Source organism: Nycticebus coucang, chromosome 2 (genome assembly GCF_027406575.1).
Source record: "Nycticebus coucang isolate mNycCou1 chromosome 2, mNycCou1.pri, whole genome shotgun sequence".
NCBI lineage: Eukaryota > Metazoa > Chordata > Mammalia > Primates > Lorisidae > Nycticebus > Nycticebus coucang.
Genome location: NC_069781.1, coordinates 94,370,453 through 94,442,304, shown reverse-complemented (window position 1 = coordinate 94,442,304; position 71,852 = coordinate 94,370,453). Strand labels below are relative to the sequence as shown.

At 39.0% G+C, this 71,852-nt stretch overlaps 1 protein-coding gene, 1 long non-coding RNA gene and 1 pseudogene across 5 annotated transcripts; 1 reads left to right on the top strand and 2 right to left on the bottom strand.

The window, feature by feature from the left end:
- Positions 1–39,084: 39,084 nt before the first annotated feature.
- On the bottom strand, positions 39,085–40,996 carry LOC128561790 (T-complex protein 1 subunit gamma-like; annotated as a pseudogene). Its single transcript, XR_008373341.1, has one exon. The product of XR_008373341.1 is annotated as a T-complex protein 1 subunit gamma-like (transcript).
- Positions 40,997–47,320: 6,324 nt separating this feature from the next.
- LOC128566827 (apolipoprotein F-like) lies at positions 47,321–48,751 on the bottom strand. Of its 2 annotated transcripts, none has more exons than XM_053563900.1 (2): positions 48,619–48,751; positions 47,321–48,469 (listed from the first exon to the last, which is right to left on the bottom strand). In XM_053563900.1, exon 2 carries the CDS (start codon positions 48,444–48,446, stop codon positions 47,682–47,684), a length of 765 nt encoding a protein of 254 aa, XP_053419875.1. In that variant the 5' UTR covers positions 48,447–48,469; positions 48,619–48,751; the 3' UTR covers positions 47,321–47,681. The 2 variants fall into 2 exon arrangements, with proteins under 2 accessions (XP_053419875.1, XP_053419868.1); XM_053563893.1 differs by having other exon boundaries at positions 47,321–48,466.
- Positions 48,752–49,994: 1,243 nt separating this feature from the next.
- LOC128577256 (uncharacterized) lies at positions 49,995–59,858 on the top strand. Of its 2 annotated transcripts, none has more exons than XR_008377534.1 (3): positions 49,995–50,114; positions 55,528–55,704; positions 56,546–59,858. It is a non-coding gene; the product is annotated as an uncharacterized LOC128577256 (long non-coding RNA). The 2 variants fall into 2 exon arrangements; XR_008377531.1 differs by lacking the exon at positions 49,995–50,114 and having other exon boundaries at positions 53,989–55,704; positions 56,546–57,153; positions 57,193–59,858.
- The last annotated feature ends 11,994 nt before the right edge of the window (positions 59,859–71,852 follow it).

The window sequence follows — 71,852 nt, the reverse complement described above, 5'->3', positions numbered from 1 at the left end:
TTTCCTACAACTAGGTGGTCCCAGCACTAATATCACTTCATCAGCTCCACCTCAGACCATTAAGCCTTAGATTCTCATAGGAAGCACACATCCTAGATCCCTCACATCTGCAGTTTATAGTACGGTTCACACTCCTATAAGAATTTGATACTGCTGCTGATCTGACAGGAGGCAAAGCCAGGGCAGTGAGGGGAATGATGGGGAGTGGCTGTAAATACAGATGAAGCTTCACTGGCTCACCCACCACTCACATTCTGTTGTGTGGTCCCATTTCTAATAGGCTACTGATCAGTACCAGACCTGGCCCAGAGGTTGGGGATGCAGCTTTTAAAGGCAGAGTTGTTAGGGGATTGTTTTATCTTCAGCTTTGGGCTCCAGCAGATTTAACAATACCATTTGACATGCTTTTATAGTCTTCTATTATAAGACATTTTTTTAGGATCAAGATAGTGGCTAATATTTAAATATCCAAACACAAGTGAAGCTTCCAATTAAAGGTGATAGGAAGAGTTACACCTTTAGTGCATAGCATTGTTCACATCTATGAATATTTGTAAACGGAAACTTTTGAAGAGAGAAATGCCAACATCTCTATTCCATGGACTATTATGTTAGCATCTACCTATGTTGCAGAGGTTGAAGATGGGTGGGAAGGGACAAATTGAGACTATTTTGTCCTTGGGAAGTTTGATATCAAGTCATCTATTCTGTACTATTCTGCAAAGCAAAGGAATAAATGCTGAGGGACTACAGAATAAAGGGGCAATCTGAATCCATGGGCATAGACAGATAGGACCTTAACAGAGAAGTGAGTTGGACTGACATTTGAAAAGGCTACCAGAGAAAGAGAATAAGCCAGTGGTTTTTAAATATGTTTGGTAAAACCTACACAGTCACAGGGAGACTCAGGTATCACTATAAAATAGCAAGGAGGGCAAGCGGGACCATGGGACACAGGGATGAGAACCCTCTCCCCATTCCAGTTTTAACAGAACAGCTCAGCTTTTACTGTTTTACATCATTAATCACTACCTACAATTCCATTTTCTGAAAGGATTTGCAGATTTAAAAAATGTGAAAACTGCTGGGTTATGGACTAGAGACAGGCAGGAGATGCACAATGAAGGACAGGTGTGCAGATGTCTGAGCCGGGGGCTGAGCAGAGCCACCATGGTCAGGAATAAGGAAACCACAGGACAGGCTATGGGGTGGGGGTGGGGGAATTGAGACAACACTTTAGTGACTGACTTGAAGGCATCTACAGTAATGAGAAGATTATAGACCGAGTTATCATGAGTCAGTCATTTGCAAACTATCACACCTGAAGGGTTAAGTACAAAAAAAAAATGAGAAAAATAATGTTTAAGGAAGATCATGCCTGTCTGAGTGTGTGGGGGGGTGGCGTGGGTGTAAGAGAGAGAGAGAGAGAGCATTTGTCCAGGTGATGACTCATGACGACTTGGTCTATAATCTTCCCATTACTGTAGATGCTAACGGTAAAGTTCAGAAAAGTAAACACAGTTCTCACTCCTCCTCTGTTCATCTTTCTCTTGAGTAGAATTTCTTTCCAATGTGAATCCCTAAAGCCACCTTGCCCTTGGATAATGTCTTTTATAACAGGGTGTTTCAGCTTCCAGAATTCCCCAGTGCATCTGACACAAGGGCTCTTTTCTCCTCTGGAGTGGACAACTGTCCTACTCTACCCTCCTTGTTCCTAGGGAAGGGGGCTATGTCATAAAAACAGGAAATTTTTTCAGGCTACAACCAAAATGAGCTGCTTAAAGTAATCTCAATGCTGCCAAATGTTCAGCAAAGCCTCTACAGTGTTTAGGAGAAACCTTGCCGAATCCCTCAAGTAATGATGTTGAAAATCACAGAATGCTGTGAGCTTCGCCATCGGGAGCCTTCTAACACTTTTTGGCAGATGGCAGTGTATATACTTCTCTTATGTACAATGCTTCTCTAAATTAAAGATGATTTTTCAAAAACAATTCTCTTAAATAGAGGGAAAGAAAGAAGAAAAAATTTCACACATATTCAGCTGTAGACGGTCTCTTATTTACATAAGCCATGAGGAAATTAAAAGTCGTGGTACTGCAGTAGGTTTTTATAAGTCTTATGAATGTTAAATACTGAGAAAAATTAAGTTTTCACATTCCACTGGGGTAAGAATTCTCTGAGGCCTAGAAAACTAGCAATGTAGAATTTTAACACCATTTTACATAATAAGCATGATGAGTGTCATCTTATTTGATCTATGAATAAAGTAGTTCAAGTATATACTTATTTTTTGTCATTAAATTACATATACTTTTAGTTCATACTCAGAATTTTTTTATTTGTATGTTGGCTTTTTTAATTTTTGGAGACAGAGTCTTCCTCTTGTTACGTTGGGTAGAGTGCCATGGTGTCCTAGCTCACCGCAACCTTAAACTCTTGGGCTCAAGAGATCCTCTTACCCCAGCCTCCCAAGTAGCTGGGACTATAGGAGCCTACAATGCCTGGCTAGTTTTTCTATTTTTAGTAAAGATGGGATTTATCTCGCTTTTGCTCAGGCTAGTATCAAACTCCTAAGCTCAGCCTCCCAAAATGCTAAGATTATAAGCATGAGCCACCACACTCAGACAGAATTTTAAATAATGAGAAATCTTTGCCTATGAATTTACCTTCAACCAATAATCCAAAGGCTCAAAATACAGCCTCATGTCTGGGTATACAAGAGCTGACTGACAGCTAGTTCTTATAATGGCTAATTCTGTCAGCAACCAGATGTTTCGCACAAAATATTGACATTTTTAAAATGGTTGTTCCACGAAGTCAACCAGATTGACTGGCAGTTGGGTTTTCATAGACTTAGTACAGACTTTTCAACTTAGATTCTGTCATGTTTTTACCTTTATTTTTTGATCAGCAAAGACACACATGTCTTTGCCCTCTGAGATGTCCTTAGTCCCAACACTTATTCACTGTGGTTCTTGGATCTTCTTATTTGCATTTGAAGCATGATACTTAATTCCCAGTGGCCTTGCAGTGGTAATCTGAATAGATCATGCATTTCAAGGGTCAAGCATAGTTGTTAGCTTCAAATTGCCACTGGTCATTTATTTAACAAAGGCAGTTAGTGCAAGGTGCTGTCCTAGGATCTCTAGGAAAGGCAAAGATATAGAAGACCTGATTCCTAGCCTAGACGAACTTAGAGTTTAGTGGGGGGTGGAGTTTTAGGTGGATATAGAGCTATGCACAGAATTTAGGAAGAAAATGGAAAGTACTCTGAAATAACATCAATAATCAGCATTTATTGCAATAAACTAAACACTTGCCTGAGTTCTTCACATGTATTATCTCATTTGATCATGTCAACGTGACCATGACATTATTATTATTTTGGTCCCTTTATAGAAGTCAATACCAAGACATAGAAAGATTAAAGAATTTTCCAGGTGTCATACAGCTGTCATAGTTAGAGGTCAAGCTATTAAGTCTAGATCTTTACATCTTAAAGGCCTCTGCTCATAATCACACTTTACTTTTTCCAATGTACCTACCTAGGCTTATTTATTGTGGATATTCAGCGGTGGCAGTAAATACTTCAGATTTGGGAGAAGGTAGGAGAGTAAGAAATAGAATTCATCTTAGTTTCCACAGGATTAATGCCAGAAAAGAGAGAGGGAAAAAAAAATATATAAGAGGAACGAGTGGCAGCAAAAACACAGAGCCGGGAATTGTGGGGTCTTGCCTGGGAAAACTGGAGAAGGGCATCTTTTAAGGAATGCCTCCACGTCTTCTCATTCATCAAGTATAGCACCTCGGACTGTTAGCCAATAAAAGTTGTTGTGTGTGTATCAGTGTGTGCATTCTCAGTTGTTTGTGCGTGTATCAGTGTGTGCATTTTACTTCTTGGATAACTAACAAATTTGCCTGGAGAAGAAGCATAGTCTGAAGGGATGGCTGCTGCCAGCATGTGGTTTCAGAATATTTCATAATCAATGCATATCCACTGAGGCTGTGATTTCCCAGGAAATGAATTCAGGCCCATTGAAAAACAGAAAAGGAGCAAAAAGCTCAGCAACAAAGTTTGAGTATTAGTCCCTTTGGAATCACCCCCACATCAAGTATATGTTAGATTTTGTTCTATTGCAACTTAACACCTTTCGCATTTGCTTGGGTCAGTGCCTTGTATCCTTGGTGTTACTTGCTATTACAATTGGGGTATGCTATTTTATACCTGAATGTGAATGTAAAACCAGCTAAGAGAATGAATGGTTGGCAGCTTTTCCATCCACTATGTCTTCAAAATGCAGAGTAAACTTGTTTTGGAAAAAAAAAAAAAAAAATCCAGTTAGGCTTTAAGTTGCAGCTTAGCAGCTCTGACCCTTTGGCTTTTCTTGCTTCATATATGTTTGGAATTTTCTTCAACTGCCACAGAGATCAGAATCAAAGATGTGGTAAGGAGCCAAATGATAAGAACAACCCAGGCCCAAAGAATCTGTTCTTCTACCCTGGGGATATTCTAGAACATAGGTAGACTCTTATAAGAGATTACACATAGAATTTTTAATTTATTTTTATAGTTTAGGGGATACAAATGTTTGTTGTTCCATGGATAAATTGTACAGTGGTGAAGTTAGAGCATTTAGTATACCTGTCACCAGAATAGTGTACATTGTACCTGATAGGTAATGATCATGTACGTCTGATCATTGATCCTTTCCCCTGTTCTTTGTTTCCAATGTCCATTACACCTGTGGTTCCCAAATCCCCAGCCACAGACTGGTACCAGTCAGTGATCTGTTAGAAACTGGGCTGCACAGCAAGATGTGAAGGGTGTATGAGTAAAGGAAGCTTCATCTATATTTACAGCTGCTCCGCATCACCAGCATAACTGCCTAAGCTCCACCTCCTGTCAGATCAGCAGGAGCATTAGATTCTTATAGGAGGGTGAACCCTGCTGTCAACTGTGCATGTGAGGGATCGAGGTTGCCCACTCCTTATAAGAATCTAATACCTGATGATATGAGATGGAGATGTAATGTGCTTGAATCATCCCTAAACCACCCCCTAATTGCCATCCGTGGAAAAATTGTCTTCCATGAAACTAGTCCTTGATACCAAAAAGGTTGTGGACTACTGTACTACACCATTTTATATGACCGTATATACCCACTGTTCAGCTCCCCCTTACAAGTGAGAACATGCGGTATTTGTTTTTCTGTTCCTGAGATACTTCACTTAGGATAATACTCTCAAGTTTCATCACACACACACACATATCATGGAATATAAAGTATATATATGTACTTTATAAATAAATAATATATATTATATAGTATATATTATATATAGTATATATAATATAAAGTGTATATATATATATATATATATATATATATATATATATATATACTTTATTCACTCATCAATTGGTGAGCATTTAGGGTGATTCCATACCTTTGCAATTATAAATTGTGCTGTGATAAACAATGGGGTGCAGATGTCTTTTTGGTATAATGACTTGGGTAGATTATTTTATGAGTGGGCGATCAGGTCTTCTTTAAGCTAGTCTCCCTATGAATGCCTCGATCTGTCAGTATCTCTGAGAAACTACAAGTTGGGAGCTTTCTCCTTGTGAAAAAGAACTCCAAAAAAAAAAAATAGTTGCTCTTCACTTTCACTCTCAGCACATTCAAATGAGAAAGCATTTTGAATCTGAGAGTGACACACCAAGCCATCTGCTTACTCTAACCTAATAGAGTAGGTGGAAAAGTTACACCAAAAAGGCACAACAAAACATAGGAGAACAAAAGCATGGTGTGTGGATAAGACATACTGTCTTCGTAAGCAAGGTGAGACTGCTTGAATGGTGGATAGTTCTATTCAGGAAAGGTGAAACCTACGCGCACCTGCTTTGAAAACTGCAACAGGTCCTGTGAGGAACCTATAGGACACCCCAGAGTAGTTGGAATGAGAAGATATTCGGAAAATCAGGGTTATCAAAGAAACTGAATTGGTTGGGTAAATTGATAGGTGTGTTTTTTGTGAGTGAATCCTAACTTACGAAATGCTTATTGTCTTGGGACACATTCAGAGAGACATCATTAGAAGTCAAGAGCACCTCATGAAACTGAAGAATGGTCCAGCTGAGGCAGAGAAGGCAGGGCTTCCTCCCTCATTACAACTTGACCCATGGCACCATGTGAGAAAGCCTCTGTATGTCATGGGATAATTGGTCTTCTCATTCCTCCTTAAAAATTTTTAATACAGAAGATGAATTACAAGAAAGATTGTATAGCACGTGAGGGTTTTGTGAAGCAGTGAATGGCCAGATAGTGGAGTTAGGGGTGAGTTAGCTGGAGGGAGGTGAGCTAGGAGGCATACTGCATGCACAGCTCAAAGTGTGAGTTTGACTGAGAAAGGTTTGGAAATACTGACAGATCATCCCACTAAAATACAAGCTCTACTAGAGTTTATTCATGAGGTGAGAAGTTGGATCCCAGCTTCCACGTCTCCCAGTGGGAGGAATTTGTGGTGATACAGCCTCCACTTCTAAGCCTTCTGCTTGGGGGAAAGTGAGGAAGACATGGGTTTTAGACCATATTTGGGAGATCTCTAGCTGAGCTTTCTCTAAAAAGAAAGAGACGGAAGGAACTACACCTCATGTACAAAGCAAAGACAGGATTTTGAGATGGGACCTTTTAGCAGCTTTGCCCCTTTAAGGCCTGGGTGATATAGGAACCGAGATCCACAGATTCTTGGAGCTTCTGGAAGTCAGAGCAAAGGGTATTTTCTTGCTGTTTTGTTTTTTTTCTTTTGTTTTGATTTTGATTTTGCAGTTGTCCTTCCCTCCCAAACTTAATCCTGAATCTCAAGATTTTTTACTATACATCTTACATAATTTGAGGATTGTGGTTGATTAAATGATTTAGCCCCTTTACATTTCCATCAGAAAGAGTTGGGTTTCCCACAGAAGTACAGAACACTTTATATGTTACAAGTTTCACTCTATCATTTATATTTCATAGATGGAAACTTAAAAACAGTCTCCTTTCCTTTTAGTAATTAAATCTTGTGGAATGGCAAATTAATAAATTCTTCAAAGTCAAAGATGAAGTGGGTGCAAGCATCTTTACGAAATACAAAAGAGCAATGAACATGGGTATGGCAATGGGAAGATGCTGAAATAAACATAAACAAACTTGTCATCTAAAATTAAACCTAGCACACACCTGAAAATGGGCAAAAAGTCAACTGTTTTAGGAAATACCTGACTTTTTTTCCCTCAACAGGCCTGATTTTTAATATGTACAAAAGGAAAAATCTAAGGCTGAACTAATTCTGGCAACGTTTGAGAGCCCTGTGAGAGTTCGGTAGCTCCCCATACAGTCTGAATTTCAGAAAATAGACACTTATAATGAAAACATGCACAGACTCTTAACTATAACACTGCTAGCGGGCATTGCTATAATAGTAAGACAATTAAGTGATAATGGGCAAGAAGAAAATTAAGTAGTTTTCTAAGATACCAAAAAAAAAACAAACTAAGCCAGAACATATTTGGCCTCATATTCAACTTCAAATACAGTCAGTTCATTACTGTAATTTAACCTTTTCATACGACTCTCAATGATAAATTCCATTAATGCATTGGAAATGCCTGCTGTTTAGAATAGACTATGACTGTGAGAAGTACCGAAAACGGTGGTTTGGACTGTGACCTCCTCATTCCTCTTCTAGCTCAGCAAAAATGAGTAGATGGCAGGTTTTTACCTTTCCTGTCTACAGTAAATGTCCTCATTCCACTCCATTCTGCCTGAGCCTTAGGGCAAGCCACGGTTTGCAGCCATTTACTACAATAATAGCAAGACAATTTAGCAGTAATGGATAAGTAGGGAGCAAATTAAGCCATTTGCTGAGATACAGAAATGAAGCCAGAAAAAATTTGGCCTCATGTTAGGCTTCAAATTCATAGTCAATTCATTAGTGTAATTTAGTCTTTGCATAAGCCTTTGAGTGATAAATTCTACTAATACATTTGAAACGCCAGCTGTAAGAGTAACTCATTGAGCTTTGAGTAAAATTAAAAGATGAGCAAGAATAAATCCTTCATTTTCATCTCAGATGGGAAGATTTATGAAGGCCTTTGAGAAGCATCTGTCTGCTAGTTGTAAATTGAGAATATTAAGGGAAAACATTGGAATATTTTGGTTACGTAGTGAGAAGAGTGTATTAACTCAAATGCTTTTGAGATCTTTCCCTTTGGGGTTGAAGAATAATCGTGATAAAGAACATGTGACCTTTCAGAATACATGTCTTGGTTGAGAACAAAGGCCACAGTACAAACAATGTTAAATGGCTGGTGTTTCAGGCAGTGGTTTCTAAAAAATGCAGTCATGTGAGGTACTGGTGACTTTTTCCCATATGGGTATGGTTTTCTCTATGCTGTGAGTGTTTTCTTTCAAGCCCAGGAAGGCTGCAAAGACTTGGGAAATGTAACCAACCCATATTGGAGTTCCTTAGCAAAAAGTATTCAGTTCGTTTCACTAGTTATTTCTCTTGCTGGTGTTTTCAAATTGATACCTTCATAACAAAATAAATTGTTCATTCCCTAAAGTCAATGGGAAAGAAGTACATTTTCTTGGCTCGGCACCTGTAGCTCAGTGTTTAGGGCACTGGCCGCATACACCGGGGCTAGTGGGTTCGAACCCAACTCACAATGACAATTACAACCTGTTGTGGCAGGCATCTATGGTCCCAGCTACATGGGAGGCTGAGGCAAGAGAATCACTTAAGCCCAGGAGTTTGAGGTTGCTGTGAGCTGCCATGTCGCGGCACTCTACTGAGGGTAACATAGTGAGACTATGTCTCAAAAAAAAAAAAAAAAAAGACAAAAAAAAAATGTACATTTTCTTAAGCAACTATTACTTACAAGATGCTTTCTATAATGTTGCTCAACTTATCTCCCCCCCCCAGAATTGTGAAACATGTTGTGCACCCAATTTATAAATGAAAAAATTGCAGTTTCAAAAAAAAAAATTCTCCCTGGGACAACAGTGAATCAATCAGTAGTAAAACTGCAACGTAAATTTAAGTGTGTCTGAGTCCAGGGAATGAGACTCTAGCAGAGATTTGTTGACAAGAGAGTTGAGATACCTCAACTGACTCACAACCACAGGCTTCTGGCCACATACTGGGTCTGGAGCAATCAACACAGCTCTGCATGCTGGATCTGGAGCAATCAACACAGCTCTGGTCTTCTGGCCCTTTTTTTTTTGGATACAAACTTGGCCTCTGGAGGGAGTCAAGACTAAAACTCAGTTTTGTGCATAGTCAGCTAGGAATGTGACCTAGTCCTCAATAAAACTCTGAACACTAAAATCTGGGAAAAGATTCCTGGTTGGAAGTTCTCTGCGTATATTGTCACTGTTGCTGAGAGGAGTTAATAATACTGTTCATGACTCCCAGGAAGAGGACAACTGGAAATTCCCCACTTGGAACCCTCCTGGACCCTGCCCAATGAGTCTCTTCCCTTGGCTACTTTTAATTGGAATCCCCTCTGGGGGTAGAGCATAACCATGAGTGTAACAGCTTTCACTGAATTCTGTGAGCTTTCTAGTGAATTTTTAAAACAGGGGGAGTCTTGGGAACCCTTGAACTTATACTTGGTGTCAGAAACAAAAGCATTTGATGTCATAAGTAAATGCAGTTAGTTGGGCACAGTGGCTCATGCCTATAATCTCAGCACTGTGGGAAACTGAGGTTGGGTGATCACTTGAGGCTAGGAGCTCAAGCCAAGCCTGAGCTACATAACCAGACCCTGTCTCTATAAAAAAAATTAGCCAGATGTCAGGGAGTGTGCCTATACTTGGGAGGGTGAGGCAGGAAGGATGTTCACTTGAACACAGGATGTTATGGCTACAGTGATCTATGATCCCACTAGCTCACTCTAGCCTGGGTAACAAAGTGAAACTCTGTCTTAAAAAAAAAAAAAAAAGAAGAAGAAGAAGAAGTAAAAGCGATGTTCTGGACTGTGCTTTCTCTAACTTCTCAGGGTCAGGCAGTAACCTTTCCTAGGTCTACAATCTAGACTATGTTCCAAGCACTGACACTGAAATTCCATGCCCAAGAATATGATGCTTGTTTCCAGAGCCTGTGAGAGCCTCTTTCCCAGATCTACTCTAGGTGAATCATGCCACTTATGTGCCACTCCTACCCCAGAGCAGTGGCTAAATCATGACTATCTGGGCCAGTGGTAATTTGTACATGCAGGCCTGTGTGCCCACATGCATGCATGTTAAGATCTTTCTTTTCCAGGACTGATCTAGAGCGAGAAGAGAAAAACAGAAGGGCTGTAAGGACTCTCACGTGTACATTTTGCCCTATACCCAGTAAAAGAGGGTGAGATGAAGCTCCTTCTTCCTTCCTTGTCCTATCATTCAATTTAGGGCTTGTTTTCACTCTCAGTTTTTCTTTTTCAGGAACTAAATTAATTGTAGACAGGAACCAAATTGCAGCTAGGAGCTGTTCTGGTAAAAACATATACAGAAAGGAGCTCTTAGAGACCTTTAACTGATCTAAGCTCATTACCATCCAATTAGCCTCGCATGGGTAGAGCTTTGTGAAGGATTCTGGGAAAGATGTGTTCTTAGAAGAGGAAACTGTTCGATAACCACCCTGCTAGGTAACCTGTTCTATAACCCCAACCTGTCAATCACTCCAAAGGTGGGAAACAACAACCAATCCTCCCAGGAGAAAGGTGGGACAAACTAGGGAGCTTATAAAAGGCAGCGTGAGCCCAACCTCTGCGTCTGTCTGCTCACAGAAATTGATCTGTTCCTATCTCCGGAAGGTATTTTCAATTTGTGTAGCTTTCTTCTTTACCTTCATCCTTTATTGTGATAAACTGTATAAATTGCTTTGTGTCTGTGATCGCTATGTCACCAGCTGCAGTTGGTACCGAAACTCCCTCTTGACACTGGGAACCAGGGGACTAGTGAACATTCAGATGGACCAGGACCCCTATTCCACAATTCAGGTAGGGTCATCCATCTCAGAATATTCTCTTACCAAGCAAAAAACAACTTTAGTCTTGTCTCCAGCCCTCTAAATGTCAAACTAACCAACATGGAATGTTCTGGGTTCTAAGAAGGTATCTATCATAAAATCCATCTCTGCATTAGCAGCAGCTTTGAGTGGTGGGAGAAAAATCTTAGCAACATTAATGCACTTGTTAATTTTAAGATGCATTTTCTTTTCAGAAACTCTAAGATCTAAAAACATTTTAACATTTATGAAATATGATGCCTATACTGTTACACTCTTATATGTCACATGAAGGTATAAAAATTTTTACACATCTTTTATCTCATTTGATCCAGTATCCGGTGAGGGCAGCTGGACCACCACAGCACACCCATGGCCTTTTCCCCGTTGGCACCAGAGATCTCCCCTATAGCCAGGTTACTGATTGCTGCCTGTGACCCGAAAACCCCACCATCAGCACAGCCTGGTCCTGCACTTCTCCCTGTCTGAGCCCTGTAATTTGGCTGGGAAGGAGGTAAGGGGAGGGTCTACCATGTGACTAGGCTGGCTTGGGTTTGGGGCAGGGAGAGGGGAAGGAAGAATTGGCAGTTACACAGGGAACAGCTGTAATGTCACCTTTTACACTTCCTGAGGGGGAGAGTAGCAAGCTGGAAAGAGAGAGTGGGGAGCGTCCACCAGGTATGAGAGTGAGAGAAGTTTGGACACAGACAGAAGGGACGCCACGTGACCTTGCATGAGCCCCTGTGCTTTCTGAACTTCGGATGACTCCTACGTAGAGGAGGACTAACGATTCCTACACAGCGGGATTGCTGGATTATTAAATGAGACAATATGCATAATATAAAGGTCTTTGCCTGGAACCTGGAGCAGGAGCTCATTAATTTTCCCTGTTATATTCAGTTTGCGCCTAGTGTAGTTCCTGCACAGTAGACACCTCGTTAGGCGGGGGAAGCTCTAATTATGATTATTGCCAACTCTCCCTCTGAGGCAGCTCAGAGGCAGAGTCCTTCTCAGTGTCACTTAGAGGATGGATAAAATGTAAAGAGGAATGAGTTGGAGGCAATGCAGACACAGGGCATTTTCACAAAAAAGGAGCCCAGATTTCTTTCTAAGGAAAGGAGAGAAAGTCTTGGCCATTCCTGGCTGTGCCCGGCACAGATTGCACTGGAGCCGAGGGACTGTTGAGGGCCTGGCTCCATCTAGAAACCCGTGGTTAGAGAGGACAGAAAGCCCCTGTGTTTCCCGTTTCCCTGCTCTCTTCTCCCCTCCTCCTTCCTACCTTCTCTTGTGGTAGAAAACCACGGAAAGGCCTTGTGGCATTTTCAGAAAGCTGAGGAGAGAGAGAAGCAGGCAGTGTAAAAAGTTAAGGGGTGCTCACTCCTTGGTCTCCAATTCCATGTGGGCCTCCTGGGACTGACCCCTGACGTCTTCTGTGATGGTTGTCATCAGGGAATAACATTGTTGAAGGTGGTGGGGGACAGGAAGATTAGCGGGTCAGGAATGTTCCACCGCCGTCATCACTCCCCTCACAGAGAAGTGACAGGGACATCCCAAATAGGGTCTGTGAATTATTTCTCCCAAGTCACCGGGGATAAGCACACGGGCTGGATTCTATGTGTTTTCCATGAAGGAAGTTTGGGGAGGTAACCACCTGTTGTAATACTGTTTCTGTGAAACCAATGTCTTCTGACTCCCCCATTTGCTCATTTGTCTGCTAAGAAAGGAGTTTCTAAAATGCAAACCATACCCAGAAAGATGATGGTTAATGCTGCTGACCCAAGTAGAGACATATGACAGGTGCCTGTTCTGTTTTGTTTCAGCAAAAAACCAACTGAGGCACTGGAACCAGATCGAAGAGGGCTCTACGTGGATGCTGCGCAGACCAGGCAGCGCCCAGAACTTCGGTGTCCCTGGCTTCATTCCCACTTCAGGGTGAAAAACCAGAGCACATCTGCTACGTCATTTGCTCCCTTATTGGTGTCACCCCCGCCATTTGCTCTATAAGCCCCCCTGTTTCCTGCCCTAACCACCCTTCTTTTTAGGGAATCTCCATTTCTGTTTCCAAGGGGAAGTTACATTCTCTATAAAGCTATACTGATTATTCTCAACTCTGAAATTCCTGCAGCAAATTGGAGTCCACACTGTAGGGTCCAACTTTTAAATTTTATTTTTCTGCTAAACATCTATTAATGGTTTATAAATTTGAATACTGTATTTTTATTTGTCTTAAGTTGTGAATTTATTATTATTATTATTATTAAATCATAGCTGTGTACATTAGTGCAGTAAAGAAGTACAATGTGCTGGTTTCATATACAATCTGAAATATTTTCATCAAACTGTTTAACATAGCCTTCATGGCATTTTCTTAGTTATTGTATGAAGACCTTTGTATTCTCTATTTAGTAGGTTTCGCCTGTACCCATTCTAAGATGCACCATAGGTGTGGCCCCACCGATTACCCTTCCTCCATCTCAACCTCCTCCCTCCCCTCCCTTGGCCCTTTCCCCATATTCTTGTGCTATAGTTGGGTTATAGCCTTCATATGAAAGCTATAAATTAGCTTCATAGTAGGGCTGAGTACAATGGATATGTTTTCTTCTATTCTTGAGATATTTTGCTAGGAAGATATGTTCCAGCTCCATCCATGTAAACATGAAAGAGGTAAAGTCTCCATCTTTCTTTAAGGCTCCATAATATTCCATAGTATAAATGTACCACAATTTATTAATCCATTCGTGGGTTGATGGGCACTTGGGCTTCTTCCATGACTTAGCAATTATGAATTGGGCTGCAATAAACATTCTGTTACAGATGTCTTTGTTATATTGTGATTTTTGGTCTTCTGGGTATATACATAGTAAAAGAATTATAGGATCAAATGGCAGGTCTATTTTTAGATCTCTGAGTATTCTCCAAACATCCTTCCAAAAGGAACATATTAGTGTGCATTTGGTATATGTTTTTCAATTAAAGTTGCACTTTCCAAGAGCTTTGTTAATGAAATTGAGTTCTTTCTGTACAGGGCCAGAGCAGACCAGTGTGGCATGGTCCTATGCAAAGGCAGGAATAGGGGGTGGTTTAATTCATCAAGGAGGCATCTTTGGAGGTTAGCAATCCACAGTTACTTTAATTATATATTTTTTATCAAAAGTCATAGACATGTAGGCATTTTCCATGACTTTGCTCAAAACATTCCTCGAAAGAATGAATAATGTCAAAAAACATACCTCTTTCCTTGTGCAACTATTTAGATCAGAAAGTCCATAGTTTATACTTGGAGTTATCACTTTTTTTGTCAATGAGTTAGGTAGGCTTAAAATAGTAAGGAAAAAACTATATTTCAAGTGGTCCTGAAGATCACAGAAATAACAGAATAGAGAAACTCAGAACAAAAGACAGCATTAGCGTCTGTGTGACTAAATTTTCTTTGATTCCTTTAAGCATTTTTATTAATTAATAAAAGTAATACAGAATAGATAAAACAGTTCAGTTTCTTTCCTTGAAAGTTTATAGTTGACTTTTAAAGTGTACTGTGGTATCTACTGAAGCCTGTTATTTTTCACCATTAATGTGGCTTTTTGAACAGGTGATTTGGAATCCTGGCAAAAATAATGACCTCCAGTTTGCTACAAAAGTATTCATTGAGCAACTCCAGATGTCAAACACAGTGCTAGGTCTTGGATGTATCAGAGAACAAGTCAGACATGGTATTAACCTTCTTAGAGCTTATTGTCTAGAGAAGAGATTTTAAAAAGTAATTAGAATATAATGTCACAAACATTATGACTGAGCAAGAGCAGAGAAATCTCAAAGTATAAAGGGGTGACTGTGGCCCTGGCTCAGCTGGTGTCAGAAAATGTATCCTGGGGAGAATATTTTTTTAAAGAAGTCATTACTTTTAAAATATTGTGATAATATATACGTAACATAAAATTTATCATTGTAACCATTTTTAAGTGTAAAATTCAGTGGCACTAAGTACATTCACAGTGTTGTAAAACCATCACCACTATCCACTTCCACATCCTTTTCATCATCCCATGCAGAAACTCTGTTCCCATTAAAAAACAACTTCCTGGGCAGCGCCTGTAGATCAAAGGGGTAGGGCGCCGGTCCCATATGCCAGAGTTGGCAGGTTCAAGCCCAACCCCTGCCAAAAACTACAAGGAGTTTTTGGCAACTGCAAAGAATAATAATAACTTCAATAATAATAATAACTTATTATTAAAAATGCTAGAATAATAATAATAACTTCCTCCTCCCAGCCCCTGGGAGTCTATATTCTACTTTTTGTCTCTATAAATTTGCCTGTTCTGGGTGCCTTTATAAGTAGAATCATACATTGTTTGTTATTTTATGTCTGGCTTATTTACTTAGCACAATGTTTTCAAGGTGCATCTATGTTGTAGCATGTGTTAGAATTTCATTCCTTGTTTTGAATGAATGATACTCCATTGTGTGTGTATGCATGCACATTTGTGCATTATGGTCTGTATTCCCCCAATTTGTGCTGGAAACACAATCTCCAATGCAAAAATGTTGAGAGGTGTGGCCTTTTTGGAGGGGTCTAGGTCATAGGGTCTCCACCCTCATGAATGGATTAATGCTATTATAAAAGAGTTTGCAAGAGTGAGTTCACTCTCTTCTTCCCTTCTGCTATTGGAGGGCACCAATGTTTCTTCTGTCCTGAGGATACATCAGTGAGGCACCATCTTGGACTCCACAGCATCCAGAACTATAAGAGAATAAATTTCTGTTCTTTATAAGTTACCTGGTCTCATATATTTTGTCACAGCAAGACAGAATAAACTAAGATGGTGTGTGCGTGCGTGTGTGTGTGTGTGATTTTGTTTATTCATTCATCTGTTAACGGGCATGAGCTTTTTGAGTTTTTTCAACATTTTTGCAGTGGTGGATAATGCTGCTGTACTCAGCAGGGTACAACCTTGTTTGGTCTCTAGTTACAATTCTTTTGGTATATACCTAGGAAAGGAATTGTTGGATCTTATGGCAATTATATGCTTAAATTTTAAGAAATCATGATACTCTTTTTCACAGAGGATACAACAGTTTACATTCCCACCACCAATAAAGGTGGAGTATAATTTCGTCAATCCTAGCCAACACTTGTTATTTTTTATTTTTTGATAAAAGCTATGAGAGTAGATATGAAGTGATAGCTCCTTGAAGTTTCGACTTTTTTCCTTATGTCTAGTGATGTTGATTATGTTTTTGTGTGTTTATAAACTGTGTATTGTCTTTACAGAAATGTCTATTTGAGTCTTTTGCACATTTTGAATTGGGTTTTAGGTTGCTGATTTTGTAGTTCTTTATATACCTGGATATTCTTTATCAGATATATGATTTGCAAATATTTTCTCCTGGTGTGTGGGTTGCCTTTTTACTCTGTTGATAGTATCTTTTGATCCACATATTTAAAAAAAATTTTCACAAAGTGCAATTTATTTTTCCTTCTGCTGCTTGTACCACCTTTGGTGCCCTATCCAAGAAATCACTGCCAGGTCCAGTATTGTGAATCCATGACATGTGTTCTTTTAGGAGTTTTATAGTTTTAGGTTTTACATTCAAATCCTTGATTTTTTGAATTAATTTTTAAATGTGGCATTAGGTAAGGGTACAATTTCATTCATTTGCATGTGGATATCTAGTTGCTCCAGAAACATGTATTGAAAAGACTGTTCTTTCCCAATTAAATGGCACCCTTGTCAAAAATTATTTGATCATACATGTGAGTGTTTATTTTGGGGATCCTCATTCTATTCCATTGTTACATATTTGTATCTTTATGTCAGTACCACATTGTTTTGATTACTATAGCTGTGTAAGTTATGAAAGTAGCAACTGTAAATCCTCTAGATTTGTTTTTTTCTTTCTCAAGATTCTGTTTGTAGTCCCTTGAGATTCCATATGAATTTTAGGACTGGCTTTTCCATTGCTGTGAGAAAGATCACTGGGATTTTTTACAGGGTGTGAATTTGTGTATTACTTTCTATAGTATTTGCACCTTGTCTTCCAATCCATACATATAGGTTGTATTTACATTTGTTTATGTCCTCTTTACTTTTCATTGTACAAGTCTTCACTTTTTTGTTATGTTAATTTTCAAAGTATTTGAATGATAATGCTGTAAATATTTCATAATTTTCTTTTCCAATTGTTTTTGTTAATGAACAGAGTGCTACTGACTTTTGTGTGTTTGCTTTGACCCTGCTACTTTGCTGAATTACTTTATTAGTTCTAACAGTTCTTGTGGAATATTTAGGGTTCTCTACATACAGGATCACATCATCTGTGAATAGAAATAATTTTTCCTCTTCCTTTCTAACCTGTATGCCTTAATTTCCTTTTCTTGCCTATTTCCTGTGTCTAGAATTTTCAGTACTCTGTTGAATAGAAGTGGTAAAGGTGGGCATCCTTTCTTTATTCCTGATCTTGGAGAAAAAGCTCTCATTCTTTCACCATTGTGTATGACATTAGCTGTGGGTTTTGCATATTTAGTCATTTTCATAATTATAAAGCTTCCCTCTATTACTAGATTATTAAGTGCTTTTGTTTAAAAGTATGCTGAATTTCATCAAATGCTTTTTCTGCATTAATTGAGATGATCATGTAGTTTGTAGTTTTTTCCTTCATTCTATAAATGTGGTATATTATATTGATTGATTTTTATATATTGAACCATTCTTGCATTCCAGAAATGAAAACCCACTTGCTCTTGTTGTATAATCTTTTTATCTTATGGTTGAATTTAGTTTTCTAGTATTTTCTTGAGGAGTTTGCATCATTATACATAAGGAATATTGTTCTATAGTTTTCTTATAGTGACTTTGTTAGGCTTTGGTATCGGGGTAATGCTGACGTCATAGAATGAGTTAGAAAAGAGTTCCCTCAAGGACTGAGTGTTAATTCTAATTTTCTAGTGAAACCACCCAATCCTGGCTGGAAAGTTTTTGAGTACTGATTTTATCTTCTTCCTAGTAGATCTAGCCAAAGGTTTGTCAATTCTATTGATCTTTGAATGGCCCAATTTCTGCCTTCACCAATTTTCTCTATTGGTTATCTACTTTCTATTTTAGTTATCTGTGTCTGATTTTTATTATCTTCCTTCTGCTAGCTTCTGTTTTATTTTGCTCTTCTTTTTTAAGCTCCTTAAAATGTATGGAGCTTGAAAAAGTGTATGTTAATAATTTGAGATCTTTCTTTCTTAATGTTTGCATTTACTAATTTCCATGGACACTGATTTCTTTGCACTCCTTAAATTTTAATATGCTGAATTTCCATTTTTCTGTCTTGAGGTAATTTTTAGTTTTCCTTGTGACCTTTCATTTGAGTGACTTTTTATTTTTTTAGAGTATATTGTTTTTCTTAAATTTCTGGATGTTTTGGTTTTCCTTCTGTTCTGAGTTTCTAGTTTCATTTCAGTGTGATTAGAAAGGTATCTTGTATAATTTTAAACTTTTTAAATTTATAAGACTTGTTTTGTGGTTTAACATGTGGCATATCTTAGAGAATGCTCTATTGTACTTGAGAAGAAAGTATATTTTTCTGTTGTTAGGTGCAGAGTTTTAGGTGTCTGTTAGGTGTAATTGATATATTATTTTTTTCAATTCCCCTGTATTCTGTTTGGTTGTTCTACTTGTTATTAAATGTGAAGTATTTAAGTCTTCAATTATTATTGTGGTATTGTCTATTTCTGCCTTAAGTTTATCAATGTTTTTTTTTTTTAATGTAGTTTGAGGACTCTATTTTTTGATGTGTAAATATGTTTATAGATGCTAGATCTTTTTAACAAATTAAACCCGTTATCAATATATAGCATTTTTTCATTGTAACTTGTAAAATTTTTGGCTAATACTCTATTTTGCCTAATAGTTTGGCCACTTAGCTCTTTTGGTTACTGTTTTCAGAGACTGTCTTTTTCCATCCTTATACTTTAAGCTGTTTCTGTTTTTTGATCTAAATGAGTCTCTCATAGACACCATTATTTCTCCCCCCATTCTGGACATTTCTGTCTTTTCACTGAAGAGTTTAATCCATTTGCATTTAAAGTAATTTCTGACAGGGAACTACTTACATTGCCATTTTAAAATTTGTTTTCTGTATATCTTATAGCTGTTTTATTTCTTATTTCTTCCATTATTGACTTCCTCTGTATTTAAGTCATTATTTTGTAGAGACATATGTTGATTTCCTTCTCATTTCCATTTGTGTATAATTCTATAGGTATTTAATTTGTAGTTACCATGGATTAACTAAAGTTGTAACAATCCAGTTTGAATTGATACCAGCTTAACTTCAACTTGATACAAAACTCTACTTCTATGTAACTTTAGTTACCCTTTATGTTATTCTTGTCACAGATTACATCTTTATGCATTGTGTCCAACTATATAAGTCCATAATTATTTTTATACATTTTACTTTTAAGTAGTATAGAAAATAAAAACTGGAATTATAAGCCAAAAACCACAAAAAATAAATGCATTTATATTTGGCCATGTATTTACCTTTACTAGAGATCCTTATTAATTTATATGTCCTTAAGTTACTGTCTTGCATCCTTTTATGTCAATGAAAAGGACTCTTTGTAGCATTTCTTATATGGCAGTTATAGTGATAATGAATTTCCTCAGCATTTTGTTTCTCTGTATAATTTTAATTTCCCCCTCATTTTGGAGAACAATTTTGCTAGATATAGAATTCTTGGTTGACAAGGTTTTTTTTTTTTATGCTTTAAACACAGAGGGTGCAAAAAATGCATACACATTTTAAGAAAGGAAAAATCTATATTCAAACTGTAATACTCAAGTTACATTTGACTTCTGCAATTATAAGAGATATAAAATACAATATACAAGATAACAAGTGTTATCAGTTTATATTGAATATTACAATTTTAATACATTTTCTCCTTTCTCAAAATGTATATACATTTTTTTTTTTTGCACCTTCCATATATCAATCCATCGTCTTTTGGACTCAAAAATTTCTGACAAGTAATTGGCTGTTAATCTTACCTGAGTTTCTTTTATGTGACTAGTCACCCTTCTCTGTTGCTTTCAAAATTCTTTGTTTTGGTTTGGTGCTGTTTTTGTTCTCTTTCAACAAGTTGATTATAATGTATCTTCTTATGAGTCTTATTGAGTTTTTAATACTTGGAGTTAATTGAGCTTCTAGTATTTGTAGATTCATATCTTTCATTCAACTTGGAAATTTTATGGCCATTATTTTTTCAAATATTCATTTCATAATGTTCTTTTTCTTTTCTCCCTCTAAAACTCCATAATACATATTTTGGTTCACTTGATATGATGCTTATGTCCCTTAGGCTCTGTTGTCCTCTCACCAATATTTTTCATTCTGCTTTTCAGGTTTGATAATTTAAAAATTTTCTGTCTTCAAGTTAGATTATTATTTCAGCCTACTCCAATGTTAGGTTGAAACTCTCCAGTGAATTTTTAATTTTAGTTATTATATGTTTTATTTCCAGAATTTATTTTATTCTTTTTTCTCATATAATTTATAGCTTTCTGTTGATATTTTTATTTTGTTTTTCAATTGCTTTCCTGCTCTCTTTAGGTTTTTGTTCATGTTTATCTGTAGCTTTTTGACACAGTTGTTTATAGTGTTTGTTTAATAAAATTAGTGTCTGAGTTTCCGTATTGATCAATGATTTCTGTCAATTTATTTTATTCCATTGAATGGGCAATGTGTTCCTATTTCTTTGTTTGCTTTGTGTTTTTTTAATTAAGCATTTAACTATTATAATATGGAAAACTCTGGAAATCTGATTCTCCCTTTCCTTTGTGCTTCTTTTTTAATTATTGAAGACTGGTTCATTCATTTTGAGACTTTTCAAAACTATTCTTGCAAAGACTCTTTCTTATTATGTATGATCACTGAAATCTCAGCTCATATTTGGACAGAGATTGTCTTGAATTACAGGAGCTCTCCAAGTCCTTATAGATTTTGGCTTGTGGGGGGAAACCTATTTAGGTAGGTTTGCTCTGAGTCTAAGGATCACCCTGACATGAAAGCTTAAGGTCTTTTCTGCTTTTTTTGCATGCATTCTTGCCTCTGTGTGTGTGTGTGTGTGTGTGCAGGACTTTCTAAACTTTATACATTACTGCTTTTGATATCTTAGTTTCCCAAAGAGTCTTACTCCAACTTTTCTTCTGAGAAAACCATATAGATGGTCTACTATTTGTCTCTACCTGCAATCTCTTGCTTCAAATACTTGTAGGTCTGTAGTCACCTCAAGGCTCTTATAAGTAATAGCCACCACTTTTCACACATAAGGTTCAAATAGTATTAAACAGAGATGGGTGCTTTGCATAAGTCTTTTAGATATTTCTCTACACAAGTTAGAAGTAATAATCTATAAATAAGTTTTGTTCCACATCCTCCAGTCTAAGATAGGGAACTGAGAACCAGTATGCTGCTTGAAGACCAAAACCACTGCCTTGCTGAGGAGGGAGTGGGAAAAAGCAAGTAAAAATGCCACAAAACTTTCACACCATTTTGTAGACGGCTGTTTCTTTATAGGGCAATTAGCAGCTACAAATGTTTGTTTTCCAGACATCTAACAACATTATTTCAGACAGTATTTTAGTGGGTGAATTAGAGTTTTGAACATTTTAATCTACCATTTTGCAGAGAGCAATTGAACAGACCACTGCTCCAATTTATGACACCCCCTTTGCAGCTGATCTTGCGCATCATATTTAAACCAGGAGAATTCTTATTTTAAAACATAAATTCTAATTTTTTGAGTAAAATCTGGCTCAAAAATGGCTTATACACTTATGAAAATTTAATGTGTTGTAAAGGTTGTTCTTTGTTTGGATTTTCTGACACTTCTTTTTTTAAAACGAGTATGAGTCACTATAGCTGACTGGCATTACCAATATTGTCAACACTGTTGGCATTTAACTTGTGATTAATTACATTATTACTTCATTATCATAGCTCCCTGTAATAAATGTGATATTTATTCCACATTTATTATGGAAATATCACATTTATTATGGAGAACTATATTAGTGAACATTATATTTTACCTCCCGTTATTATTTGACTTTTTGGTTATATTTCTCTAAATGAATGAAGATGACTTCATTCCATCCCTACTAAACTCTGTCTGGATAGAGTCTAATTCTATCCAACTTTTCTGAAATGAGCTATAAAAATAAATGTTTCTGTAATTAACCCTCCTCCAAAGTGTCTTCAAAAGATCTTTAGCAGAATTTTTATATATGTAGACTTTTAAAAAGTAAAAAAAAAAAACCCAGGATATTTGATCAAGAAATTTTTCCTCACTTTGCATTTAATAAAGTATCTTTCAAGCCATTGTTCAAAGACAAAAAGAAATGGTAAGAAGAGTCATAGGTCTTGGAAACATCTCCCTTTATCTTCTTAGGAAGCCAAGTTTCATTGAAGAAGAGAAGGCAAAGATCTAAAGCTAGCTATGTTCACAGGGGTACCCAACTAGGCCAGGTGAGATAAAAAAGAGAAAGTGAGGGACAGATTGCTGGAGACTCACTATGAGGTCAGAGAAGAATAGATCTTTTGGTTTAAATATTGTTCCTACTTTTTGCACTGTGCAAGGTTCTGTAGAAACTGATTATAATACAGAATTCTCTGATGCTTCTTCCTAATTACAACAGTGCTGCAAGGTCTGATTCTTGGCAAAGCAGAGTAGGAATAATACGTAGCTTCCCTAAATATGTCTCCTCTCACTGGGGCCCCAGGGTGCTTTTTAATAAATGACTCCTCTCTTGTGTACCAGATGAATTTGCTCAGGGCACTTCCAAAGAGTTCATCCACCTCACATTAGTCAGCAGCTTCCTGTGAGAGAAACCACCACTTTGCCTCACTGAAGGATTATTCTGTCTTACAAAGCATACCGCATTCCCATTCTCAGGGGGATATTTAATTAGTCCATATTGACTCACTAAGCAAAGAAGCCTATAAGAATTTTTTGGCTTTTCATTGTGGCCCTAGGATATCCACCCACTTCTTGGTATTTTGAAAATTCATTCCAGTTCCATTCTAAAGTTTCAGAGCAGAAGAGTACAGAAATAAAACATTTCCTTAGGTATCCTAGCAGCACTGTTCAACTATCTATGTGGCATAAACTGACTTACCTAATGGAGAGACTGGGAGAAGTGCAAGGGCATCCTGTGCAGGGCAGTGTGTACACACAAGTGCCCTGTGCACAGTCATTCAGGACTGCTTCAGAAAGGCTGTTAGGAAAACTCCTTATTAACCTGAGTTTACAGGACCTCTCAGCAGGCTCTTTAAAGAGTGGCTTCCATTATAAAGAGGCTCTGTCTGGATATGTTTTATATCCTGGACTGGATTTCAAAGCAAAATTAGGAAAATTATTTGTCCACTAGTGGATGCTGATCTTAAACTTCATTTTACCTGGCCTTTCAGCAATTAGATTGATATCTTCTTCTTATTGTTGAGGGGAAAAATACACCTCCAAAGTCTTTAGTAATAATGCACAAGCTTTAAGGACCTAACTGAACCAAACTCTAAAAAGGCTTTTCTTTCCCTTACCTTCTAGCATGGTTTGTTTTTCAGATCCATATGCAGAAGACATTTATTAACTGTTCCTCTGTACTAGGAGCTTTCTAAATTATCTCACTTAACGTTTAGGATTACTCTGTGAAGTAGCTATTTCTGATCCTTTTATAACACTGGGTACAGTTACTAGCAAGGTCTCAATAAATACCTGGTGAGTGAAGAACCACTGAACAGATAAATAGATATGAGTTTACAAATGGGCTCAGTAGAGCCAAGTGATTTGCTGAGAATCATAAAACTAGGAAGCTGAAGAGCTTATATTTGGGGTTAAAAAAAATGATAGTGGTGAGGGACATATTGCAGACCTTATCTAAGTCAGTTTGTCCTTTCAGATTTTTTAAATTATTTTGGCATATACCAGTGGCTCCCAATAGCTACAAGGAGGTGTGACGAATGTCTTTTCATAGATCATATTTATCCCTGAAATCAAGTCCTGAGAAGAAACTCTGACATTCCTACAAAATTCATTCATAATTAAGCAGGTATGGCAGCAGTCAGTAGATCTATGAGTGTTTTTGTGAAGCTTTGGTTGTATTTACCCATCCTCCCATTGCCACAACTCCTTCTTATTTTGGTTAGATTTTCTGACAATCACTTGACTTGTAATACGTACCTCCATGGCAAGTGCAGCATATTTTCTGACAGCAGGATAATTAATCTCCCAGTTGGATCTAGGAACAGAAATCTCTATTGCAGCAGTCCCCAACTTTTTTGGCACCAGGGACCAGATTCATGAAAGACAATTTTTCCACAGATGCGGGGTGGGGGTAAGTAATGGGGGACAGGCTGTGAGATGATTCCCTCCCTCACCCACCTGCCACTCCCTTCCTCCAGTGCGGCCAGGTTCCTAACAGGCGAAAGATTGGACCTGTACAGTCTGAGGCCCTAGGGTTGGGGACAGGAGCTCTATTAAGTGGAGAACAAAGGACTATGGAAGTTCCAGATGTTGGGGTTACTTCTAAGGTATGAAGCTACTATGTGCAACTTTCTATTCCACATTACAAGAGGGTAAAGATGCTTGTGTAGACCTTCAAGCAAGGCAAATGTGTGATGCACTTGTTTCTATAACAGCTGCCTTCCTTTTCCCAGGTGTGTGTATCTTTCCTCCAGGAATGCTGAAGCCCTTTAAGGGAAGCCACCCACATACAGCTACCCCTGGAAAAAGACCACAGCAAAGATGCTGGACTTCTGGCTGGGAGCCTCCAGAGGGTGCTCTCCCCTTTGTCACTTCCGCTGGAAGGTGATCCTTGGACTACAGATGTCTGTCAGCCATCATCTACTTCACCTCACCCTGAAAGTAGGTATGAGCTGGGGCAAAAGGAACCACCAGGGTCTCTGAGCCCCTCTTTTTCCTCCCTTGGCATTCATTTCTGGAGAACTACTCCTACCAGGAAAATCCTGAGGGAAAAGCACCTCCTTCCTACTTTAGTTATGATGATTTGAACTTCCTGAGCAAGAAACGCTGTCTTCAAACCAGACCTGGTTCAAAAGTCTGTGTCATCTTTCTTTTCAACTCTAATTCTCTAACCTTCAACCTGTGGTGATGAGAAGTGCCAAAACTCCCTAATAAAACATTTGGTGCTCTGTGAACATTTTTTTTCCTAACAACTTTTAAGTGCCTACCGCGTGTGCTTGCTGGGCCCTGGAGCACTGTGCTGAAGAAGAGCTTCACAGCCCCTGACCTCAGTAAATTGCAATCTGCAAGGATGCTTGACAAAAGTCACAGAAATTTAAGTGCACTAAGCATTGCAAAAGTAGAGGGGCAGGTTGTCAAGCTCTGTAACTATACTCCAGTCCATAAGATCTTTAATTTTCTGAGAGTCAGAATTTTGGCCCTACGTCATTCTTAATCCAAAATCCTTACTTCTTCTTCCAGTTGCCTAAGGAAGATATGCAAGTGGCTCCAGGATATATGGTTGTATTTTTTAACGTTGGAAGATCAACACAATACCATACTCTTTACACTAAAACTAAAATGGGTCTCGAAACTTTCTGAAACTAGTCCACATGCAAGTTAGACTTCTGAATGAAAACGTAAAACAAAGTGTGCCATCTTTGTACCGGGTAGAAAATATATGACGCTTTTATAGATTAATGATGGAATATAATGTAAAGCCATGAATATCAGGCTACCTGTGTTTTCTTTATTTGTGTCTCTCAATTTATGTTACAAAATTGATAACTGACATATAAACTGCAGAACACCTATTTAAACAAAATGTCAGTTGCACCCTGCTTTGTCCTCCAAAGTGCATGGCTATAAAAACCACCTATGGAAAAATAAAGTGTAACAAAAAGCAAAATAGTGAGGCTTTGGAGTTGGGCAGATTCTAGCTTCACCGTTTAATAGCTGTGTACCTTTGAGCATGGGGAAATAAAATTAATCCAGAATGGTGGCAACCCTAAAAGGTTTTGTATGGAAATACCCTGCCAAATGTTTGGACCTACGCTAGGAGTCTTCTAGCCACGCATTTCCTGTCCATTCTGTAAGAGCATCATATATCATGTTCCTATAAGCCACTGTTTCCTGGTAGGGTAAATTTTCACTTTTCAAAGAGGAAACTCACTTTTCACTTTTCAAAGTGGAAGATTTCTGAGCACATGAGAGCTGATATCTACCAAGCTGCCCATCTTCGGCAGAGAGCAGCAAGCACAATTCAACAGAGGCTGAGCCTGCCAAGCCACTCCTGAATTACCCAACTTCTTATGCAGATAAATGTCATGACAGATCAGTTATTAAATATAAAGTACACTGTGCCATAAAAATCTCTGTTTCCCATTGCTCTCTCCTGGGCTGAGATGACTCAGGAGATGGGTTTGGAAAATTAAAGGCTGGGAAGGGTAAGTGTAGGAGGCTTGTACATGCCATAATAAAGGAATGATTTGTGAACCAGGAACTGGGTTAAAGCAGAGGAAACGGCATGTGGTGATCCGAGGACACCTCCCTGGAAAAAGAAGTATGTCAGGAAGGCCAGAGGAGCCTGGAAATCTGAGCAAAACTCTACTTGCCCACACTTTTTCCAGTCAGAAGAAATCATCTCCCTCAGTTAACTGCTGTAAGGATCATGGTAGTAATCTTCTAAAAGTGATTTTTAAATTGATGTTTCTATTCATCGTTATAGTTTCTGTTCCAAGTAACAGAAAGCAAACTACGACAGGCTTTAAAAAAGGGATGGTGGTGGTTAACTTATAGGTTTTGGTAACTTAAATGTTCAAGACTAGATCTAAATGTCCAAACTAGGACATTAAGTATGTGTCTCCATCCCTCACTTCTGAGCTGGCAGGAAGGTGTCAAAGATGGACACTAACCGTTCCACGATCCCTTTCCTGCAACTTGGAAACACCAGAAGGGAGTGTCTTTTTCTTGACATCTCTCCGGTGAAGCCCAAGTCTGTCATCCATCCCTGGAGCCAAGAGTAGGCTCAATTCCAGTTGAAGCACAGGCCTGAAGGAAAATGGGTATGTGTGTGTGTGTGTGTGTGTGTGTGAGAGAGAGGCTTCTAATACAAGGGGTGCTGAGCAGGCTGACACAAGAGATGTCCACCTCAGAGGTATGAGTGCCTTTAGCCACTTGGAAAAAGGGGCCAAATTAGGACCATTAAGTCCTGCATAATAAGTAAATCTTTTCCACTTGAGAGGCTACATGGCATTTTAAAGGCGTTTGTCCTTCCTTCTTCCTCTCTCCCTTCTCCCTCCTCAGACACTGGCTAAATGTGTACTGTGTTCAAGGCACAGTGTTGAATGATAGGGATACAAATGAATGTGGATGCCATCTTTGACCTTCTGGAGCTCCAGAAACTTCTTCAGGTCTGTATCAACTGAGGAAAAAATGCAGTATTTTCTTGGAGTTCTTTGGCCTAAACATGAAATTCTTACAGTACCTACAGAAAATGGCAAATGGCTACTGAGAGATTCCTATGTGTGGATATGTTCTGGCTTTAGAGGGTAGTTTCAGCTTTCTTCATATGCAAAGCACTTAAGCATTGCCTCCTCACCCCTGACATCTTAGGGTGTAGCACAAGTTCTGAACTGCAAGGTAATTTAAAATACTTTCATCCATATACAAACAAAAGGTAGCCATTATTGCTTATTAGTTGCTATGGCCCAAACATTACTAAGTGTGCCTAGTATAAACAGTACCAGGGAAGCCTTTTTGGAGTTACTTAGGCGATTAAAACCCCACATGACAATCATTATACAAAACCAAAGAAACATGATAAAATGAAGTTATTAGGCAAATAAATAATGCAGTCCCGCAGTGATGAGGCAGCCTTGTGACCTAAAGGGTTAAGCACAGTGCTGTTTGGAAAAACTCTCCTCTTTTCAGAAGAATCTGGAGGAATTTGTGGAGAAGATAAGGTTTCCTGACTCTATTTTAATTTTATCTTGTAACCATTCATACTTGAACTTTTAGTAGCTGTTTGTGTCACCAACTTGCTTTCCCTCATTTGTATTTGTGCTGGCTGTTATTAGAATAGCATTTGATACTATCATCAGAGATAGGAGATGGACCAGTAGTATGCATGGACAGAGTAAGACAAGCTGAGTCCTTTCTAACTGCAACCAAACTTCTATCTGTAAGACAAGAGAGGCTAGACACTTGACTTTGACCTCTGTAAGCCTCAGTTTTCTCTTCTCTAAGGTGAGAGGGTAGTGTAGCTGGTTAGACAGTGCTGTTCAATAGAGATTTCTGCAATGGTAGAAGCGTTCTATATTTGTGCTGTCCAATGTAGTAGTCACTAGCCATGAGTGACTTACGACTAGTTGGTATGATGAAGAAATGGAATTTTTAATTTTACTGATATAAATTATCTTATGTAAATAGCCACATGGGCTGTAGTGCTTTGCAAAGGAAGCAGTCTCTCCAGTCCCAGCCAACTCCCCAATTCTAGGGTTTTAGAACTAGCCTGCATGGGAAGATTGTTAACTCTGGGTTTTGCCGTATTAAAGTCCTTTTAAGCAGCAAAATCCATTTTGTGTTCTGAAACACTGACATTTCCATTCAGCTTTCTGATTGTGCTGAAAGATGAGTAAAGGCGCATGTAAACGAAAAAGTTCCTGGGGGAATGAGCAACATTTCGACAGGGCTCTTGTCAGTTGAGCGTTCCAGCAGACTCCCTGAATACATTACCCTGGTGAACTGTTATCCTGCTACGGCAGCTGAAGACACTAGAAAATATTGCTAGGAGGCTGCAGCCCTCCTCCTAGTCTCTCCTGTTATGGGCCATTATTTCTGGATCAGGAGGCACAGTGCGACTGGGCCTGCACCAAACAAGATGACGTGAAGTTTTAAAAGTTACTGATTAATTGAACTAATAAAGATAGCCCAGCCATGTATGGCAAGATCCTCAAAGCCAGAGAAGATTAAAGAGACAGATGCATATTGCCACATTTCCTGGGACTGAGTCTGTGCAGTGAGCACTTGGTCCAGTTGCCAGCTGGGCAAGTACCAATTTAAATTGGTCACTGCTCTGTTCTGAGGGGTTGAGGCCTTTCCTAACATTATAATGCTGAGGGCTGCTGGGTACAGATCAAGCAGAAGAGCCGAAAGAGTGTATGTTGGGCCTTGTTTGGGTACCCAACCCTTACTAATCTCAAGGTACAGAAAGTTGCCTTGGAAGAGCCACCTGGCACAAAGTCTTAGTTATTCCTACAAATTCTCAATTTTCCTTCGTTACATCTTTCCCTCTAAAGGATTCAGACAGATGAAGCAGCACAGCCAAGTGGAAAGAAAGGAGGTTTTAGATCTGCTCTGCTCAAAGTCCTACACTGATGGCAACCTGTCCTCCTTGGCACTCTGCCCATGCAAAGGATCCCAGAAAACTGTATGGTTAACTGCAGAGTTCTCACTTCACACGATGCCATGAATGTTGGGGACAAAGAAGCTGACAAGTGTTATCAGACTGAATGTGCTGATACCACATTCAGCACTTCTGTGCTGGGTAGCTCAGAGGGGTGCTGAAGTTCCTTCCGGGCCGGTGTTCTTCAAGGGATTCTATTAGGACTGGCTCTCAGCAGAGGGATCACTATGCTTAGACAGCCAATTCACCCAATTGTCCTAAAATTTATTTTATGGTCTGTCTTCTCATATTTGGTGGCACCCAAATGGTCATCATTTATTCATGCATTTCACAAATATTACAGAGTACCTTCAACTTGTCAGCAAGACTTGTCAGCCAGTCTTGGTGGATCTTGTATTTTGATAAGGAGATTGGGTGGTACGAGAAAGACATAGACAGAAAACTAATGAATGTTTAGTATGTTGGCAGTGGAAAGTGCTAGAAAGAAATGCAGTGAGAATGATAAGGAATAAGAATGACATTATATCATCATAAATCATATTAATATACTTTTCACATACCCCCCTGAGATTTATGGCAGATAATATAGTTAGTAGATACTCGTGTCATTTGTCCTACTGTATTATTATTTTTTTAATTTCAGGATATTATAGGGGTACAAATGTCTCGGCTACATGAACTTCTTTAGTACAGTTTGAGTCAGAGTTATAGTGTGCCTCTCACCTGAACCGTGTGCAGTGTACCTGTTAGTTGTGAGTTTACTCCTCCCTTTCTCCCCTTTGCTTTCTGTTGAGTTTTACTACCCAATGTGATTAGTTCTAATTTGATACTGAGTCCCTGTGGTGTTTGGTTTTTCATTCTTGTGAAACTTCACTTAGAATAATGGTCTCCAGTTCCATCCAGGTTATTGCAAAGGTATTAGTTCATCTTTTTTTTTTTTTCCAGGCAGAAGACTGAAAACCAATACAACTGCTATGGAAATGCATGTGGGGATACCTCAAAGAACTAAAAGTAAGCCTACAATTTGATCCAGCAGTCCCACTACTAAGTATTTACCCAAAGGAAAAAAGTCATTTTATCAAAAAGACACGTGCACGTGCACTTGATTTTTTATTGCATCACAATTCATAATCTGAAGGGTGTATAACCAACCCAAGTGCCCATCCACACGTGATTAATGAAATGTGGTGCATGTGTACCGTGGAGTACTACTCAGGCATATCAAAGGGGATTATTTTTTATAAGTTAGTCAGGGTGGGATTCTCTCTGATGAGAAAACATTTGGAAGGACACCTGGTGGGAGTGAGGGAATGAGCCATTTTATTAAAGGAAGGAGAAGCATGCCAGGCAGAGGGAACAGTCAGTGCAAACAGGCAGGAAGTGAGTTTGGTGCTTGGTGAGCTTGAAGAATTGGAATGAGACAGTATGACTGGACAGGTGTGAGCAAGGAGGAAAGTGAGAGATAAAAAGATAAGAGATGAGATGAAAACAAAGAAATGTGTGTCTGTATGTGCCTACACGTGTGGGCGTCTGTGTTTTGCATGTGTGTTGTTGAGCATTATGTGCATGTGTTGATTGTGTGTTATGTGCCTGTGTGTATTGTATACATATGTACACGTGTGCTCTGTGTGTGTATAGGTATGTGTGTATGATTTTGTGTGTTGAGTGCTTGTGTGTGACATATGTAGAGTGTGCATATGGGTGCATGTGTGTTGAGTATGTGCTGAGTGTGTGTGTGTGTGCAGAGAGTGGGCACAGGCATGTGTGTCTATGTGCATATGTGTTAACTGTGTATGTTCAATGTGTATATGTTTTCATATGTGTAATATATATGTTGAGTGTGAATATGTATTTGTGCGTAACAAATCTTGGGTGTATATATACCCATGTCTGCATGCCTTTTGGGTGTGTGCATACGTGTGTGTGTGTGTTTAGGGAACACATAGGGTCTTATAGGCCATTGGAAGGAATTTGGCTTTTGCTCTAAGAGAGGAAGCCACTGGAAAATTTTAACCGGCCATATCCTAACTTACTTGAGTTATCCTCTGGCTGCTGTGTGAAGTAGAGTCTACATCAGGACAAAAATGGAGGTTGGGCATGGGGGCTTACCCCTATAATCCTAGCACTCTGGGAGGCCAAGGTGGGAGGATTTCTTGAGTTCAGGAATTTGAGAACAGCCTGAGAAAATGTGAGACTACAAAAAATAGAAAAATTAGCCAAATGTTTGGTGGGCACCTGCAGTTCCAGCTACTTGGAAGGCTGAGGCAGGAGGATCGCTTGAACCCAAGAGTTAGAGGTTTCTGTGAGTTGAGCTAACACTACAATACTCTAGTGTGGGCAGCCGAATAACAGGGTGAGACTCAGGATCAAAAATAAACAAACAAACAAAAAAAAAATGGAAGTGATGTGCAGGACCAGTGAAGTGGCAGGGTGTCATCAGAGTGTCAGAGTGTCAGAACTTGGACATATTTCAAAGGTGGACCTAATAGGTTCCCTGACAAATTGGTTGTAAGGTGCGAGAAAGAGAGAGATTCAAGGATGGACTCTAGTTTACTGTGAATGTAATTTTTTACTATTCCATCTTTGAAGATCTTAATAGAATAGAAGGAAAAGTAGAAGATTGCTGGGATAAAGTTCACAGACAGACACGTAAGGCTTTTGACACCTGTGTCAGCAAAGAAGGAGCACCCTTTGAGTTAACCTTGCTGATCCAAGAAACAGTACAGGTTTAGGAATCAAAAAGGCTTTGGTAGGAGGCTTCCAATCACTTACTCCCTTCCTTGAGAGGTTTACTCAACAAAGATCTTCATTTATTCACCTTACAGGATTATTGCAGAAATTGAATGAGGCCGAGTAAAGTACCAAGGACAGGGTCTGGCATGTGGTAAGCACTCAGTACCGTACCCACAACAACTAATTTCTATTATTGTATATTACAAATTAAACAACCTACACAATCAGAGCAGTGAGCACATTCTCCTTTATGTTGGTATCTGCTTATATCCATAAAATGCTTAATTTTACTCTGCCCTCTCTGGAGACTGAGATGGTGAGGAGGTGTGGGAGGGAAGTGGTACCCAGTGGGACTGAAGATAACTCTTAAATAAAACCATTTGTTCTTCCCCCTCACGTAGGTGCCGCTGCAGTGTGGGAGCGCACATCAGAATCTATCATAAAGTAGCTTTATTAAAAATAATAATAATAAAAAAGGATCCAGGTTAATTCCAGCTATTGACCCTGTGGGCAGCACTTATATGAGCAGAAAGGGATGCTTTCCAGTGCTGGTATTGATTTCCATGTATAACTCCCTCCTCACAGAATCCTCTTCTCATTGCAGCCAGAGTAAAAGTAATCATTCTCTTTATGATCACTCCTTCAAGTCAGACCCCAAGCCACTTGTAAAAGAAAAAAAAAAGCCAGGAAGGAGAGCCCTGCAGCATATTGAGGTATCTGCTTTTATAAGCAATGCCCTGGGATAGCTCCAAACCCAAAAAGCTAAGTGCCCTGCAGACAGGTGAGATGTGGTGAATGCAGCAATCAGCAGAACTTCTGCAAAATCCATTGAGGGTGTGTTATGGGAATAGGCTGTTCTGTAACTGAGGGAAGCTTGGAATGGAACCAGTGAAGTCACCTCATCCACCTCCCTCCCACCCCACGCACACATGCACACGCACACACGCAGGCACACTCCTACACAGCTCAGCTTTTCCTGTGTTTCTCCCCACCCCAACTCTGTCCTGCACCTCAAGGGACGGGGTGTTTATGCTTATGGACACTCCAGCCTTGTGTTCAAGTTTATTCCAAAATCTCTCACCCCCTCAACGAGCACCTACCACCAGGGCAACCCTTGAGCCTAGGGATGTGTGCTCACCCTCACAGCAAGATACACCCTGGGGAACACCCAGGCCCTGGAGGCAGGGCCATTCTGTGTCCTGGAGACTCTACACATGATCCAGTGCTACAATGTGCAGTGTGCCATGGGCGGCTACGGGGGTGTGGAAATGGGGCCAATCCAAATGGAGATGTGCCTTAGAATAATAAAACACCCAGTGGAATTTGAAGACGTAGTATCCCCCCCAAAAGGTAAAATATCTCCATTTTCATGTTGATTACATTATAAAATAATAATATGTTGGACAGATTGTTGCCTTGAATTTCATCTATTTCTTTTTTCATGACTACTAGAAAATTTCAAATTATAGGTTCCATTTCTAATAGATAGAGCTAGTCTAGACCAGTGGTTCTTAAAGTGTGTTCCCAGAAGCAGCAGCATTGGCATTACCTGGAAACCTCTTAGAAATGTAAATTCTCAGGTCCTACCCCAGACTTATTGAATCAGCAGCTCAGGGCCCAGCCATCAGTGATGATCTCCAGGTGATTTTGATGCCAACCATTAGTCTAAGAAGCAAGAGACTTTAGCCTAGAGCCAAGTATTTCTTTTTGCCCCTGAACCTTTGTCCCAGGATGCAGAAAATTGTAGGTAAAAAACCAGTGCAGGACCCACTGAAGACTCAGTGCCATCCCCACCCGCTCCGGGCTCTTAGCCCTCCCCTTACAGCCTGCCTGAGGTTGTTCTCCTGCCTACAAGAAGATGTATTTATTCAAAGGGTTCAGTCACCTCACTAAACAAAATCACTCGCTTAGGTCTGCAAATATTGACTCAAGCTGTTACGCTTTTATGTATTTCAGCAAGTCCCAATTTCAAGGGCTCGGCAAGCACACAACAACAGGTACAGGAAGTTATTGTGGTGTTTGGAGCCCCTGTTTGTTTTTGTGCAGCCCATGCCTATCACCCACTGTGTGAGGCTGGTTACTAATGACCTTGTAAAGGAGCACTCTGCAGTGGGTAAGGCCAAAGCCTTTAATAGAATACAAATGTGTTTCACATTTCCACTTCAAGAGTTTCTTTTAATTGTGTTTTGAAATATACTGTACCCTAAAGGCCTCTCTTTACCCAGAAATATACATCCTCAAAATAAAACCCTGCGAAGAATGGAATGCACAATTGGGATCCCTGCCATGGGCAGTTTTGAGTTCAGTTGGAAGGAGGGCTGCCGGCATCCTGCATCCTCCCGCATGCATTGAAACGGGTCTTCCCAGCCTGGAGGGAGGGTCCAGAGGAGGTGTGACCTCATCTTTCACAGTTTTAAAAATTGGAAAGTGTCAAAAATTCTTTGCAACCTTTTGTATTTTCTTTCATTAGCCTCTTTGTGCAAACATAATGATACAAACAGACAATGTGTAACAATTTCTGATTCTAGCTGGAGTTCTGGGGGTTATACTACAAATGGGATTAGGAAATGGACAGAAGAGGCCTGGGGATTTGGGGAAAGAGAAGACTGGACAAGCAGGGCAGAGGAAAGCTGGGATTCTCAAAATCATGGCTTCCTGTCTTAAAGAAAGCTGGAGACTTTACCTCTTTCATGTTTATATGGATGGAGCTGGAGCATATTCTTCTTAGTAAAGTATCCCAAGAATGGAAGAAAAAGTACCCAATGTACTCAGCCCTACTATGAAACTAATTGATGGCTTTCACATGAAAGCTATAACCCAGTTACAACCTAAGAATAGGGGGAAAGGAGAAAGGGAGGGGAGGGAGGGGGGAGGTGGGCAGAGGAAGGGTGATTGGTGGGATTACACCTGCGGTGCATCTTACAAGGGTACATGTGAAACTTAGTAAATGTGGAATGTAGATGTCTTAGCACAGTAACTAAGAAAATGCCAGGAAGGCTATGTTAACCAGTGTGATGGAAATGTGTCAGATGGTCTGTGAAACTAGTGTATGGTGCCCCATGATCACATTAGTGTACACAGCTGAGATTTAATAAAAAAAAAAATCATGCCTTCCTTTCTTCACTTCTAAAGCTAGGTTCCTTCACACTATGTTTTCTTCTCTCCCCTCTCTCCCTTTTCAATCCTGGTCATTCTCCTTTCTCCTTCTCTCTCTCTTCTTTCCTGCCTCCTCTTCTCCCTTTTGAAATAAGAGTGAGACAGCGAACCACTGAAAGTACCAAGGATGTGCCACAAACGATCATGCAGAGGTAGGTGAGCACACACACACACCTGAGTTATGTAAGAAGATTGTTTAGCTGTGAATCTAGAGCACAGTATAAATGAACATTTCCCTGACCTTGCAACCATTCAAAGACCTGGTGCTTTCCTCTTTAAGATAACCATGTGGGGATGACTAAATCAGGTAACATAGGCGCTGAGTAAGCACTCCATAAATATTAGCATTATGGATGCTTCGCTTCTGGATGAGGACTCATAAATTAAAAGCATTCTGTGGTTGGAAGCTTCATTATGCTTTTATTCTGTCATTTAGACCTCAGCAATGTGGTTAAATCATTGAAATAATAATTAACCTGGTGCTCATTTTCTGTTAAGTTTTTAAAATTATAATGCACATGATTTAGATAAGATTTAACCCTTAGTAAGTTAATGCCAAGAACTCTTAGGAATGAGGTCTCTCTGTCTCTCTCTCACCGTGGGTGCGTGTCTTTCTTCCTTAACATTTCCAGTGAAACCTAATGATGGAACAAAGTCATGTCAGTTCACTGACCAGCTGATCCATTGATCTGTTGTTTAGAATGACCCCTGAGTTCGTGACTGAGATCATGTTCTCCTACCAAAGCTCCAGATAAGGACTCTGTTCTAAGCCAGTGCACCACTGATTTGCTCCTGACTTTGAATATCAGTCTGTGTTTTCTTGGTGCATGGTTTTAGAGGGTCCTGATGTTCCAGGAGCAAAATGGATTAAATTCTGGGATGCTGAGCTGAACATTCAGGACTCATTCAAGTCTCATCTTGGATGGAATTAAACTTTTCCAGTGGAGCTAAGCCTTTTGAAAATTCTTTATCCCTAGATGCTTTTATTTGAGGAAATTAGAAACAACACACCAAGTATGATGGTGAGACTCCTAAATTGAATAGATTTAGATGCATTAATTTTCCCTTAGAACTAGAATAGTCACAGACAAGAAATAATTTTTGATAGAATTAACTCTGTCATAAATCTAAACTAAAAACCATATTCAGATGATGTTTCACTATAAGACTCAGATTCCCCAAAATGTCATACTAGAGCTTGTTTTTGTTTTTGTTTTATTTTTCTTTTTGAGACACAGTCTCACTTTGTCACTCTCGGTAGAGTGCTTGGGTGTCACAGCTCACAGCAACCTCTAACTCTTGGGCTTAAGTGATTCTCTTACCTCAGCCTCCCAAGTAGCTGGGACTCTAGGCACCTGCCACAATACCTGGCTATTTTTAGAGACAGGATCTCACTTTGGCTTAGGCTGGTCTTAAACCTATGAGTTCAGGCAATCTATCCGCTTCAGCCTCCCAGAGTGATAGGATTACAGGCGTGAGCCACTGCGCCCAGCCCCCTCACTGGAGCTTGTTAAACCTAAAAACTTTCAGGCTTCATCCTGAGTTAGTGAATCATAATATCTACCCATTGCAGGTTAAAATCTGAAACATATAACTCAAGGCCTATATACAGAAACTAATATTTTTTTTGTTGTTGATGCCTTTTATTTTCCTTTCTAGATTCAGATATTTCTTTTCTCAGTGTGGAAAGGATGTTATGTCATTTCATTTAATTATAAAATAATTTACATTCATTGAAAAAGAGTTTTGATAAAGAATTAGTAATTAAAAATTGCCAGCAACCTGGTCAAACATGGTGGCTCACACCTGCAATTCCAACGTGTTGGGAGGTCAAGACAGGAGGATGTTGAGTCCAGGAGTTCAAGGCTGCAGTAAACTATGATCAGACCACTGAACTCCAGTGAACTCCAGTCTAAGCAATAGGGCAAGACACTGTCTCTCAAAAAAAAAAAAAAAAAGAAAGAAAGAAAATAATTTTTTTAAAATTGCCAGCAATCCTACTATTCAAAGATGACAACTTATTGATGCAATTACTTTTATCCAATATATATTAAAATGAACAAAGACCACTGCGTGAGTACAGTTGCTGCTTTGATAGAACCATAAGATATCAATACCATGAAGAAATCTGGAAATTGTGTGGGCCCCACTCTTTCATTTATACCAAGGAAAATTTAAATTATTAGCTCAATGATACAGACACAGTCAGTGCTCTGGTATAAATAAACCTAATGGATGTCCCTACCAGTCAGTCCATCAGATTGTGAACGAAGACTCAGATTACCTATCTAAGGGTTGGGGCTTTAGGACAGAACTCTGTATAGTTTCAAATCTCAAAGAAGCCTAGATAGTGTGTGTGCCTAATAAACCTAATGGTTTTCCCTTGGGGAAGAAAATAAACAGGCAAAGAAAGATCCAAGACCTGATAAAATTATTCTTCCATCCTTAATGAAGTAGGCTACCCAATAATCACCCTCCCATCGCTGAGTTACCAGTGCAATATACAGGGTGTCTATAAAGTTTGTGTGCAATTTAAAATATATAACTATTTAAAATTGCACATGAACTTTATGAACACTCTGTATAATAATAGAAAGGCAACTCATCCATCCACCTATTTAATGTTCTAATAGATATTCTGTGAGCATCTGGTTTGAGCCAGGTACTACTACCATAGGACTAGTGTCCTGGTAATAAGCAAAATATATTCACTTAGGGGTATCATTTAAATAAACTTATAGCTTCCTTAACAATAATCTTATCTCCACCATTCTCTCTGAGGCTGGGTTCTTGAGGCTGAAAAATGGCATACCTCCTTCAATTTTAACTACATACACTACATATCATCAAATAAACTTAATGAGAGTATTCCATCTCTGGAGTTGCTCAATATTTGGAGATTACTTTTTAATTAAACACCTTGTTATCATTGTCCAAATAATTGATGATCTTTCCAATGGAAAGCATATGTAAATACAGGGACAGGAATGCATTTCTTTGTAAGGATAAAAAAGAGCCGGTTAAGGAAAGAACAAGGGGATAGGGAAGTATCTGTGAAATGTACATTACAGTTTCTGAATGGTGCATTTTAGTGTACCAGACATCTTCCTATCACATGAACACCATCCACTTGCTATTCAGAGCGTCGCTTTGCCACACACAGCTTCCTATGCTCTTGTCTGTGGTACTAGTGCAATGGTGAGACAACACTTGGTAGCTGGTGGGCCAACACTTGCTGAACCAACAGCAGTCAACAAAAGGGGTTTTCCAGGTTGTGAGGTTCCATGCTCTCATTTTATTGCTGAGTAAATAGAGGCTCAGAGGGGTTATGTGGCTCAGCCATGCATGGGAACCTTGGACACATGTAGCGTTCTTTCTACTACACAGTATGGTGCCTAAAAAGCCTTAGAAAGCACATCCACACACTGCCCCTCTCATCATTAAGGGTATCTTCTACTATGTCTTATGTTTTAACACAAGCATCTGACAGTGAGATGGTAGTGACAGTGATGAGGTGGACTGATGGGAAAGTCAGGGTGTGTGTTGAAAAATAACACACTGTTCACATACTAAGTAAGTCTAATTAAGTCGAGGCTCAACAGTGCAGTGGAACTCAGGGGGGAGGTATGGGGGGGAATATATAGCAGAGCAGGGGTGAGGAAGCTGGGGGCAAGGGGGAACATTTCTGGAGAGGGCAGCTAGTGGCATGCTTTTATTTATTTATTTATTTTTATTTATTTATTTTTTTCAAATGACTTAAGATTTAATCATCGGAAGCAAACTAAATGGAAACCTTACAACAGAGAAGAATTACATGTCGGTGCTTTTTGCAAACTGAGCTGGGACAGAAAGGGACTGGGGACTGCCCCTCAATTTGATCCCTTCCAAACAAAGACGTCCACAGTGCTTCTGGCACTCTGGCTCAGGAAAGGGGGAGACTTTGCTGGTTTTGTGCGTTGAAGTCACTTTGCCCAGCACTCACTCCTGGCCAGCATCAGGAGCCCCACCTTGCCGGCTCTGGTCATCGCCTTCTTTTTGTGGCCTGAGACGATGTCATCAATCCCTACTAGCAGAACTGCCGTCTCTACTGCTGTCTTATATGTCTGCAGCTTCACGGCCAATGGCTCCCATATGCCCAATTCTTTCATGTTCACCAAAGTTCCAGTCTCACCATTTACGCCCCAAGTCTCACAGTTCTCCTGGGTATGCTTGGCCCGAAGGGAGGTAAGTAGACGGATGGTGCTAGCTCCAAAGTTCTGGATCAGGGTACGGGGGATGACCTCTAGCGCCTGTGCAACAGCTCTATATGGCCACTGTTCCACATCAGTCATGACCTTAGATTTCTCTGTCAAGGCATGGGCCACAGCCATCTCAGAGGCTCCACCCCCTGGCACCAGCTGAGGGTCCTGGAGAATGTTGCGACACACTTGCATGGCATCCTGAGGGTCCTGGAGAACGTTGCGACACACTTGCATGGCATCCTGAAGGTTGCGTTCTACTTCTGAAAGAATCTCTTTGCTGGCCCCCCGAAGGAGAATGGTGCAGGCCTTGGGGTCTTTGCACTCGGTGATGAATGTAAAGTACTCATCTCCAATTTTCTTGATTTCCAACAGGCCTGCTCCTGTTCCAACATCATCCTCTCTCAGTTCCTCTGGTCGGCTAACTATCCGGGCACCACAGGCTCTAGCAATGCGATTATTGTCTGTCTTCCGGACTCTATGAATGGCTGTGATATTGGCCCGCATGAGGTAGTGCTGAGCTAAATCTGAGATGCCCTTTTCCATGATGACCACATCAGGCTTTAGCTGGATAATGTCCTCACAGAGCTGCTGGATATACTCTTCTTCCATCTGGAGGATTCCGGTAAAGTCTTCCTCTCGTGTAATCTCAATGTCAGTCTGGCTTTCCCCTTTCTTGTACTCCAGAGAAGAATCCAGCAACACAATTCGAGGGTTCTTGATGTAGCGCCGCATTCATGGATGGGTCACATCCTTGTTAATCATGACTCCACGTAAGACACATGAGTCTTCAATGATACCCCCAGGTATCTTTTCCACTCTTGCATATTTTTTGATGTCAATCTCCTTCCAACCATTCTCTTCATACTGTATGGTCTTGACAGCATCCAGGGCAATGTTGCAAGCCAAAGAGGACTACCGGCTGATGGCTTTGGTAGTAATAGAGCTGTTGATGATGTTTAGCATGACATCACGGTTATTGATGTCAACGGGGGTACTGATTTTCTTTAGAGTGCTGATCAGATTATCCAATGCCCTGTGGTAAGCACTGATCACCACTGCTAGGAAATGCTCAGCCACAGATAACATTTCCCCGGCAAGAATAATTACTGATGTGGTCCCATCTCCAACTTCTTCATCTTGCATCTGGCTAATTTCAATCATGGACTTGGCTGCTGGATGCTGGACTTGAATCTCTGGAAGAATGGCATTGCCATCATTGGTCATCACAATGCCTCCCATTGGGTCCAAAAGCATCTTCATCATGGACTTGGGTCCCAAACACGTTCGGATGACATCTGCAATAGTCTTAGCAGCCTTGATGTTTCCAGACTGAACTTTTCTTCCAGATTCACGCTTTGTGTTCTGGCTAAGCACGAGCACGGGTCAATGGCCCATCATGGCGACGCGACGAAGAGCTGGGTACCGAGAACTGGAAGAACCGGCAGAACCTTCTGGATACAGACAACCAGCTAGTGGCATGCTTTTAATAGAAATGGTTGGTTACGTGTCCTCAAGGCAAAAATTCATGGTTTACTTTTTGCAAGAAAACCCTAACTCTTGCCTGTCCTTCTTACAATAGAACCCAAGTTTATGATCTAACTTTTATTTTTTACTTATTTTTTTATTAAGTCTTTTGTACATAGATCATAAATACATTTATGCCCATTTCAGTGTGTTGATTATTTGTACAAATTGGAGTGCTTTGATCTAACTTTTAATCTCAATTCATAATTCACCGTTAGGACAAGGCAAGGGAAAAATGGTTTATAAATACGATATTCCATTAGGAAATGTCTAGACGACTGTGTTTGTTCTTTTCCTCTTCTCCTTTCCAATCATCTAGGCCTTGAATGTGAGAAAACGACTGAAGACCTTCAAACAATAAGCCAAATAAATGTCTTTCACATTCTGGAAGGGAGAAAAATGAGTCTCTGGGGCTTAATAAACTGACTCTTAAGTTGGCCTGGATTAACCACAATACTTTTTGTTCTCTGGATTCCTCATGGCCCCTATAGAATTATTTCCCTGGCCTTAAAACAAGCTCTGCGACATTCTTGGGGCTTTTATGTTTTTATGGAGAATTACTGTATCCAATGCAAACCTCCTTCAGGGCTCAGCGAGATCTCAGCAGCAAGGAATATGGAACCACTCAAATCAGGAATAGATGGGGACTTTGAAGATAGGGTAAACTGTGTTTTCTTGTTGACAAAATAATCTGAAGCTTTTGTTGTGTGTTTCCATAAAAGACTTCCCAGGAACAAATCAATATGGCAGCACCAACTCCACAAGAATAAGAAACGATAAGTATAGTTTTCAGCACCCCATAACCACTCATTACATTTATTTCCCAGTTTTCTTTGTTATGCCTTTCCTGTTCAAATCCGAGCCAGCACATTTTTGGCTTCCCAGCTGAAGCAGGAGGCACTGCCAATCAGCAGGAAATATAATACAGATAAAATTCTATAAACTCTTTTGAACTGGTAAAATAGCTGGATGGGAAATGGATGTTAAATTGTTTATGTTTGGCACGAGAAGAAAACGTTCCATTTTTAAATTCAAAGCCTCTGCACCTTTGTAAATGAAAACAAATCTCATGGGTCATGTAGTGTTCCACTCTGTAAAAGCCATCAGGAGACTGATAAAAGCTTTTGTAAATCACTAACTTTATCTGGGACTTGCTCAAAAGAGTCTCTCCCCAGATTTGAATGATGTGGACCTTGGAAAAACTTTACATCAACAATTGGCTCCCGGCATACTCTGAGCTTTCTGCAAACAGTGGCAAGTAGCTAATGTGGGGGTCCAGAAAGCTTTAGGGGAGATGCCTCTCAATTCTTATTTTTCAACTTGGATCTTTGAAAAACCCTATGAAGGTGAGACAGCAGGAAGGATTCAAATGTGTGGTCTGAAGACATTAGCACTGTGAAAAAGCTTTCATCTTGGCAAACATTGGTGCACCTGGCTGGGTTCAAGTGATAAAATCAGTTTGGGAAAATAAAAAGTAGTTAAAAAAAAAAAGAGAGAATGTTGAATTCCACGAAGCAACCATATAGCTTACCCCATAGAATGACAAATTCCTACTTTGTCTAAATTTGTGCATGCTTCAGGCATTTGATCTTTATTCATTTAAGTATAGCCTGGACTTTAAATGATGTAAATATTGCTTAGAATATGTTTAATAGCTAAGTGAAATTAATTATAAATCTGAAGTAGAGACAGCTGACTGGGAAGTAGATCCTTTGTCATGGGAGGAATACAAAGCCTGGGAAGCCTTATCAGGGCAGCCTCTTTGTGATGGATCTATGCTTATGTGTCATGGTTAAACGTATCAGAGGGTCAACTAAATCAACCAAGAAAATGGGACAGCAAGACGATGGTTACATGAAGGCATGCATTGGCCCAAGTTACACACTAATAAACCATCTAGTTCTTACAAGAAGAATGCTAGCTTCAGAAAGAGGCAGATAGGAGGAATCTCTGTGCATCTTTGTGGAGCCCTTAGAGCTCTTCTGGGATGGGTTTCGTCCATTCCTGCATTCCATAGGGAAAATCCTGAACTGCAACCAGAAATGTGAGATGAAAGCAAATGATGATAGCCATTGTCATCCACCCTGATATCTCATTTATATCCACGTGACCTAAAAATTTGTGAATCAGGAGATTATTTTCCCTTCAAACTCCAGGGTAGGTCCAATTTTCTGAGATTTCAAAATGGCGAAGCTTCAACAGGCAGGGGAGGGAGTTGTGACTACTCTGCACAAGGCACCTGCCTTTGTAGCCATCCCCCTGCCATGCTGTATCTGAGTACTCATTTTCAGAAAATGACTCCTTGGCAAGATGATACCCACTTCCTCAGTCTCTACTTTCTTTTGTAATCATTCCAGGAAGGAGGTTTAAGACCAGACACTTGTCTCTCCCTGCCACCTATTGAGCTTCTTCCAGCCAGCACCCCACAGGCTTCAAACAAAAGCTGAGCATGGAGCAAAATCAAGGAATCAGAACACGGATGAGTCTCTGGCCTTGTGAGTGATCCTGAAAGGATACTTTGAAGTCAATAGGCTCAACATGGAAATCAAAAGGAAGCCTGTGAATGCGTGGAAAAGTGAGAATCATTTTCTTTAAAGTGAACTTCACTGGTGTTCCCCAGTGCCTCAAGTGCTGTGTTGGCAGCCCTCACATTTGCTGATACTGCCACAGACTGGAGCTATCTATGACTGAAATAAAAGAGCTCAGTATTACATTAGAATAATGATAATGTGAATGCCCAAAGTAGATGGCACTGATGGGTGCTATTCGGAGAAGTTACCACACATTCACAAACCAACAGTTTTGTTCAATATCTGACCAAGCTTTATACCTGAATTGCATACAACCTTCGATTAGTGCCCATGATTTGTATTTATTGCACACAAACAAAAGGAAGAAATAATCCAAACCTCTGCTTTTGAAATTCAAGACATTACCAGACATGCTGGGGAGATGCAGGAGCTCTGAAGGGCTTATTTTTACACTGATGAGACATGAAACCATATCTCCAACAAGCCTTGGAGAATTTTATGAAAGTAAGGAATCAAGGTGGGTTTAGCAAATATCAGCTGGAAAAAGTGGTGGTGGTGCTGTCAGGTAGATGGGTAAAGTAATTCTTACCCAGTTCCTCCCTCAAGAGGAACAGCAACAAGTAAACATGTGGTATTTTAATTAAATTATTAATAAACAAGCCTCAGATTGGAAGTTCATTAAGAACAATGCATTTGGGATCCCCCATAGTCGATTTAATCAAGCCCAATTTATTACTGGAAAGTGGTGGGTCAGAGAGAGGACCAAGGATACACGGCCTCTCCTTTTCATACTTGGCTGTGTTGTTTTATTGAAACATAGGCTGCACTCCAGCGATAGACATTCAGGACATTTGGTGATGAAATGAATAGTGCATTATCATAGCATAGCTATCCTAATGACACTTGGCATTGAGTTTTATAAAGGTGAGTGGATAACAGGTGCTCTCCTGATGATGCGATGGCTTCTACAAATCAGACAAAATGTGCTGAGGCTGGGTTTGTAGCCTTTTAGTTTATTTTAGTTTATAGTAATTTTAGTTTATAGCTGGTAATTTTAGTTTATAGCTGGCATTAGAGCAATAGCCCTTTATAATTTCAATGTGATTTGGATGTTGCTTCGGAAGTTTGTTCTCAGAGTCTTTTCTTCTTTAAAGTATATTCCTCCAGGGTAGCTGTTAACTGCCTTAGTTCAGAAGCAGACCCTGAGGCAAGTATACAAATACAAGTAGATTATTTGGAAGGCAATCCCAGATAGAGTTGCCATATTTATCAAATAAAAATGCAGGAGTTCAGCTACACTTGAATTTTGGATAAGCCATTTTGTTAGTTTAAGTTACATCCCATGCAATATTTGAGAAAAAAACACTAAAGCTATAATTTGTTGCTTACATGCATTTAGTTGGGTGTCCTTTGTTTTATCTGGCAACCCCAATCCCAGGAAGCTAAGAGAGTGTGAACATGAGACAGGCAATGGAAGGCAACAAGCTTGGGGTAAATTAATGAGCAGGTTACTGCTGTGTGCAACCGTAGCTCGATCCCTCTGGGGACTGTGGGAAACTGTATAGAATATACTTTAGAGATGTCCTATCTGGGGATAAAGGAAGTTAGGGGCACATATCCACCAGCTCCTATCTTCATTTGTTAAGGCCTGATCCTAGGGCCACAAGCTGCCACCAACATGCATTCTATTTGCCATGTTTAAGATGGGGCCAGGGTGCAGTCAGAGAAAGCTGTTGGAGATAGTTGCAGGTAATTGCAGGAGGAATGAAGGCACTAGCAAATACTGGAACTTGTATACCAAGAAAATCAGGGCAACATCCTGATAGTGCCTCGCTGCTGACTCTGGCAACTCATGGCACCTATTATATTTTTGTCTAAGTCCTCAATTCTTCGTGTTGTTTCCTGGGTGCTCCCTCCTGAAGACAGTGAGTTACTGATATCTTCTAGGAGAAGCTGCCCAGGCTCCCGGCTTGGGGAAGGGGGTGGGGTTGGTTTTTATCCAGTTCCTCCAATCTGATTCCTCCTGAATCTCTTAAAGACTCTGCTCCTGTGAGATGCGTTCTCCTCTGCTGTCAGTTCATGAGAGCCTGACACATGGTCTGTAGTCTTCTGCCATGCCTCATATCCTAACAGCCTCGGAAGTGACGTCAGCACCTGCACGGGCATCTCTCTGGACACCAGGACTCCTCTGTGATTCCACTTCAGCCACCCACTCCCATGGACACACTCTCCACTGGCTTGTCATCTGGAACTGCTCCCCTATCACATGTAAATGTGCAGGCTGCTCCCCACCAACTCTTACCTTTGAGTTCCCTCAATGAGTCACTCCTTAAATTTGGCCTTTAACCCCATTAAGACTTGAAATACTTTGAACCCCTCTACCAACCTCACTCAGACATCATTGCATTTCTCTTCCAGGTGAGACTACATGGTTTATGGCTTCATGTGTGATTTTTCTAACACTCATTCCTAATAAAACCCATTCACCTGTGACTTTTCTATCACTCCATCCTAATAAATATCACCCTTATTTATCTATCTTTTCATTTCCTCTGTGTCTATGCCTGGAGAATGGAGTCCTGCTAGAACTATAGGAAATGTTCTCTTTAAAAGGCATGAGCTCTAGTCTTAAATGCATCCCCATTGATTCTGGCAATGATTCTTTATTTTTCTAATGTCTTCTCCCTCTTTCTGGCTCTTTCTAGCAATTGTTTTAAACGTTCTTTACTTTTCTTAAATCTTCTATCTCCCTCACAGAACCCATTCTCTTGAGTTTTCTTCTTTATTCTTAGGATATCATTTAATTTTTTGCCATCTATTTCAAGAAGAAATTAAAACCAGTTAGAGAGACAGGTTTTAGGCAGTTTGTCTTGTTCTCTGAAAAAAAAAAATGACTGTCCTATAAAAATTCCTTCCTTGGAATTCTCAATGAATCTTTGTGCAACAATCAACTGGACCCACACTGAAATCCACTTACCCACTTGTGCTTTTGACAATTATTGGGGGTTCCTCTGGGCTGGCAATGCACATGGTTCAGTAGATGCAAAGTATAGACAGACCAAAATTTTCCCTTAGCAGCTACCAAGCCTTATTTGGCAGAGGGCAGCCTAAGACTCTCCCACCAGCTTCATCATCACTGCCCTCCATTGCATTGGTAATCATTTACTGATTGCCTCCAAATTGCCTCTCAAAAAAGGAGCTCTGGATTTGGATTTTGATGTTTGAGTCTTGATGGGTTATGGTCTGCACACGGCCCAGGGATCAGTTAAAGGATTATCTCACCTGTCAACCTTCAGTTTCTATTCAAGTTGCATCCAACAAATGCAATGGCCTCCTCCTTCTAGACCCCCACAAATGTCCTCTGCTCCTCTTCCACAACTGTGGAGTCTCAAATTACGGCACCATCCAGTTGGAAGGGGCATTGCTATGGTATAGGTGCAGACGCTCTGCCCAGTTCCCTGTCCTAGGAGAAGGGGAGATGTTACTTCCTTTGATAATCAGTAAGGGATATGGCCTCTACAAATATTTGCCCCTTTGCTCCAACCTTGAGCCCAAAAACACATTGGCAAATCCTACATATCCCTGTCACATTTCCTCTCCAGCTCACAAAAGAGGCTGTAGAGACCTAGAATCAAGAGAGATCAGGAAACTGTGACTGATACGGAAGCTGTTTTTTTCTTTTTAATTATTTTTATTGTCAGTTAAAAATTAACATAAGCAAGCAATAGCATTTGGTTAGGAAATTAGGATGTATAAGGAAGATGAATGGGGAAAGATTGCCTTTCATACCTACTACATAATAAATCCACAGTATTTGATAACTGAATGAAAGAGAAATTGGGAGAAGAAATAGGGGCTAGGTAGGACACATTGAGAGAGGCAAGGGTGATCCTGGTGACATAATGTCTTTTGGCACTGGGATTAAATGAAGAACACGCATGTCTCCAGCTGTTCCCAACATTTCTAACTACCTACTGTTGTCAGTCCCTGTACACAGGCCTATCAGAGACTTTTGAGAAAGTTGTTCAACTAAGGGTCCTTCCCTATCCGAAATAGGCCTGGAAATAATGCTGTATCAAATCCAGTATAATATGTTTCAGAATGGCCCCGATTCGCATGACAAAGTAAATCTGATCTTCTATAGGCATTGTAAGGTTCTTAAGTTCGGGACTTTTCATCAGTCGTTTGCCAACTTCTTCCAAATGCACCCAAGACTCATCTGTGCACTTCTGGGTGACATTGATGGCAGAAGTCTTGAACTCTGTTACCAGCTCAGTGGAAGGGAGCTTCTCAGCAAATTCAACCATCAGCATTGCTATCTCATACAACACCCACCCATGCCTAGAGGTACATGCTTCAGAAAGGGTAACTGCACGCTGGACCCGCCTATGATCCCCTGGGGATCCCCCCAGATCCCTCAGAACTGTGTTGGCATGGCCAATCCCTTCCTCCTCATTGAGTTTTTGACTCTCGTGGATGAGGGTTTCAGTGGTGTCCTTTCCTCCCAACCTAATGAGCTGAAGCTGCAGAATATGAGCCTCAATTGGGCACCCAATGTCCTCCAGGACCACTCTTAGAGATAAGGTGGACAGGTATTTGGGCAGAGGGGTTAAGGAGGGGGCTGTGTGCAAGAGATGCTGGCAGATCCTGGGATCTGGGAGGGACATCTGGCTGGAGAGCATGTTTGATGGACGCTCAGTCTCTGTGAAAGATGGCTGGAAGTTCAGGGTCCCATGCTGGGTATTTCTTGGAAAGGCAGTCACCAGGGACAGCAGGACAAAGCAAAGGAGCAGCACAGTCTGCATCATGGTGAGTCAGTGGAACAGCCCTGCTGGAAGGAAGGAGTTGGGGAGTGGCAAAAGGCTCAAGACAAAGAGACACCAACACTGGGCACAGCTAGGAGGTATCTCAGTCTTTTGAACCATCAATTGCCCAGAATGCACCTCACCCCCATTCTTAAAGGCTATGGGTGTTCCTCACCTGTTCTGGAAAGAAAGAAGCTAGAGAACGAGACGGTCCAAAACACGTCCTTTGCCTTGGTGCTTCCCTAATCTGAACAGCTACTTTCCAGAGCTCACTTTCTACCCCAGCTGAAAAAGTTGATGCCTTCTGTGAGATCAGTGAAGAGTGTAACATGCACAAATATTTATTCACCCCTTCCTGGCCCGGACTTTGTCCTCCTCACCTTTACCCCATACTGACAAACTGGTCTTTCCTTTTGCGGATCCTGCCTTTCCTGTCCTGTATCCCTGTCACCCTAAGATTTATCTGAGACTTAAAATTAGATCAGAAAAAGTTCCTCTGTATCTTCTGGGGAAGGGGGTAGAGAAAAGGCAGGGATGCTAATAATTTCTGGGTAGGAGACCTGCTGTGGTTTGAATGTTTGCCCTCTCCAAATCTCATGTTGGAATGTAATCCCTTATGACTCAAGAACATAATTTTAAAGAATAAAAAAGATAAAACAAACAAACAAACAAAAAACCTGAATTCTAATGAAGCAGTATTGAACTGTGTGAACTTGAAGAGGTAATTGGGACCAGGAGTGATGGCTCACACCTGTAGCCCAAGCTGTTTGGGAGGCTGAGACAGGCTTGCTTGAGAGCAGAAGCTCAAAACCAGCCTGGATAACATAGCAATACCCCATCTCTACAAAAATACAATAAGCTGGCTTGGCACCCAAGCCAAGCACAGTGGTTACAGCATCGGCCACATGCACAGAGGTTGGTGGGTTCGAACCCAGCTTGGGCCAGCTAAACAATGACAACTGCAACAACAACAACAAAAAAAAATAGCCGGTCATTGGGGTGGGCACCTGTAGTCCTAGCTACTTGGGAGGCTAAGGCAAGAGAATCGCTTAAGCCATGAGTTTGAGGTTGCTGTGAGCTGTGATGCCAGAGCACTCTACCAAGGGTGACCAAATGAGATTCTGTCTTAAAAAAAAAAAAAGTACAAAAAGCTGTGTGTAGTGTCTCACACCTATTATCCTAATACTCTGGGAAGCTGAGGCAGGAGGATTGCTTCAGGTCGGAAGTTAGAGATCAACCTAAGCAAGAGTGAAACACTGTTTCTATAAAAAACAGAAAAATTAGCTGGGCACTATAGCACTCTCCTGTAGTCTCAGCTGCTTGGAAAACTGAGACAAGAGGATCACTTGAGCCCAAGAATTTGAGAGTTCAGTGAGCTAGGCTGACACCACTGTACTCTAGTTACACAAGACTATCTCCAAAAAAAAAAAGAAGGAAGAGGTGATTGGGTCATGAGGACTGTGTACTCATGCATGGATTAACAGGTTGGTGGATTATCACAGCAGTGGGGACTGGTGGCTTTATAAGAGAAAGGGAGACATGTGCTATCATGTCCATCCCCCTCACCATGTGAGTTTCTGCACCACCTCAGGATCTGCAGAGAGTGTCCATCAGGATGAGGACCCTCTCCAGATGCTGAGCCTGCCCTTGGACTTCTCATCCTCCAGAATTGTAAGAAATAAATTTCTTTTCTCTATAAACAAACAAACAAACAAAAATAATAAAAACCAATGGATGAAAATTATCAGAGGTTCTTGCCACTGAAATCACTAATTTTCCACACTCATCTTTTTTTCTTTCCTTCTGATATAAATGAAAGAGTGATTTCTACTTCCTATGGTGAATCTCTTCATGTAAGATATGGGTTCCCTTAAATTCCACCTTCCCTGGGATGTTAATTATACCTTTCTCTTAAACCCTTCCTTTTTCTCTTGTTACTATCCATCAACTTCTTTTTTTCTGTTTTTGATATCCTTTGACTAAGATCTCACATCCTATCCATCAACTTGTCAAATGCTCAGGTCTTCCCATTTTATGAAAAATACCTTCCTAAATTTAGTTATTCCTTCTAGTTACCACCTTGTCTTCCCCTTTTCCATCCCCTGCCATACTTTTAGAAAGACCTGTCTACACTTTACTTTTTCACTCTTTTGTCATCCATTTGCTACTCAACTCACTGATAACATAGTTTCTACCTCTACTAATCAACTGAAATGGCTTTCTTAGTTACCAAAGAAATCTTAGATGCTCCATCAAGTAGACACTCTTTAGCCTTGTCTTACATAAATTCTGAAGAGCTTCTGCAATGGTTGAAGACTTCCAACTTTTTGGAATGCTCACTTCCCTTGACATTCTGGCCCTGTATTCTCCTGGGCCTCCTTGTCTGGCCATATTTTCTCAATTTCATTTGGGATCTTATGTTTGTACTTTCCCTCTGAATGTTGATGTTCCTTAATTCTCAATACTAGACATTTTTTCATTCCACATTTTCCTGGATATCATCCATGGTTTTAATTTAAAAGCATTCTTCCAAGATTTTAATTGTTTAATACATTGATAATTTCTAGGTCTTCCTTGTAGAACTTTTCCATTTGACTGTCCCACAGATAACTCAAAATTAAAATTAACATGCCAAAAGGGAAAGAATCATCTATATTCTAAAACTGTTTTTCCTCCTTTATTTCCTACACTAAAAAATAACATTGCCTTTCACCTAACTGTTCTAAGCAAATATTTGGACTACATCTTTAACTTATCTTTCTCCTCCATTTCCTATCCTGCTTCTCACCATCCAATCATTCATAATCTCTTATCAATTTAGATCCCAGTATCTCTTAAGGTTCTGCACAGTCTGTCCTCACCATTGCTTTAGGTCTGGTGCACCCCCCCCCCCTTTTTTGAGGCAGATGCCCTGGGTAGAGTGTCGTGGCATCACAGCTCATAGCAACCTCCAACTCCTGTGCACCCTTATTGCTAGTCTTTCCCTTTCTCTGGTCTTGACTCTTTCCAGTCTATTACTAACTGAATTATCTTTCCTTAATTACATGTGACTGCCCAGCTAGCGCAGTTGGTAGAGCATGAGAATCTTATTTAATGCTTGTAATAAAGAATATGACTTTTTTTGTTTGACTGCTGACAGATTTCAAGCCCTGTCACTCCCCTTTCTCTTTTTGCTCCACATCTGGGCAGGCTAGAGAAAAGCCCAGGAGTTTTCTCCTCTGGTGCTGACGGGCACCTCCATAAAACCTTAACCTGGCCCCACCACATGGAGTCAAAAAGCCAAGCTAGTCTCCATTCCCTACTCCTTCAAGCTACTTTTAGTCCCCCTTGAGAAGCCTGCCCTGCTTTCCTCAGAAAGTCTTAGTATGTGGGTAATAAACCTCTTCATACCCTTTTCGTGCCATGTGGTGTCATAAGTCTTGACATTGAACCAAATGTTGGATGTATATAAGTTCCTTCCTCCTTTGTGTGACCACAGTACTCTTCAAGTGGGTCCTGTGTTTCTGTCTTCTTGCTGTTCCTCTGTTTGCGTCAGCCTCTCCTTATCACCCCATCCACCTGCTTCAGTAGTTTCCTCTGAGAGGCCTGGTCTGTCCTTTGTTCTCACCCTTACCCTGTATGGCTTGGGTATCCTACCACATCCCTCCATAGCACCCTGTACTCACTCCCTGCCTTGCTGTGGTAGTCACCTACTGTCCAAATGATGAGCCCTAGGACAAAAGAGGTGATAGACCAGACTGGCTCAGAATTGTTCCCATCAGAGCTTGCAAGGTACTAAAGGAATTGTTGCATGAAAGGAAAAAAAAAGATTGAAAAAAATGAATGAGCTGTTTATCAGATTCCCAGGCTAGCTGAAGATGAGCATTTTTGTATTTAAGCATTCAATTTATATAAGGTTTTTTGAATCTATCAAGATCATGTATGGCACAAGTATGCTTTTTTAAGTAACACTGAAATGAATGCTTAAGTCAATTTGTTTAGTTAAAAAAAAAAAATGGCCAATTGCCAAAAACTGGGTCTGTTGATTCGATAAATTTTAAAGGTTAATTTTGTCAGGATGAAGAGATCCTAGAGTCCCACATAAACTCAGTTAGGCCTTAGAGGGGAAACATTAAGAAACTCTCAGTAAAGAGGAAATGCAACTGTTGAAATAAGCATCGACATCCTAGCAGTCCCTTCTTTTATCATTATGGATATCTCTTATCATTTTATAAATATGCAAATTGATATTATATTAGGATTTGAGTACATTGTTACTCCTTAGTGTACACATATTTCAAAATGAAAAATCTTTTCTTGATCATCACCTTTTCATTCCATGCAAGAGAGATCACTAAAAACCCCCGATACATCTACAATTTCTATTTTTAAATTTCAGTGAAAGAAGAACTTTTTTACCTCTTTGAAGATATAAGACTTCAGTCCTTAGACATCCAAAGAAATCAGCATATTCTGGTGATTTCTTTTCCCATTGATTAAACTTATTCATTATTTCCATACTGAATCACAGTTAAAGCCTAATCCAGAAGTTCATTTTATTAGGTGCCAAATGATTTAATCAGCAATTACAAATCTTACAGTTGATAATATCTGGAAATATCTTAAAGCATATTACATTCACTCTCAAATCACAAAACCTAGAAGGATTTGGATAATAATAAAATATTTCAGTGCCTACGACCAAGTAGAGAGTCAAAATACCTCAATTGACCTTCAGTATGACCAAAATTTTATATGCACTCTTTTTTTTGTGCCCTAATAGTAACCATTATAATAATCTCTCGTTTATTATTGCTAAGGAAAAGGAGGTTTCTCCAGAGAGCAAAAAATTTCAACATTTTTGATAAAAATCACTCAAATAAACTTTTATTCTCACTTGTTCATGAAACTATGAACCCTTCTCTTGTTCCTCTTTAATCTCACCTTTTCTATCTTCCTGCCTTAAATACACCCTTTCAATCTGAGGTGTAATAAACAAGAACAAGATCCTGTGTCCAGCTTGCACATTCATGGCACTTGATGAGCCAGGCTGTGGTGAGACATAAGCTGGAGTCCCGATGAGCAGACAAAGCATGCGTAATGAAGAGCTGCTGCCATTTCTTGTATTTGTTTGATTTTATACCTTCATAGAATGCCCTCCTGACTAAAAATGCTTAAAATCTTGTCAAAATATTCTTATAATAAATATTTTTTAATGAAAATGCATATAAAGAAGGCAAAGATCACTGTACCTAATTCATAGGATGAAGAATTCAACACTGTATTCAGCTCTGAGCTCCCTGGCTGCTAATGCAAAAAGGAAAACCCAAATATGTCGTTAAAATTCTCATTAACTGAATTTAAAAATACTGGATGTTTAGGAAAGTGTGTGCTCATGGTGGTAAATTCTGAGAGAAACAAAAGAGACATGAGTGACACAGTGGAAAATGCCTCCTCAGAAAAAATAAACCCTCACATATCCTTCATTGATTATATGTAGAAATTTTTTTTTCCATTTTGAGGTTTAAAAAAATATAGAGTCATATAGGCAGAATCAGAATGAGAATAATATAGACTCCATACTTAATTCTCTTCTGCTGGACATTTCTCTCTCTGCTGTGTGGTGGTTCAAAACTACACAGACACCGATCTTAATGGAGGGATTAGGGTGCTATGTTATCACTTCAACACACTGCTTTAGTCCATAAAATTCCCAGAGACATAGCTATCTTTATGAGCCATCACACGGTTTTAGTAGGACATTTGAGGTTGGACTAAGTCCATGTTTGGCTGCTTATATTAAATTGTCATTCCAAAATTGGGTGTATTTCAGCAGGGCTGGCTGGCATTGAGCACACTCATCTGTGCTATCACCAAGCCGGTGTACCCAGACCTGTCTCTGCATCTACGGTGCCATACCCATCCCACTGTTCACCCAGGGTTATGGGCACCAAGGCTGACTCAGTGGGAAATAAGTACCTGAATTGTTCAGCCATTGTATTCCAATTCCAGACCATTTATAAACAAATGCATCTTCAGTAGAAAGCAGTTTACCTGACAAAATACTTTTGTTTGCTTTGATCTTATTTTTAATTTTCGTTTTGGTTCAACAATTTAAGCTGAAATAGGGGTAGAAGTTCCAGGGTGCCATGTGAAAGGACAAAACAAGGGTGCAAGGATGCACCTGGAAAATAATTGAGACCTCAAGAGAGAATCTTTTCAGTCCTTTTTCCCCTGATGTTTCAAAGGCTGACATAGGCCAGTCTTAAATGACTAATGGAGCTATCAACCCTGCTTTATTAAGCATATGCCCAGCAGTTGCTGATGACAAGCCAGCTGCTAGCTGGACACTGGCCTGCCAGCTCCTTGCAGCAGACCCCTTCTGTTAATCCATGTTTGCAATTCACAAACTTCAACAGCCTCACTGAGGCCAAAGTGTGCCACAGCCTCTCATACTCTTGTTATTATAAAATGAGTCCATACCTTCAAAAGGGAGGTAGTAATAACTGTTTCATAGAAACAACAGTCAACGTGACTACTGTTATAAGCGACAGGCTCCAAAAGTAGACATTTCCAGACAGCATCTCTCTTGGGTGCCTAGTACAAAGTTTTCTTTTCAATGTCCCGTAGTCAGTTCCTCATCAGCACAACAAAATGCAAACTCCCTGCTCCTCCTGGAAAACAGCTCTACCTTTTGATATTGTCACCCTCCTTCCCCTCCTTTTTACATTTTTTTTTCAAGAGGACTAAATCATCGTCTTCAGATCCGGGTGAATTCCCTCTCCACTCTGCTGTCCATAAGCAGGAGTGTGCCAGATGCCACCTCTAACCTGCAGTTCTGGGGTAAGGTGATTTCTTACTAATACAGAAGGAAACATCTAGGCACCTTCCTGGTTGGAGCAAAATTTTCTTTAATATCTTCATCCATTTGTGCTGCTAAAACAAAACATGAACATTCAAATGTTGGATGTATCTGAGTTCATTCCTCATTTGTGTGACCACAGCACTCAAGTAAAAGAAATTTATTTTCTTACAATGTTGGAGGCTGGGAAATCCAAAATCCAGCCACCAGCATCTGGTGAGGGCTTTCATCCTGTCATCGCAGGGTGGAGGAGCAGAAGAGAGGGAACCCACTCCTGTAAGCCCTTTTTATAGCACCATAATCCACTCATGAGAACAGACCAAAAGGACCCATCTCTCAACACCACCACACTGGGGATCAGTTTCCCATATGGATTTTGGGGGACAGATTCAGACTACAGACAATATCCACCAGAATCTGGTAAGTACATTTAACCTCAGTGAAAACTTCATGCTCTGTTCCACACATACTCCTTAACTGCTATTAAATAGGATGTCCAAAAGTTGCCCCTGAAATCAACATGCATAGAAAAAATGGGAAATCATAGCTAAATATACCTTTATTTACAAAATATGCATTACAAAGTTTTACAAAATAATTACAAAATATTCCCAACATGTTGGCTACCTTTCTGTATTTATAATGAATATTTTGTAAATAAAGGCACGTTTAGCTACAATAGCTTATTTTCTCTATGCATGGCAACTTTAAGAGCAAAATTTGGGTCACCCTGCATAATTTAAAATAAAAGTATAATGACTAGTAAAAAAATCCCTTATTATGTAAGAATCTTACAGTGTTCTGTTTTTCCTTTTGATGATTATTTCTATATATTTTTTAATATTAAACTTCTACTTGTTTCTTCCCTTTTTTTTCCTTTCCTATGTACTACTCCATACTTACAGATGTCCTCAGGAAGATGTCCCCCTGCCTTTGGGGTCCTCTAGTTGGCGGTATTAATGGCTCCTAATGTTGGGTATTCACACCTTTCTCACATCTCTTCCCTGAGCTCTGGCCTTCCCTGCTCACCAGACTCTCCTTGCTTGCCCCTGCTTAGGCTGAAGGTCTGACTTATGATTTCAGAGGCAATTTCAAATCCCTTGCCTTTGACCACTGGTCTTGGAAGGCTGTACCATGGCCTCAGACTCTCTGCTGGCTCGTAGCCACAGCCTTACTCTGCTGTGCGATGCCCAGGCTCAACCAAGTTCTAGACTATTCGTCTGGACTCCAGTTAATTCCTTTATTTCTTTCTTTTTTTTAGGACTCCAGCTAATTCCTGACTGTGAGCTCCTTCCTCAGCCTCCCAAGAACTCTCTGGTCCTAGATTGAGACTTTTCTTCCCAGTGCCTCCTTGACTTTCCTGTTTTCAACTCCAATTCCCATCCCTGATGGCCACCCCACCCCACCCCCGACATCCTTACTTGGAATTTAGGAGTCATATTTGATATTGTTCTTCCTTGTCCAGAATCAATTGGTCTTGGCTTCTCATATCTCCAGAGACTATTGTTTTCATCTGAGACTTTTGTTATAATGAATATTGGCCTAGTCTTGGCCTGTGTCAGTCCCTACTATTTTCTATACATATGGGACATAATTACTGGAGTAATCATCTGGAAAATACCACTTTAATTGTAAGAACCCACAATTCAAGTTCATGTCTACATTCCTTTTTGTTGACCAAATAAATTCCAAACTCCCAAACATAGCATTTCAGAAATAGGCCCAAGCCTATTTTTCCAAACAATATTTATCCATACTCTTTATCTTACTCAACTGGTCAACATTGCCATTCCCAAAATATACGTCATACATCTGTGCGGCTCAGCTTATTCATACTGCTCTCCTTGCCTGAAATACTTCATGCCACTGGTGTGGTGAAGTATTGAGTGTGTTGAGTCAGCTCAACAGTATTGATTGTGTTGAGTCAGCTCAACAACCCCCTAAAAACTCCAAAGTACCCAGTATAAGATTATAGACATTATAAAATTATGAGACAAGACAATTCCTAAAGTCCTTTCCAGCTTAGAAGTCCATGATTCAGAGGTAACATTCTGAAGAGGTAACATTCTATCTCCATCTATTATCACTCTGATCCTCAAGTTGTCACTGAGGCAACCTGTTTGCTTTTAGACACAGTAAGTATCTCTTCCTTTGGACCATTCCTTTTAATTTTCACATGGGCCATAAACACATACCCTCTTGTATTCCTGTTTTACTTCTCATGCATCTGTATTTTCTCTCTAATTCTGGAATCATGGGGCCCACGTAGCCTACCTCACCTTGAAGTAGAGAGCACCCTATCATTATCCATTGACGGATGCTGGGTGAATCAAATCATTAGTGAAAGTTGCTGGAAAAATAAATTGGAAACACAGGTACTGCAAGGGGACTCGTTAAATGTACTCTCGCTGGTCTAATTGCATTTAATTAAGTCCCTCGGGGAATAATTGCCCCTTAGGCCATGTCATCCAAGGTCAAAGTGACTCATTTTAATCAGAACTTCTCCTTGGGGTGATGGAGCAATTACATAGCATTTGGACTTGCATCTATGATTTGGCTGAGGCCTCATTTTAATTTTGCGTCTGAAACATTTGAATTCTCAAATGTAGGAAGAAGATTTTATAAATTAGGCCAAAGAACAGCCTTTAAAACCTGCTTATATACTCATCCCAGATTTCCTCCCCTTGCTATAGGCTGTCTTCTCAGAAGCCCTGGACATAATGACCTTGGGCAAACTGGGTGTGAAAGGTAACTGAAGGTTAAAATGATCTAGTGCTTTTAATCAGTATGATTTGGCTATTTTATTTAAGAATGTAAAATAATATAATATAAATTATTGTGTGTTACCTTTGAGTCACCACAGTGGCCTTAGCCTCTGGACATGTTAACCAAGAACTCATAAATAGATTGATAGTTAGGTTTTACTCTTTGAACACATTTGTTTAATCATTACAATTATGGGCTGTGTCTTGAATCCACAGGCACCTGCTCTTTAATGTCAAGTTTTAAGGATTTTGTGATCAAAGAAAATGATTACAGGAACTGCGGAACAACTCTTGTCCATTGGTCCCTCAAGTCTTGGGGAAATGTTTGGGTTGATTTAAAAATTTATCACAGTTATGTGTGATTTATTCATATAAGACTTTTTATGCAGAAGTAAGTGAATTTGTTGTCACTGTTTAGTTCTTGTAAAAAGGCAGCAGGCTAATTCTTGAATAAAAAAATAAAGAATACTAAACAACAACTTTGGAATCTAGTGTTATCATTTGTTTTTATTTGGCTTAGATGTGGAAGAAGGAGGTGGATTGGTGTCACACTGTTTAGGAAAGACGGACTGCACGGGAGGGACGTTATTGTACTCAGGCCAGCATCTGTGGCTCGATGCCAATTCTGCCCATAAAGGTGGTCTGTAACTTTGTGCTCAAAATTTACTGTTGCTTTAATTTCTTCAACTGTAACATGGTGATAATTTTTTTAATCTACTGTTACTGCATTTTTAGGATGATGAGTTGAGATAATGTTTTGAAGACAAAGAAATTACATTGCTATATATGCTTAACCTATTAATATGAATTCTTTCAAGTTGCATTGAGAGCTGTCCTTTGAGCTACTTGGTAATAACTCATCTCAACTTCGTTTTTATCCATCCAATTTCAAAATCTAGTCATCTGGCCTGTAAGGATAATGATAGCTACAGCTCTGTGTTGAAGCCCTAGCTAGTAATTCCATGATTCCTTAGACTATCAAATATATATCAAGTTTCTGACATATGCTAAACACTTATTTTTTAAAAAGCTAGATTTAAAATTTACTTGCTATTACCAAGGGTTGTACCTAAATATAAAAAGCCTTAGCATACAGTTTCCTTAATAGTTTCTTCAAACTGTTCTTAAAACAGGAAGTATCCAGTTCATTATTGAAAGAGTCATTTTCTGTATGCAATTACTACCCTTAGGATGCCTCAACAATACAAAAAGGAGAATGAAAATAAACAACAAAACAATTTGAAATGAAGAATGAGAATTAAAGTTTTCAACTCTGGAATAAAATCTGACAAAATGTCAGGCCATGCCACAAGTAACTTTAAGGTCTGAATTAACCTAGACATGGCACTGAAGAACAGCCACTGGTTTCAAATAACATTACCAAATAACATTACCACTGCACAGGGAGGGACGTCATTGACTCAGGCCCGCATCTGGGGCTCGATGCCAATTCTGCCCATAAAGGTGGTCTGTAACCACCATGGTTGGTCCTGGTAACTCAGCAAAGAAATGCTGAGGAGATGTGATGAAAAACTCTGGCTCTGGTTCTGTGGTGGGCTGGGTGATCCTGGGCAAGTCAGGTTAGTAACTATAGAGAAACCATGAATCTCTGGTGTAAATGGTAGAGATTGGTACTAGATGATTTCTAAGAGTCATTTTGGGATCTGCAACTTTATGAGAAGTATTGTGTAATGTATTAAAATAAAGTTATACCCCCAAAGAAAACCAGATACCCATTCATCATTCTGAGTAGCCCCCACCAAAACATTTTCATTTTGTGTACACTGTATACTCCTTTCAAAACTGTCTACCTGGATCTTTACCTATGAAGATTTATATAGCTACTTAGCATGTGCTACTTTAAAATATTGTTCTACATTTTTAAATATTGTTTCCTATTTCTTCAGGATTTCTGGCACTTAACTTAGGGCCTTGCATATAGAAGCCAACTGGTGGATAATGATAAGAGTATGATAAAGCTGTGGTTTCTATGTAAGATGTATTTCTCATTAATTTAGAGAAGTCATCTCTATGCATTCAAAGGGTTAAGTTCAAGGGAAATAATAAGAAAAGAATGGTTCTTGTCAATAGAAAACACTTTTTTTTTTTGCCATCCTAGGTTTCTCAGCCTAGTGTGTGACCATGGGAAAATTACTTGATCTCACATAGGTTGTTTTTTTTTTTTTTTTTTTTTTTACTCCACTTGTCAAATGAAAACTCCCTTCTGATCTCATCCAAGAGGCAACCTTTCCAGGAAGGGAGAATAATTGCCAGGAAAAAAGGAAAGTTGAGCAAGCATTTGAGGTATCAGTTTAAAAACGATGGGCTTTTGATAAACCTAGAACTGATATGTTGCATGGGATATGACTGTAGGCAGAAAAGACAATTAACTGCTTTTAAATTAAACTTGAAGGTGAGAAGAAGATGCAGCATTTCATGTACTGCCACACCACACCTACAAAAAAGCTGAAACTCTTTTCCTTTTCTCTTCTCTCTCTGTACCAGTTCCTCTCTCTGGAGCAGGAACACTTACTGATCCTTCTCTGGGTAGGCCCTAGGATGTTTTCCAGGATTCGTTTCCCAGGAAATTTTAGAGGCCCTACGTATAGAGGGCCAATGTATAGAAAAGAATGCAAAAATATATATCTAACACTAGGCATGAAAATGAGGAAAGGTATCACAATATATTACGAAATTGTAAAAGCTGAAAAAATACCACTTTAAAAAATCCAGAAAAACACACTTTTTAAATGACATGCCTATGTACTATACACACCTCTTTTCTCCTTTTCGGGCATTGTTGATGCCCACTGTGGGCACCCCATCCCTGCATGAATAAAAACAGCTGGGACACCGATTGCAGGTACATGCCTGCAAGAAGTGGGCTTGCCATAGGTGCAGGGAGAGCCCTGAGTAACCTCTGTCATGGCCTTTTATTGAAGCATTATACAACAGGTGTGGGGGGCCCAGATACCGGAGCTATGTGCTTGACTCCCACACTGTTGCACTACAAATGTCCAAAGTATAACACCTACTTGCTAACAAGTGACCAATCTTATCTCATTAATGCATTCAGTTACTTGAGGGCTTGTCTCCGGGCTACAAAACATCTCCCTGCTAGCTAGGAGATTGTCTTACTCCCAGCGCCTCCCTGAAGAACCAGTGGCTGCTTCTTTAAGCCTGGTGCTTGGTCTCCTGCAGGGCATACATGCTTTCATGACCAATTCATATGACAGTGATTGGTAATATCTTTTCAATTAAAAATTAGAAAGATAATTGTGTTTCTTTTAGCAAAATTAATTATGCTAGTCATTTTTTTATTATTGATAGTTTAGCAAAGATTTATTCACATTCACAACTTGTTATTTGTAATTCCATGTAAAATTTCAGAATTGTCTATTTGGGAAGACAAAGTTCAAATTTCTTTTATATATGAACAGACTGATTCTAGGGAATTTCAAATTTTTTTCTGCATCACTAATCTTAAATATTTATTAAATTGACATAACTTATCTAAGAGTTTATCATCAATTTCCTTATAGTAATGGCATATTATTAGTTTTACATTATATATGTTGTAATTCTTTCATAGCAAATCAATAAGTGTGGTGGATTGTAAGAATTACTACAGATTTTTCCTTTTCCTTCATCAGTGTATTTTGGTATACTTTCCCCATGATAATTCTAGACTTAGCCATGGCATTTAGTTTGACATAATATTACCAAGAATAATGCAATCTAAGGCTTAAGAAACTCTTGCACTGGGGGACCTGTTCCTGCTTGCTATTGTTGGAAACATTGCAACTACCATCATGAGGATAAGCCCTAGCTTGTCTTCCAAATAATGAGAAGCTATGGCTCAGAAATTCTCTGATCCCAGTTGACTTCTAGTCAACTGCTGAATCTGTAAGGGAGAACATACCAGATAATCAGCCTTCAGGTGACCCCACCCCCACTAGCTGACTACATTCACATGAGTGAAAACAGCCGAGACCAGCAGAAGAGCTGTCCAACTGAGCCCAGCCCAAATCACGAACATGTTGAATAGTGAGCTAAATAGATTATTGTTTTAAACTAGAGGTTGGCAAACTTTTTCTGTAAAGGACCAGATAATAAATATTTTAGGTGTTGTAGGCCACCTGTGATCTCTGTTATGTTTTCTCCTCCTCCTCTTCTCTTTAAAAATGTAAAATCTATTCTTTGCTTGTAGGACATAAAAATACAGAGGCTGTGGACTAGATTTGGCCCATAGGATATACTCATATATAAGCTATTAATTTTAGAAGAAGTCCACTTCACAGTAGAAGCTAATACACACAGCAAGAAATTTAAATATTTTCCCAAATGAATTCATATGATTCATTTCTCTTCATTATGGGATTTGCAATAATCCCAGGGCATGATCATTTCTTCTATTCAAAATGTATCTCTTCAACATAATGAATTCCTGGTTTTGGTATGGTATGAAAATCTTTGTCAGATTCCCTTCTTAAGACCAGAATATATCTACTGATTACATTGCTCACCCTTATCTCTTGTATTCCACATTCCATTAATTTTACATTAATACTCTCTCAATTCCTTTGATAAATAAAGGTGACAAAAGAAGATACTCTTCATATGTGTCCATTTCAGAAGTCTGTAATTTCTCATTTGTTTCAGTTAAATACTCCAAAACATCTTTCCAAATAACCATTGAAATGTTTTCTGAGCCTTACCAATGTTTTGAATAAAGTTTTGCAGCTCATTTGTGTTTGTATTCTTTTTCCAAATCCTGAAAAATATAACAGTAACTTAAAAAAATCATATTCATGTTCTAAGTCTCGAATACCTTTTATACAACTGTTAATTAGAAAAATGTTTCAGAGCCTAGCCTTGCTGAATGGATTTCAAACCTTGTTTTACCTGTACTAGATGTGAAAGGCATAGTAAGTCATGGTAGTAGTTTACTACAGCTTATGATCCATAACTTTATGTTTTCATGACAAGTGAGTAGGCCCAGGGGGTGGCAACACTATTCTCAGAAGCTATTTCTCAGCTCAGACATTAGCAATAACTTAACAGTACATGGAGTTGACTGCATATCACATAAATATATCTTACTAAACCCAAGAAATGTCTCCCAAATTTAACTTCCACTTAGCCATAATACAAGAATGCTCATGATCACTCGAATACCACCCAAGAAAGGGAAGGTGTGATGGAAGGAAAATTAGAGTGGAAAGAAACAGCAGACTTATCTAATTATATGTAGTTAAAATATATTCCCCCATAATTTTAAAAAATATATGTGAGCATCCTAGGAATCCTTCTTGGGATAGATCCCATGCAAGTCATAGGACATGTGATTTTAGTGCTATTACCTTCTCTATAAATCTGCCTCTGTAACCTGCAGATCATTTTAATCACATTAGAGGAAGCAAGCATTAGCTCAAGTGGGTGAGGGACATTTATTGTCTAATTCCATTAACAGATGGATTTTATCTACAAAAAAATGGCACCTTCCCTGAGTTCTCAAACAGTAAAAGTATTTTTAGCATGAATAAGTTGACTATATGTGTACATATTTCCTTGTCAAACATTCTCAAGTATAGCTAAATATTTCCATGTGATTTTTTCCTACCTTCAATACAAGAGCCACATTTTTAACTTTAAAGCTTCTACTTAATTAAATTCGCATTTGCTAATACATGCTTAGAGCTTCTTTCATCAACTCTGTCTCTCTGGTATCTATTTGTAAAATCCATCACAGATGACACAAAGGTTTATGTACTTTGTAAATTTATTCCCACAATTTATATGCTATTACTTACCATAAACTATTGGTCAACAATGTAAAAATGCTTCCCCTTGGCTAAGTTAATTTAAAATAGTGTTATGGTTTGGGAAAAAGAAGTTTCCATGAGATTTTCCTTATCTCTGTTTCCCATCTGGTTTGCTGTTATAAACATTAAATCTAGTGTTTGTTGCCAATGTTTCCCAGAAAGCCTTATAATTGCTTGGAATTTGTATGAACAGTTCCAGTCTGGTGCACAATGAGGGATGCACTATAAAATTTTCATTGCTTGATTTAGTTGAAATTATAAGATGGATTGGGAACAATAACATCCAGGGTTGTACCCTATAAAAAGAACTACTAGAAATTTGCAAATAATAATACTATCAGTAGATTAAAATTTTGACATATAGTTATAAGCCTCCAAAGTAATTTTACATCCAAACATAGACCTAGTATATTTAATGAGAGACTTTATATGTGAAAAACTGAAGTTTAAAAATTTACAGAGTCCAAGAAGGAAGAAGGACTCAGTGCCCAGTGCTTTCTCAAGTCAAAAGGATTTAGTGCAAATACTTACTGACTTCTGTAAGAAGCAATCTTTTTCCCTCGTCCTCTATACCTAAGAAAATAGAGAGGTAAGTAAGTAGTGACAAAAGGTGATTGGTATCAATGTCCTGCCAAGATTTGGCAGACTAATCTAATTGGCATTCTTTATTTTTGAAATAAGTTAATAGTGCAGAAATCCTTTCTAAAGAACTTCTTATAATGCTGTGGATTATATTCCCACTGCTGTGGACTATATTCCCACTGCTTCTATAGTTCTAGAGGCTCTCAAATTGCTTTACCTTTAGTGATACCATTAGAGTATACACATTAATTTAAGAGAGTAGTAGTTGGTCTGTGCAAGTTAGTGTCTGTGAGTGTTTGTGTTGCCAGAATCTAATTGAAAACTATGTGGTCCCACGCTTGCACTTTAAATGGTTCAGCTCTGTGTGTATATAAAATTTCAAGAATAACACTGCTGGGCTCTTGGCCTGAAAATGCATTTGAATGTGGGAGCCAGGTGAAATGCAGATAATCCAAATGGAGGTAAACTGGGATTTCTGAAACTTTCTTGCTATAGAAAGCCTCCTGTGAAAGGACCAAAACACATTAGCTGTTATGAGTCTACAGGGGTAGAAAAGCCAACGTCATAGCAATTCAGTATGAGATCCAGAAGTGATTAATCTCTCTATTTATCATCTAATTATTTATCAATCTACCTGCTTACCTACTCACCTATCTAATTACCTAATGTATGAGGAGACAGTCACCGGCTCTATTGGTCCATCCATAGGGACCCAGGGGAGACGTGGAGAAGTGCCCTGAGAAGTGGAGAGTTCCCAGGGTGAGAGACTGAATTGTAATGGAACTTGGAAGAATACAGTAGTTACATTTCAGTTTCAGAAGTCATTTAAATCGCAAACTTTCAAAACCCTGAGGATTAAGGATGTTAATGATTCTAAGACTCTATACAAAGTAAAAGTAAACATTGTCACTATATGTTTGACAATCCTGATTCATCTGCTATGATGCCAGCTCTTAGTTTTCTGTGGGTATTTGTATATGTCTTATGACTTGCATACAACAAGTTGGGTAGTTTTATAGCATCTTTTTGTTGGAGTAAAAATGGCCCATTCTAAAATAATTCCACCTTAATTTTAGTGATTATGATTTTAATGACATGATTTTCTGTTTTGGTTATTTTTAAGCAATAAAGAAAGGCACATTGTGAGCAGATTCACACAGAGGAAAGGTTGCTATTAAATAAGGCTTGCAATTTTGTGAACCTTTATCGAAATATTAGTCCTAATGGCTCTAGTCCACCATATAGATTATTCTGAAAATTAAATAGACAATGATTTTTTTCCCTAGTACTTTCCTCTCTCTCTGTTAATTGTATGGAGAAGTATACCGATAACAACTTGCATCTTTCTTTCTTTTAAATTTAACCTCAAGTTTTGATGTCAGGCAATTCTGTCATCACTGTTGTATACTGTAGCTGTAAGACCATGAGTCTCTTAGAGTTACTCTTTCCTCATAGGTAAAAATACTAATAGTAATTATATCAAAGAGTTGTTAGAATTATATATAAATGATATTTTATGTATGCATATATGTGTATATGTATATGTGTGTATGAAAAGCCAATTTCATAGCAATTCAGTATGAGGATATACACATATACACACATATGTGTGTATATATGTACTTTGTACAGTGAGACAGTCTTTTGCTTAATAAACAGTAATAGTAGTCATTATTGCTGATTTTCTCATATGTATTAATTATAAACATTTAAGGTAGCAATGTGTTCAAAGAGATTATACATTTTTGAGTAGTTCAGGGAACAAAATATTTCCTGTGTTTGGAAGAAAGCTTATGATTTGCCACATACTATCCAGAAAACTTATTGTGGCTGTAAAGATATATCTAAAATTTGCTTGCACCAAAAGCTAAAAACTTGGAAAATAGTGCCACCTATATTGCAAATTACTAGATCAAAAATCTTATAATCTTTTTTTCAGTTTTGAAAACCGATTAAAAAGTCTCAAATCTGTTCTCCTATGTGGCAAGCACAGCCATAATCAAGGATACAGGCCTCATTCATGAAAGAAACTTCACAATTCCAAACTTCCTTTCCATTTTATTCCATTCTTATGAACCCACTGGACTGCCAGTTAGTAAGAACATTAAAGTGTCAGAGCCACAAAAATACCTCAACCCTCTTCATATGAAGCTCTAGAGGCTTAGTTGGAGATGAAGATAACCATAGAATGACGACAACATTTTGAAGTTTCTCAAGCCAACTTGTACACAGAAAGGCCCGATTATGAAGGCATTCTAAATGTTCCCTCTCAAGTTACCACTTTGAAGGAAAAGAAAGTTTATCTTGCCTGCAGCTTTAGAAAGCCCAAGAGTATTCTTGCTTTGTAATAAACTTCTTCAAGAAGCATTTCTGAACTGTAGATGTCTGTATTGCAAGGTGGTATTTGTGACTTTAGATGTGAGGTGTATACAGTGTTAGACTAATCCAGCCATTCATTCTGCCCCTTTGAAAATTGTAAGAGAAGCGTCTAAAGTAACAGCATAGTACCTGTCTCCAAAAGAAAGAAACCTGTACAATCGCCTCATAGAAGCTTCTTATTAGCACTTTTGAATTCACTGCCCTGGGGGTGAATTCAGGGACATTTAGAAGTCCCTGAATGGATTTTGGAGTGACACTGCCAAGGTACCCTGGGAACTTTTTCTGGGTCTCCTCCAGTCTGCACTTGATCTTTATTACCAATCTTTGACCTTGAGCAAGCTGGTTAACCTCACTGTAATCCAGCTTTCTCAAGAATAGAACAGACTCCATAACATTTGTAGCTCAAGTCCCCAGGCAGGATGTTGAAGAGGTGAATGAAGGGGTGTTTCCAAGATGCATGGTGGTCTGGGGTGAAAGTGTGCTGAAACAGAGCCAAAGCTAAGTCTTGATCAGTCTTGCATACATTTGAGCATGAATCCAAGTCATGTGATTAAGACCCGATGTAGACAGCATCTGAACATCAATCTACTCCAACTCCTAAAGACTGTGTTCAGTCTGACATGTCAGTTTGAACACACAGGGTTGGTGTAACTCACCATTTAAGTCTGCTGTTCTCTCACAGTCTAACATGTTGTAATGATGCAGACTCCTCCTGCAACTCCTGTGTCCCTCTGCCATACAAAGTTACCTGCTTTAAAATACCCAGTAGCCTTTTCCTTTCATTCTTTACTTTTGGTACTATATTAAAAGAAAAAAACCTTTCCTACTGGTAAGTATATGCATATTTAATGTCATTGAAAAACATAAACTCAAAAGCAAGAATGAGAGGAATCAATGGGATTTAAAATGTCTTAAAGGTCAATGCTATTTAACCCACATTATATCAGCTTGATTCTTAGAAGAAATGTTGATGACAATCACTAGTCAAGTTAGGAAGTTATTTTACTGCTAATGCCTATTTATAGGCTTTTAGGATAAAGGCATATTCCTTGGTTTCCTGTTTCAGTAACATGCTGAGACGGACCTATTTGAAATCTCCTCTATAATCAAAAGAAATCACGTGCCTAACTCTCGTTCCTCAGCATAAACCTTTGCCTCTCATTTTGCCTGCTCATGCCCCAACACAAGCACACAGACATGCCTGGAGAAATAGTTATTAGTCAGGGACAGATTATTAAAATTGAACAAATATCCATGTCAAGATGTAGCTGCCAAAAAGCATCACTGCTTCGATGCTAGTAAGGCCTTCCTTACTGACTTTCTCACTGTCTCTAAAATTTCCAGATAACTCATTTTCCTAGGTAGGAAATAGAAGACTGTCAAGATGCAAACATTTGCAAATGTGGCAACACTAATATCACATACCCCATTTCCCCCCCAAATAAGACATCCTCTGAAAATAAGACCTACTTACAGGAAAGGTAAGACGTCCCCTGAAAATAAGACATAGCGCATCTTTGGGAGCACACCTTAAAATAAGACACTGTCTTATTTTCGGGGAAACGGGGTAGGTGTTGGGAGTGAGACGGGATACAGGTCATTTTGATAAAGGGGAACAGGGTGCTGTGTCTACAGATTAAGATGCTACTAAACTGGCATGTGTGTAAAGGATAATAAATTTAATAACAAGGCAACAGAACATATATGGAAATGATGACATAAGCCCCAAGACAGATTCGAGTTCCACCACCATGGAGACAGGGCTCAATATTATGCCACTTGTGAAAGTTAAGGGAGCACAGATTTTCTATGTAATAAAGAGACAAATCAAAAAGATCTAAATAACGTCATTCACATATCGTTAGGGATTCCAATTACCAAAATGCTTATCCTGAGACTGGATGGCAATTGATATAGATGCTATAGAAGAACATGAGACCAGTTTTTTACACTATAATCCTATGATTTCACAAACTTTTTGATGCCTGACTTAGCTTGTGAATACTTAACACTGGAAAGTGATCGGGGAAAAGCATTCATTAAGAACCTAGGAAGAGTTTTGCATTTGTTAATTAACAAAATAAATTTGTTAATTTATTTTGATATTTTACCTTATCTTCATTTATCAGATGAAGAAACTGAGCTTTGGAGACAATGAACAAATTGACCAGCACATGTACCCAGCTAGTAAATGTCATACTTAGAATGTAAAACTAGGTTTTTCTGGCCTCAAAGTCTGTGGTCTTTTTACTAAATCATCCCCTGACCAGAGGATGAATCATCCCCTGAATCCTGCCAATGGCTCATGGTACAACTGTATTCAACAAATGTTCATAATAGCCAAGCACTGTCAGTGAAAGCAGCCATGCAGAGGAGGAGGTAAACCAAGAAGATAGTCAGTATATGCCACAAGTCTTTGGGAAGTCCTGCTCTGTGGTAGCCAGAAACACTAATTGGATCATCATAATCAAGTGCTTATTCCAGCCTCTGTAGCAAAAATAACAAAAGTACAAGTGGACATCCTTCAACCAGATACTGACCCAAGGAACCAAGAATAAGAAATAGAAATAGAAGAAATATCCCCAAACCACCAAGATAAAAGGGAAGATGGAGTCTTAAACAAGATAACAAATATTTCTTCACTGCTGACAGCCCTGCCACTATTAAAAGTTGGTATATGAGTCCCCAAGACATTTACTGCCATCTGTTGGAAAATTAGTATAATAAATACATTAATCGAAGATGGCCACAAACATGAATGTCATCTCATAATTTTGTGCAATGTACAGTCTGCAACAACAATGGTACAGACCAGTAGTCTTCATCAGGGAGAATCATGCTTAGAATAAGCCTCGTGAACAATGTTATTACCACTGTTTTTAGCAATAATTTATTCAATTATATAATAAGCACTTGAAGAAAATGGAGAATTGGGAAGGCATGTTTACTTATGAGATAATTTATTCAATCATCCCTTCACACAAAAATATTTATCAAGTGTCTATAGTGAGTTAAACTTTATTCAGGATCTAGTTATAAAGCTGTGAATATATATTACAAGTGAAAATTCTCTCCATTTACAGAGTTTACATAGAGAAGAATAACAAAATTTAGATAAATGTGTCACATATAAGATAGTAATAAGTTCTAAAGTGAAAAAGTAAAGGATGAAAGACAAAAAAATTGAATCATATATAATTTGTGAATACATCTAGGAGTTCACACTGGGTTGGGAATAGCTTTTGTCCCTATTTTCCATAGTGGAAGGCTTTATAACATGCAGGTCTCAAATAGAGTCTCCAAAAGAGTATTATCTTAGCACTGGGACTACCTTAGCTGTAAACTAAAGGCTGCCCAGAACATCCCTACCAAAGTTCAAAACGAAAACTTGAAAGAATGCAAGTGATCCCAAGTAACTTGACTTTATGCCAGAATAACACCTAACATGATTTAAAGGAAGACAACCAAATTCAACAAACATTAATGAAAAATTCACAGTGCCTGACATCCAATCAAGAATAATTAGTTTTGTACAGGAAGAAAATTGATCCAAAACAGGATCACATTCAGTTTAGAGCTAATGTAGTCCCCGTGCGAAGATAATATTCTTTTGGAGACTCTATTTGAGACCTGTATATTAAAAAATTAATAGAAACAGATTTTAAAATTTCAGAGATGATGGAAATTAGGAGACAAAGGCATTGAAATAGCTATTATAAATCTATTTGATACATTTAGGAAAACAAATGAGTACATAAGAATCAGGAGAAAAGAAATGGAAAATTTTTTTGTTAAATTATCTAAATGGAAATTATAGAGATAAAATACTAGATGTATGAAAAAATAAACAAATAAAACTAGATTGGATTGAAAGCAGATTAGATACTGTAATAGAAATGATTAAAGAACTTAAAGATATATAAAAAAAAGGAGTTATAGAGAGAAAAAAGTAAAATATGATCTGAGTATCAATGACCTGAGAGAGTATCAAATAATTTAACATTTGTATAATTGGGGAAAAGGGGGAGGTACATAAAAATACTAAAAAAATCCTTGAACATTTTTAAAATTTGATGAAATCTATAAAATTCACTGTAGTGAGTTTAACAGCTTCTTCTCCAACACACACACCAAATTTATGCTCATCCAGCAGGTGCAAATATGACTTTATGTGGAAATAGGATCTTTGAGGATGTGATCAAGTAAATATGAGGTCATATTGGATTAGGCTGAAACCTAATCCACTGACTCATTTCTTTATAAGAACAGGGGAATTTGGACACAGAAACAGGAGAGAAAGTCATATGAAGTCAGAAGCATGAAGTGAAGTGTCTACAAGCCAAGAACACTAAAGTTTACTGGCAACCACTGGAAACTAGAAGAGACAAAGAAGGGGCCATGGCCCTGCCAAAACCTTGATTCAGATTTCACACTCTATAACTGTGAGAGAATAATTTATTGTTTTAAGCCACTCCCATTGTGGCAATTTTTTATGGTGGCCCTAGGGGATGAATATACTTACAGACTCGAGAATCTCACTGAATCCTAAGAAGAATAATCAATAAAAAAAATCATGCTGAGAGCTGTTATAATTTTTTTTTTCTAATTGCAACTCTTTTTTTTATTGTTAAATCATAGCTGTGTACATTTGTGCAATCAAGGGGTACAATGTGCTGGTTTCATATACAATCTGAAATATTCTTACCAAACTGTTCAATGTAGCCTTCATGGCATTTTTTTAGTTATTGTATGTAGACATTTGTATTCTGCATTTAGTAGGTTTCACCTGTACCCATTCTAAGATACACCACCCATTATCCTCCCTCTACCCTGACTTCACGCCTCCATTGGCCATTTCCCCATATTCTTGTGCTGTAATTATTTTAAAAATAAAGTTATGGGTGTATGATAAAGGGACACAGGAACCAACCTGAAAGGACTCCAAAAAGTCAAAGGAATGATTTGAGCAACAACATAAAAATGTAGTGTTAGATTATAACTCAAAGTATAAATTAAA

Excerpts from the sequence above, each read along its gene's own strand:
- LOC128566827 (XM_053563900.1), bottom strand. The coding sequence starts at position 48,446 with ATGATGCAGACTGTGCTGCTCCTTTGCTTTGTCCTGCTGTCCCTGGTG.